A 59,885-nucleotide genomic window follows, 5' to 3' on the forward strand; every position below is an offset into this window, starting at 1 on the left:
GACTCATGGCTATACAGGCCCAAAAGGCTACAAATACTTAATACTGAGCAAATGGTCTGAATACTTATAACCATATTTCAGTTTGTCTTTTTGAATAAATTTGCAAAAATATCTACATTTCTGGGGGGGGGGGGGGTTGTCAAGATGGGGTGCTGAGTGTACATTAATGGAAATAAAATTAACTTTTTTGCTTTTAGCAAATGAAATGAAACAATGAGTGAAAAATTTAAAGGGGTCCGAATACTTTCCAAACCTACTGTAGGTCATGTTCTATTTTTAGCCATTTTTACAGATTCCTCAAATGTATGGGCAATCAGTAAAAATTGGTGCTGTGCAAGATGGCCATTTTGCTCCTTGATTGGATTACAATCTACAAATATCATATACTAGCCTCTGCCCGCAACTTCGTCTGCGTGTTGTTGGCGTCGATGATCCGCCTATATTCATCAAATTGCTGCTGTAGATGTTTTACCTGCTCCGGCCTTTCAGGAGCTGTCCTGCTGCTGAACTTGTTCCTCACACCGTGCCAGTGATTGTTCCAGCAGCTCTCTTAGAAGCCATATAATGAGTGTGTTGTTGGCGTTGATAACCCGCCTTCTCCGGCGTTTCGGAAGCTGTCAAGCTGGCCTGCCACTAAACTCGTTTCTTGCACTGTGACCGTGATTGTACTGGCATCTCAGCAGCTTGGTGGGACGCTATATAATGAGTGTGTTGTTGGACTAGATGATCCATCTGCTCCAGCGTTTCAGCAGCTGTTATCACGCTGTGCCCGTGATTGTTCCGGCATCTCTGCAGCTCACTGAGACACCATATAATAAGCGTGTTGTTGGTGCTGATGATCCCCATCACCTCAGCTTGAGGAGAACTCTGTTGACTTCTGGTTACCTTCATAGCTGTCATTATTTTAGAATTTTGCAATAAATTAGATTTTATTTTTCCTGGCATTTTTAAAAGTATCAAACTGCTAATTTGGATTAAAGGTGTTTTCCCATGCAGTGTGTCAGCATGCTGCCTGGAGCAGATCAAACAATATGCAAATGCATGTACAGAATGGACTGAGGTTTAGCTGTGTGTTTACAAAGAGAGATAACAGCCCTGGCGTTATCAAATTCTGAGATAACCTGCTGCAGGAGCATTTTTAATATAGTATGTGAACATAAATTCTTAACAGTTGTCAAGCCATGTCATTTACCGAGATAAAAGTAGCCTATGTTTTAATCAAGGTTACAAACTATCTATGTGCCAAATTTCATTCAAATCCGTTCAGCTTTTTTTGCATGAGGAACAAACATACAAACTTTCACATTTATAATAGTAGGATTAATAATAATGAAGAAGTTGCATTCAGGGTTGAGGCCCCTCTGAGCCAAGCAATCCAGAATAATTCTCTCTGTTTCAGTAGTTTGATCCGATTGCCCCTTTGTCGAGGTGGTAGAACACGTTCTAATACCTGGAACTTGAGTGTTGAGATAAAGAACCATTTTCTTCGCCTTAACACGGATTGAGTGCCATAAATATCTACACAATTGTGATAGGTTGTGAAGGACCCTTGACAGACACCGCTCAAGACAGTGTGGGGTTTTCTAAAGGTATTACTTACATAGTATATTGCAGATTTACCAGACAGGAGTCAGGTAAACCTTTATGGAAACCCGTTACAGTCAGTTTCATTGTGGGACATATGAAACAATACATATGCTGTGCAGCAGATGGCAGTACAGTACCTAAAAACTTCAACAAATATTTTTCTATAACTATTGAAAGCATCCAGCGGACATTTTATACACATGATTCATTAACCAAGACTAGGTGATATGATACTGAAGTATTGCACTTTAGTATCAGTAAGAATACTCTGTTTCATTCTAGTGTATTGCATAGCAACACATAAATATGAGTTAAATACTGTAGACTTTTAACCATTGGTTTACACAGAACTAGTTTATTTCCATATATTTGCATTATATGAAAATCCTACACCAAGGGTTTGTGTAAGTAAACCTTGTTCATAACTTGTCATTTCATATAACATGCCACCATTACTTGCCATTACAATGAAAATTATGTATACATAGAGTTCATTGCATTGCAACTGGTCTTTTGTATAGCCCATTCTAAGTCCTGAATTTTCAGTGTGGCATTTAAAGGGGCTCTATCATTGGGAAAAGTCATTTTTAGATAATCACATCCTTGCATAGGCTTTAGAAAGTCTATTCCACACCTACCTCTAGTATGTAAATTGCCTCAGTGGTTTTTGAATGAGCTGTTTTTATTCATATGCTAATTAGCCTATCGGTGCACCCCGGAAGTCTGATCATGCACTCCTCATGTATGCACAGGCTGCTGCTGCTGACTTCCTGCTTCCTGTTTGCACACACACATAGGAGAGGATAGCAGAAAGGAGTGCTGGCTGACAACTTCCTGTGCTGGCTGGAAGCTAATTAGCATATGAATAAAAACGGACTTATTCAAAAACCACTGAGGCAATTTACATACTAAAGGTAAGTGTGGAATAGCCTTTCTAAAGGCTATGCATGTATGTGCTCAGTTAAAAATGACTTCATAAATTCAGTTCAGTGATTTGTATAGAAAGACATGAACCCATGTGAATTCCACTATCCAGAGTCTTGAATAGGGTCATTTACTTGTACTCATAAATCAGTCTCTGTTTTCTTGATTTAAAATTCCCTCTTAAAATCAAAATTTTCATGTCATTGGTGATATTATAATCTCCCTGGCAGAAATGTTTTGGCACGGGAAGGTTTATTCTCTGTTGTATACAAATTACTGAAATAAGACAGTCATAATGATAAAAATCCTGGGAACTGGGAATTGATTATTTGTTTTTCTATGTATATAGTAATAAGCCTCTTCCCCCCTCCCTCCTGAAATCTTATCCCTGTGTCCAGTTATACATAAATATGCAGCCTGTAGAAAGTGTTTTTAGATATATCTGAAGAAGAAGCCAGAGGGAGCTTCGAAACGTCATATTCTGTCATCATTATGAGTTAGCCATTAAAAAAGGTATCACCTACTGAGGACTTGCAAGTTTTTTGTTTTTTTATACTTTAATGAGACACTGTGCTGGCACTTGAACTTCTGCACCATTTCAGTGTGTAACAGTCTCTACACAGCTTTGCAGTGCGGTACGTTCTTTCAGTCTAACATTTTCAGTCACCGTTTCACACAATAATTTTCTATCCATCTCAGGTGTGGCACTCCTACTATAACTATGTCCCTGATAATTGCTCTGAATATTGGCCCGAGTAACAGGTCCTTAATAATTGACATCAGAATTTATGGTGTTTTCATGAATGACCTATATTTGAGGCATCTCCCTGCAGTAAGCATTCAGTATCTACAGAACAGCTTTACAAGTTGCAATCATCATTAATGAAGCTCCAACTCATGTGGCTATGACTACAGATTATTTTTACTGCCGGGAGAACATCCTTCTTAGTGTTTCATCACTTAATCCAAATGTTAAAGGAGAGAAGGGCAAAACTAAATTTGGAGGAAATCTTACCTTGTATTGTACAATAGAACATAAAAGAGGTATAATGTTCTTGAACCTCAGGGTTCAAGACTTCATAGTCTATATATCTGGCAGTAGCAGATCCCTGTGCATTGTACAATTATATGGGTGGGAAGGGCGGAGGATGGTTATAAAAACTTGTTTTTTTTTTGTTTTCAGTGTCCTTCAACGTCAGAGACAGAAATGGAGGACAGACACTACAGGAGCGGGGAACGGTGAGAAAAATATAGACCGCTCCGTATTGGAATAATTTAGTAGGTAGTGGCCAAACTTGTGTGCCACCAGAGGAGGGAAGTAAAAACAACAATTATATTTGCATCTCCTGGGCAAATAGGGGGCAGTATACTATGTGGTGGTAAAGTAGAGGGCAATAAACTTTATGGGGTCCAAAAAAGGGACAATATACTGTGAAGGGAGTGGTAAAGGGGCAATTTACTGTGCAAGGTATTATACAGTGTTTTGGCAAATAAGGTTTTTTTTTATCCTTAAATGGAGGGGCATGGCCTACAATTTTAATTAAGGAGGCCCCCATCACAGAACCCAAGTTCTCTGGGTTGGGTTTTATTTAAGTGCATATCACTTAGGCCAAAACCTGCATGCACGTATCTTCAAAATCATTATACCTGGAAGGAACAAAAATCTGGAAATGTTTAAAAAAAAATCAATCTTTACACACCATAAAAAGCAAGTGCACCCTAAACCCCTATATATTTTTCAAAAGTAGACATCCTGTGGACTAAATTTTTCTCAATGAGTTATCAATAGCCATGCCCACCTTCATGTAACTTTGTGACAAACACAATTTTTTGAAAAATGCAATAAAAGATATATTTGCACCTAAAAATCATACATTCACACAGAAAACATATCTAAAGTAATAGATCAAGATGTATACAATTTATATATAACAAACCTCAAGATCAAAAACAGCTTGTACTCTCAAAAACACAAATAGGAGGCAAGCAATATTTTGCTGTCATCCACTAATATGTTAAATATCTATAGTGTTCATAGAAAACCACTAAAGTGATACCAAAATCTATATTTTGAGAGTGTACAGCATACACTATATATAAGCACATATATAACTTACAACTCCATATATTTTACATCCATGACAACAGTTTGACTATCAAGCCAGTCGATAAAGGTGGAGCTGTTGTTGTAATGGATACCAATTCAAGAAAATTAATCAGCAACTATCAGACTGTATGGTATACAGAAAATCATCAGGGATCCTAAATGTTGGGTAATCAAAAATATTACTGGTATTCTCAATATGGCTAAAATGCTGGCACTTATTGATGATGATTTATATGCCTTTTTGTTGGTAGCACAACTTAGAACTCCAGTTCTATATGTGCCACCAAAGATACCCAAATCTTTGGTTGATCCACCTGGGCACCCAATTGTCTCAAGCTTAGAATCTGCTTTCAGATTTTTGGATAAGATTTTTAAACCATTGTCTATTATGACTCCCTCATATATCAGGGATACAAATGATTTCCTTACTAAACCTTCTGAAGTAGAATTACCTGTATACAGTACAATGATTTTGGCTTCTTTTGACGTGGTAAGTCTTTACACATCTATTGAACACATAAGAAGTATACAGATAGTAAACTCCTTTTTAAGACAATCCTCATACAATAATGAATGTCATAGATTTATCATGTCTCCATTGGAAGTGGTAGTTACAGAAAAACGATTTTCTTTTTGGTGATGAGAACTATAGCCAACACCAAGCAACTGCCATGGGCTTAAACGTGGCGGCAGTTCAAATGTCTATATACATGCGTTGGAAGAACAGTACATCTATGTATCCCACCACTATGAGCAAGAACTCAAGTATAGACGATATTTTTCTTATTTGGATGGGGGATGAGATCTCTCTCAAAGGTTTTCTTAACTATCTGAATACTATGGATCATACTGTTAAGTTTACAGTGGTGTATTTGAAAGAGAGTGTCCAACTTCTGGTTGTGTTGATCAGGTTTACGGGAAAAGACATTTTCTACCACCTTGTACACAAAACCAAGAGATGTGAATAATCTGCTCCTATTTAATAGTAATCATCCCAGGAGCATGGTGACTAGCTTACCAATAGGACAATTAGCCTTTTTAAAAGCTAGTCACGCATATGTGAGGCTCATACAGCATAATTTTGCTGATAGAGCCCCTTTAAAGCTCACCCCCTCTGCCCCTCCTCTTCCTACATGTGGTTCCGAGAAGCTGCAAGAGGCTGGAGATAGGGGAGACACTTTAGGGCCGTAAAGCTCAAGATCCATTAAAAACGTTGTTGGGAATTCCGAACAGCTTTTTACCAGCGAATCGCTCCGATGTGTAAGAGTTATCATGATAATCTTGGTCTCATAAAGAAGAGATCCTTAAAATGAATCCAAAATCATCTTCATAGCCTTCATGGATCCTGAGAAATTGGAATTAGTAGCAAAGACGTATTACGCTAGTCCTTGGCTACTGAACTGCTTACCTGGCAGGATGTATGACATGAAGAGAGCTCCTCCAATAAAACAGCAGTTACCTGCGGATCTTATAGACTATAATAAGATTCTTCGGGTTTTCGCCATTTTTTATACTGAAACCATACAGGACTTTTCTCTCTCCTGATTTTTGGTGGAATCTTATGGAGACTCCGACGCAGATGTGAAACTAGCCATATAATACCCTGCATATATTTCAACATTTCATGAAAATTCAGGTACATTTTAATTTATAACCATTTTAGTCAACTGCCTCATGAAGCTAACAAAGGTAAAATGGAGCTACTTTGATTGCCTTTGAGAAGGTGTGCCGGGCTGGTACCTCCACAGTTGGCTTGATATTGACTATCTATAGGCTTCTCTCCTCTCCTGAGGGGCGGCTTCCCGTCTCCCACTGGTATATGGCCAAGTGGTCTGGGGCTCTGTGTAGGCATATCTCGCCTAGCCAGTGGCAAGTTATTTGGTCTCATGCAGCTAAATACTCCACCTGAATTTCATTTAGTGAGACCCAGTTCAAGCTGCTCATGCCTTGGTACCATACCCCTGCCTTGCTTCATTCCCTTAACCCCAGTATCTCCCCCCTTTGTTGCCGTTGCTAGACGGAAATAGACATATTATTCCATGTTTTTTGGGACTGCTCAGGTATATGGCCCTTTTGGATAGAGGTCCAATCCCTCTCGGATGCTCTTTTTATTCAGGGTGATCCCCTTACTTATTTGCGTAATCTCCCACCTACACACTTGGGCAAGCAGACCTCTAAACTGTTCTTATATATATGCACAGCAGTCAAAATGCTTATAGCCCTTCACTGGAATAGGACCTCTCCTCCCTTTGGCGCGGATCTTGTCACTAGGGTGAAGAACATTCGCAGTATGGACGTCCATGGAAGCTTTTCATGCTGTGTGGTCATCTTGGGACTCATACTGCATTCTACGTGGTCTATGAATCCTTCCCTTTTCCCTCTCTTTTCCTCTCCTCCGTTTCCTCACCTTTTGGTTTGTATTACTTAATAAAGATAAGCGAATAGTATTCGATTGAATACCTCACTCCCATAGTAATGTGTGTAAATGGCCGAACACCAGGGGGTTAAGCGCAGTGAATATTTGATGCGCTTAACCACCTGGTGTTCGGCCACTTAAACGCAATCCTATGGGAGAAAGGTATTCAATCAAATACTATTCGCTCAACACTATTACTTAACCATTGATCTGATCGATGTCTTGATCTATGTTTTTCTGGGAAAATTCTGAAAAAAGTTTAATAAAAATTACAGTTTAAAAAAAAATGAAGCTACTTTAAAGTGTCTAAAATATAAAACATATAGTAGTTTGTTTAATACTTTGTTTACTATTTCATTCTGTATGTATTTATTTATGATTCTCATGCCTTCAATATAAATCTACAATGGTGTCCAAATTTTGAATTCACAATCTACTTTCCTGATTCATGCGGAGATCTCGCAGCAAGCACACGGACCTCATTATAGTCTATGGGGTCTGTGTGCTTTCACTGCACACCGTTTGCAAATGCATTCAGTAGTCCATTTGGGGGGACCCCATGCAGACTACCCGAACGGATTACCAAATGCAGATGTGAACCAAGGGTAAGCTTCAATACCAAGCACAACTGCTATAGAATGTACCTCACTGTACTTGCTAGGCAGTGAAGATGCGAAAGTGCTAATTTGAATACTGCAGGCTCTTTAACCCCTTCCTGCCAGAAGAATTTTTCAATTTTTGATTTTGACACTCTGCCTTCCAAGCCCAAATACTTTTTTACTTTTCTGTTCACAGAGCCATATTAGAGCTTAATATTTGTGGGACAAATTGTTCTTCATAATGGAAGCAATTATTACTTGTAATTCTCTGTACAAGGTACTGGCAATTTGGAAAAAAAAAATCGGAATGGAATAGAATTGGAGAAAAAGTGCATTTGTGCAACTTTCTTATAGGCTTCACTTTTACGGTGTTCACTGTGCAGCCAAAATAACATGTCACTTGTATACTATGTTTTGGTACAATTCCGGAGATACCAAATTTTTATAGTTTTATTTAAATTTTAACTCCTTAACAAAAATCTAAAACTTATATTCTGACACCCGTAACTTTTTAAAGGGGCTCTATCACTGGGAAAAGTCATTTTTATCTAATCACATGCTTGCATAGGCTTTAGAAAGTCTATTCCACACTTACTTATAGTATGTAGATCGCCTCAGTGGTCTCTGAATAAGTCAGTTTTTATTCATATGCTAATGAGCTTCCAGCCAGCTCAGGAAGTTCCCAGCAGCCTCCTCTCTCCCATTATCTTCTATGTGTGTGAGGCAAACAGGAAGCTGAGTCATCATCATCATCATCAGTCTCCCATAGAAAACAATAGGAGAGGTGTGCACGATCTATCGTGCACCAGTCTAATTAGCATATGAATAAAAACGGACTTATTCAGAAACCACTGAGGCAATCTACATACTATAGGTAAGTGTGAAATAGACTTTCTAAAGGCTATGCAAGGATGTGATTAGTTAAAAATAACTTTTCCTACTGATAAAGTCCCTTTAAATATTTTTATGTATGGGGCGTCTTTTTTTTTTAGCGGGGCCAGGTATACTTTTTAGTTATACCATTTTGGGGAATGTCTATTGTTTTGATTACTTTTATTTAAATTTTTATCAGAGCCGAAACAGCGAAAAATCGGTGGTTCAACACTTTTGATTTTTTTTTTCCGCTACAGCATCGACCATAAAGGAAGAATATGTTTATATGTTTGTAGACCAGGCATTTTCGGACACAGGGATACCTAATTTTTTTGTTTTACATGTACCCTAGGGAAAGGGATGTGATTTTGAACTTTTTTTTTTAGATATATATTTTAAAACTTCAATTAAAATTTTTACTATTTTAATAGCCACCTAGAGGGCTTGAACCTGCAATTATAGACTGCAATATAACTGTATTGCAGTCTATAGGAGATGCACTCCATTACTATTGAGGCTGGTCATAGACCAGCAGCGACAGTACTATTCCTATAACATATATATATATATTCCTATATTCCTGTAGCATGGAAGCCTTCATAAGGCTCCAGACTGCCATAGGAACAGGTTGACTTCTGTGATCTTGTTGAATGGGAGCTGGTCTGCAATGAAAAATGTACGGAGCCTGTCCGCAGGAGCCATTTTTTAATTTGAACTCTGATCTCAGGCATTCATTTTAGGGTGTCTGCTGTATATTACAGCAGAGTCCATAGTACCTATGGCGGCCGCTATGTGCGGCAAGGGGTTAAACAGCCAGTCAGTTTGGGTTCTGGATGTGAGTACACCACCAATCTTAAAAGTAGGTCATCAGTATCAGAGTCCTGGAAAGCCCCTATTAATATCATATTGAATATACCTGTATTGCTGAATTCCCACAATCTGCTATTGATGAACTGTCCTAAATATAGGTCATCAATATCAGAAGGACAGTAAATCCCTTTAAATCATGATCCAATTCTCCTTTAGATCTAAAAAGTTATATAGAAGACTTGAACAGATTATATAAAGGGGTATTGCCACCTCACATACTCATCAGTCTTTACTGCTGTAAAATCTTCTTTCTTCCTGGTTTCTTGCATCATTTGGTGGGCGGGATTTCACATGCAACCTGCCGTTTAGCTCTGCCCCCAAATTAGCGTGTAGCTCCGCCCACCCATATTGGACTATGAAGTACAGGCAGCAGCAACTCCATTCTGTGTTACATACAGACACTGCCTGTCTCTGCTATAATGAACACAATTGAATTAGCTAGCCTGATAACTGGGAGAACAGAAGACGAGTTCAGAAATGAAAGCAGCTCCTCTCCCCTCTGAGTGCAGGAAGCTAGGTCACGTGGTGTAGACACAGGAATAGCTAGATACACAGGCTCGCTCCCGTGCACTTAGCCCCTCCTCCCTCCCCCCTGAGAGCAGGCAGATACATCACTTGACTTTTGAGCAAATAAGTCAGGGCTGTGGCCACAAAGAATTGAATAAAGCAAGATAGTGGACAAACAAAGCAGTTTTGCTGAAGCAGTGTATTTAGGAAAAGTCTTACATCCACATTAAAAAGCAGTATAGATAGGATCCTTGTGATGGGACAACCCCTTTAATCAGAGACAAATGCTTTGAGAGAGCAGCCTGAAGACCAAAACCCAGCACCCTTGGTAAAACAACTCATTTTGCTGGAGGAAGCTGTGACCAGTCAGACAATTTCTCTGCTGCAGCGCCAGGAGAGGAAATATAGTATTACATGGTAGCATTCAGATTAATGGCCGTCCACACTAAGAGCCACTAGTAAAGGTTCATACGGAGAGTCTTGACCTAAAGGTCCCCCAGAATGTTCATGTGTCCTTACAGGGCATGTAGACAGGGACCGTTGTTATAATCCCTTTAAGTTATGTATATTTGCATAAAATAAGCATAAACTAAACATTACTGGGTCTAGATGTAATAACATTTGATTTGAAGAAATTTTATTTTTATTTACAAAAAACAGAATAGAACTAAACACACACGTACAACAATGTCTCATCACTATGATTCAGCATGAGAATAGTTATAATTAACAAACTAGGCTGACATAAGCTGTTGGACTCACAGTATATATAGGATAATATTTGTCTATGATACAGATGGTTTAATCATAAGAATGTGCCATTATAATGTATAGGTATTACTTCTAATAATCATGATTTGTGTCAGACTATGATCATGAGAGTGGTGTCATATAATTCCCTAAATAGTAGTCCTAGCTTGAGTAACGCTTGTAGCTTGCTGTGTAGATGCATGTTTGATATGCATCAGATATGGTGTATTCACATATAGCATATTTGCAGAAATTGATTGGGCAGAAGGTCAACAAAGTTCAGGGACCCAAAGACCGGGGGCTCCACGTTTCTAAAACACTACATTTTGGCTGCAGAAGTAATGCTAGGGCAAAAAAAAAATCGCTGTGTTTTACAGTAAGCGTGCGTTCACACGATGTAAAATGAAGCGTGATCTGGCACGTATACGGCATGTCAGAGTTTGAGCGCAAAATCACGGGCGCAAAATAACGCGGCGTATACGCTTGTAACTCCCATTGAAATCAATGGGATCTTTTTGAGTACTCAAACTCTGACACACCGTATACGTGCCAGATCACGCTTCATTTTACATCATGTAAGGTGGATGGGATTCTGGCTAATTTTATCCTCACATTGCAGAAAAAAATCTGCAGTGGAAAAACTACATTTTCAAAAATGCTTGTTTTTTTTTTTAAATCGCAGCATGTCAATAATGCCCACGGAAACACTGGTTTTTTTCATATAGGTGAAATAGGGGTAGAAGGTCCATAGAGGAGATCTCAGTGGGCTTTCTGTGAAAAACGCTGCAGAAAAAAAATGTTATGCGTTTCCGCTATGTTTTTTTGCTAGATGGGTTCATAGCGAAAGATTCCTCTTCTGTGAGATATGTATATTTTATTTTAAGCCTTTGTGAGGGAATAAAGGATTTGGAACCCTTTACCTCTTTGTTGACATCCACCATAATCATATAGCAGATGCCAGCACTTTAAATATGGCACCAGCTCTTGAGAAGAGCAGACGCTTTATCTGTCAGGTCTCTACAACAGAGGCATCTGAAGAGTGGCAGAGTCTGCACACTACCATGTTGAGAACAATCACTGTACACTGGGATGAGATACGGGGTGACTTTCTGTTTCCATGACAGTCAGGAGTCCATTGAAGGATCCCAGGCCAGTCCACACTATACTTCTAAAACAGACTCAAAGAAGGGCATGGTATTGCAGTATATTGTACTTGTGATCAGATCCCGAGGGTGTTTAAAAATAAAAGTAAAAATATTTTAAGAAATAAAAAAATCTAAATCACTCTCCTGTATTCCAAATAAAGTCAAATATAGTCAAGCACAAACACATTAGGTATCCCTTATGTCCAAAAATACCCAAACTATAGACATATAAAAATATTTATTCCAAAAGACGAACACTGTAGCAGGAAAAAAAACAACAAAATGGCTGAACCACCATTATAAGGTACTATTTGTTCCACTACAAAAATAAGGTTTCGTAAATAAGATAAGATAATCCAAATGAAAAAGTAATGACTTTTTTGATAGGTAGGGAGTGAAATTAAAAAGATTTGTTTACTTTTGTAATGGAAGAAAAAGTCCTGTATGCATGACTTTATCTTCCATCAAAAAAGTAAAAAAAAAGACATAATTAAAGGGATCCTATCATTAAAAAGCAATTTTTTGTGACTAACACATAGAAATAACCTTAAGAAAGGGTATTCGTCTCCTACCTTTAAATGTCTTCTCCGCGCCGCTGTTCGGTTGAAATCCCAGTTTTCGTCGGTATGCAAATGAGTTCTCTCGCAGCACTGGGGGCGGGCCCCAGCACTCAAACAGCAGTGGGGGCGTCCCCAATGCTGCAAGAGAACTCTCCAGCGCCGCCTCCATCGTCTTCAGGAATGAGGTCTTCACGCGTCTTCTACCGGCGCAGGAGGTCAAACTTCGAGCCGATTGCGCATGCCCGCGACCACAAAAAAAAATGGCCGCTTACACAGTTACATTTACATTCGGTTGAATACAGACAAACACCGAACGGATGAGAGCAACGGACATTAAATAACAGTAGAGTGAGCCTATTCTTATAATACTTTACTGATGTATGTTAATGTATGTAAATAATTTAGGACGTTCCCTTCTTTGATAGATCGTGGTAGTTTGGAGCTTTCCTCATGACTGTGACTGCAAAAATGTAACTGGTAACCTAACACCACTAAACAAGTTTTAATATAATGTGTAGTACAATGTATTTAAAGCGTTAAGTGTCAAGTTAAAGTTTGTGAAATTTGTACATGGACACCACTATAGCAGTCAGCTCTACTGATAGTGATGATATGCCATACAAATACTGACAGTAACACATTGGGGGAATTTACTAACCCACTGGCTGTAGTGGAATCCTCGATATATGACAGCTTTTCACATTTCAGTCCACCTAGTCACTTACAGAAAGGCGTGATATTCAAAAGAAGACTGGAAATCTTAAAAGTAACAGTAAATTCATTCACTTGGTCAGATCATCACACAAGACTGTTTTTTCGTGACACGGTATATTTTATGTTGGTAGTAAATTTTGGTCACTATACTTTGTGCTGGTTTGTTAAACACAGATAGTTATATCACACAAAATTCTTAAGAACCAACATTTCCCATATGTCTACATGGCGGCATTGTTTCTTCCAAGTCCTTTTAATTTTGTTGTTAGAAGGCTATAATTTTAGTAGCAAATTCTCAGATTTTCAAGAACATGTCAAGATTCTGTTTTCTAGAGACCTATTCAGTTCTGAAGTGACTTTGAGACGCCTATATATTAGAAAACACCCATAAATAACTCCATTTTAGAAACTGTACTCCTCAAATGAACCGAAAACTGATGAACTTTGTTAACCCTTTAGGTGTTCCACAGAAATTAATTCAAAATGGAAGTGAAATTTCCAAATGTCATTTTTTTATGCATATTTTCAATTTCAAACCAGTTTTTCCTGTAACAAAGACAGGGTTAGTAGTAAAACCTACCATAATTATTACTCTGATTCTGCAGTTTGTAGAACTATCCCATATGCAGCCCTACGGTGCAACCTGACTTAAGAAATGAAAGCCACCTTTATGGATTTTGCTGCAGTGATTTCATTAGGATAGTTTTTAAACACAATGTTGAATTTGCAGAGCCCTAGAGGTCCCACAACAGTGAAAACTCCCCAAAAGTCAGCCCATTTTGGAAACTAGACCCCTTAAGGAATTCATCTGAGGGTGATATGACAATTTTTAATCCCAGGAGTTTCACTGAAATAATCTGAATTTGGCTGTCAATTGGAAAAAAATCCATTTTACTGCTATTTCAGGGCTCTGCAAAAGTGTCAAGGCATCCTGTTAAATATCTTGGATTTGCCGGTGAGACTTGTGTCACGTGTTGTAGGCCTTATCACGATAGGAAGAGTCAGCTTGTTATGAATCAGTGTAGAGGTTTATTAATATCTTGAAGGAAAACACAGGAACAGGAAAAATGTCCAAAATAACACATATCAGTCAATGCCAATATAGCTTACATCTTCAGATAAGTTAGGTTTCTTGATTTGGATATCTTGTAGTTGCAGCTTGGTTCATGCTTGATCATCTGGTCTGGTCATCTGGGATATTCACGACATCTTGTCCAGGATGACAGAGAGGGATACCAGACAGACCTGCCATAGATTCCCCATGGATCCCCCTCATGGATGACCCCGACGTGTGTGTCTGTCACTCATTTATGTTCATGTGAGTGGGTGTTACCCATTATTCTGTGCTTGTTTCTTCTATATTACGATAACTCTAAAATAGTGCACCCTTATCACACCCATGTTCCCAGAATATAGCAGTATGTGATGTCAGTAGAGTGTTAACCCCATGTCTGCTAGAGAATATTGTAAATATAATATTTAACACATCCAAAAACCAAACAGTCCAAGTCTGTGTGCCAAAAACTAAATAGTGCTCCTTCCTTTCTGTGCCTGGTTGTGTGCCCAAATATCAGTTTGTACCCACATATGACATTAAGTACATTATCAACAGTGTCTTACATGTGGGCATAAATTGCAATTTGGCAACATAGCGGGACATAGATGTGAAGGAGCACTGTGTGGCTTTTGGAGTGCAGATTTAGATATTTGGTATCTAGACACCATGTGATGTTTGCAGAACCTTTAAGGTACTAGAAAAGTGGAATCCCCTAGAGAATAACCCCATTTTGAAAACTGCACCCCTCAAAGTATTTATTAAAGGGATCCTACCTTTTAAACTCATTTTTTTCTCCCTAACATGTTGGAATAGTCTTAAGAAAGTCTATTCGTCTCCTACCTTTCCTTTTCTTCTCTGCGCCGCCGATCGCCTGCAATCCTGGTTTCTCAGTATGCAAATGAGCTCTCTCGCAGCACTAGCGGGGGCCCCAGCGCTCAAACAGCGCTGGGGGCGTCCCCAATGCTGCCAGAGAGCTCTCCAGCGCTGCCTCCATCTTCTTCTGCGACGAGGTCTTCTTCCGGAGGCGTCTTCTTACTTTTAGGCCTCAGGCAAGCCGACTGCGCATGCCCACGGCCACAAGAAAAATGGCCACTTGCACTACTGTGGAATCTGCCATTTTTCTTGTGGCCGAAGCCTAGAATTAAGACGCCGCCAGAAGACGACGTGGTGAAGACCTTGTCGCAGAAGAAGATGGAGGTGGCGCTGGAGAGCTCTCTAGCAGCATTGAGGATGCCCCCAGCAGTGTTTGAGTGCTGGGGCCCGCCCCCAGTGCTGCAAGAGAGCTCATTTGCCTACCAAGAAAAACTGGAACTGCAGGCGAACAGCGGCGCGGAGAAAAGGAAATGTAGGAGACGAATAGCCTTTCTTAAAGGGGTATTCCCACGTCGCACACTCACCAGTCTTCACTGTTGTAAAATCTTCTTTCTTCCTGGTTTCTTGCATCATTTGGTGGGCGGGGTTTCACATGTAACCTGCCATTTAGCTCTGCCCCAAATTAGTGTGTAGCTCCGCTCACCCGTATTGGACTATGAAGTACAGGCAAGAGCAACTCCATTCTGTGTTACATACAGAGACTGCCTGTCTCTGCCATAATGAACACAATTGAATTAGCTAGCCTGATAACTGAGAGAACAAAAGACGTTCAGAAATGAAAGCAGCTCCTCTCCCCTATCTGATAGCAGGAAGCTAGGTCACGTGGTGTAGACACAGGAATAGCTAGAAACACAGGCTCCCTCCCGTGCACTTAGCCCCTCCTCCCTCCCCCCTGAGAGCAGGCAGATACATCACTTGACTTTTCAGCAGATAAGTGAGGGCTGTGTCAACAATGAATTGAATAAAGTAAGATAGTGGACAAACAAAGCAGTTTTGCTGAAGCAGTGTATTTAGGAAAAGTCTTACATCCACATTAACAAGCAGTATACATAGGATCCTTGTGATGGGACAACCCCTTTAAGGCTATTCCGACATGCTAGGGAGAACAAATTGTGTTTAAAAGATAGGATCCCTTTAAAGGATCTAGTGAGCATTAGTATCCCAGACGTGACTGCACAGCAGATGGTGAAAAGTGAATACCGGTATGTAGACTGTGCGAAGTAGATGAAGAAATGCGTTTTGAGGGTTGATTTAAAAGTGTCCAAGGATGAGACCTATCTAATTAGTCAGGGTAAAGCATTCCAAAAAAAAGCGCTGCACGGCAGAAGGCTCTGGCTCCATGTCTTTTAAAGGGATTGTTCAGACAAAAATAGACAACCTTTTTAATCTTTAAATCAGCTGGGGGCAGTTAGAAATAAAAAAAAAAGGATACTCGCCTGTCTCTGTGTCCTCCTGTGCGTCCCGGTGTCTTCCGGCGCATTGCAGTTCTTCCCGCAGCACTTTGAACAGAAAGTTCACAGAGTTTTCCTCCGCGGACTTTCTGTTACAATTATATCTATGGGGAAGCCGCCAGCATTTCTGTAAATATAATTGACATGTTGCAATTTCCAAAACCACGGCAGTTTTGGAAATCGCAGCGTGTCCGCACTGCGGTTTTTACTGCAATGTAGGCATGGGATTCGCATGAATCCCATCCACTTTGCAAGTACTGTATAACGCTGAGATTTTTCCCGCGTCGTTTCCGACCTGTAGGGCCCCGGCCTAAGTTGGTCAAAGCATAGCTGAGAAATGAAAACATCAGTCTTATTAACAAAACATGCTTATAATCAGTCTATTCTCTGCCTGTCAGATAGTAACACCCTGTCTTCTAATGTCTCTCTTATATGACCTCTGACCCCTCTGTGGTTGCTGTCTTCTCCAAGTGAGATACTTCTGTAACTGAGCTATATAGACACTATACAGCTGAGTAGAGGACACCAGGTTCATACTAGCTTTATAGCTTTGGCCTATCCGTTATTCTGTTGTAGCCCAGAACAACAGACAGGAGGTCCACTGTAATAACAGTTACACACAGAGCCTGGCGCACACCATTGACAGTCATTTTAAAACTGAAACTGGAGGTGGAAAAAGTTTCCAACAGAAATCCGGCACAGATGTGAACAAAGACTAAGGAATGAAAACTTTAATCATGTTAATGTAGCTTGTAGTCCTCTATACTGTTTTCTGCCCTGGGGCTTGTAGTACCTCACCCTTGTTACACAGCTGTCAGTCAGTGTGTATACCCATAGATGTAATGTGGTATAATTATTTACTACAAATGTCCAGTGTAAAAGCATTACAGGATGAAACTCAACATGACGCTTTATAAGTCAATGAGATCTGTTGGGTAATGATGTCTGGTATGGGATGAAGCCAACACTGTGTAGTGGTTTGCATTTATAACAGAAGCCATGATGTAGATGTGAATGAAGCCTAAATTGTGTTTTTTTTGCATTAAAGGTTTGAGACTACAAAGTTTGTTACAAAGTGTATTGAGACTACAATGAATGTTGTATATGTAGATTAATAGTAGTGATGTATAAATCCAACCAGACTCTGTCCCCCAAGGGCCCCCCCAAAACCTAGAGACGACCCTGGTTGTAAATGACAATAAATGACTTGCTCATTACAGGCCTAAACAGGGCGGTTACTAAAAGGTGAATACTTAAAACTTCTTTTTGTCTCGGAGGCCAAACTTGTGCAGCTCCTCCAGGGGTTAATAGAAACCTATGGGCGAGTCCATGATCCCCAGGTAGCTGTAGAGGAGCTTGTGGCGAGTGACACACGGACACCTCAGACGGCAGTTTCCAGGGCAGGCAGCGGGCCCGCCTACTCTCCCCCAGTTCTCCCAGTATGGAGCAGGGAGTGCTGTAACCTGAGCCTTGGTTTGTTTACCAGCTCCAGACAGGGCAGGGTGAAACGCCAGTCAGAGCCAGGAACGGGCCCCGCCTATGGCCGCGGCTCCACCTCTGACACAACAGGTCCGTGCAGAGCTCTGTGAGTCACTGGCTGGCAGCAAGGTGCGGCTCTCCCTCTTGTAAGCGGCCGTGCCCGTCCTGAGCGCTCACTTGTGACTAGGACGACTATCCGGAGGGAGCCATTACCTGCTAGTGCTGTACCGAGACCAACAGCAACAACATGTTCAAGTGCGGGATCGCATACCCCAGGTGCAAATGGATCCTGCCGCTCCTTCTGCTCTGCGCGATCATCTTCGATATCATCGCTCTGGCCGGCAGGGGCTGGGTGGAGACCGAGTCTGGCCGGGAGTATGCTTCTCTGTGGGAGCGCTGCCTGGTTAACAGCAATACATGCACGTCCCTCATGGACTATGGTGAGTTGTGGCTGCACACATCCGGCAGGGGGCGACAGCTGAGGGCACACCTGTCCCTGCTGCTGGCTATGGGATACTGGCCCTACAGAACTTGTCCCTGACCTGTGACAGTACAGGTCACATTCTATGGGATCAGCAGCACTGACCTCTGGAGATCCATCTGTGACATCACGTCAGGTCATGTGTGCAGATGTAGCAGAGCTCAGTTTGTGACTTTAGCCAGGAGTCATTGTGATCTGTATAGTGAGGTGTCGCAGTGCCAAGATCAGCCCATGTAATAAGTCAGCTATGCTACATTAGTGCTCTCTTATGGTAGGCCTGGTACAGATGTGACCGATCAGGTTTACATTCTGCGGGGTGGGACTTTTACTTACAGAGCAAAGATCAATTGTCTGTTGTATCACCAGGTTACAGAGAGTAAATAAGAAACTGGAGCCTGGGACACCTACCCACGTAATATGGGCTCGAGACAACTGGAGGTTATTGGGATCTGAGTTTTATATACACAAGACTGTATCACTTTATATCCCCCGGATTGGGAGCTTGCAGCAGACACTAGTGGGTGCCCAAATACATCAGGCTCTGTTCACACCTGAGCCAAGACTTGGCTGTTAAACAGCTCTGTGTTGGACTGTTTTTTTTTCTCACGGACCTCTTCGTCTGAATGGGTGTTCTGTAGGGCATGTAATTTTTGTCACGGCTTATGGGTGCCACATGGCTGATGAATTTCTTTGAATAGGCTTGAAGGTAATCTGACTTCAGCAGGATTGGCTGACTGTTTTATAAGTATGGGATCCCTGGACTCTCCCCATTGTATTAACCATTGGGGAGAGATGGCCATGCTAGTTTTTAGCAGAAGTTGATCAAACGCTAGTCGTGTGTTGCGATTGCTTATTCTAGTCTCCACTAAAAACACAGGGAGCAAGAAGCGGCAGTATATGGCTGTATGGGCAGTATATGGGTCACCTAGTGCAGATTTATGTACAGTAAAAGGTGCTCTTATTTTATAATGTAGAATTTATACTTCTTAGGCCTAGTTCACGTGATCATATTTTTAGTCCGTCTGCTGTTCTTTTCTACAACAAACTGAACATGGACAGAACCGCAGTTCTGAGCGCTATAAGTCACATGACCACTTTTCAACATGGATTCACAGTGCAGAAGGTTGTAGAATGTCTTATTTCAGTCCATACTGCAGAGGACTCTGACTTCTTGGAAAATGTTGTGATCGGTTCCGACTGTTAAAAGTTGGTGTTCTCTGTCAATGTATAGACCTTCAAAGTAAGAAACCATTTTTAATGGTCATTTTCATATGAATCCGGCCTTAGGTTGGGGCCCAACATTGCAAAAACGCATTGTTTTACAGTACCTGCAAAGTGGTTGGGATTCTGGCTAATCCCAGCCACACATTACAGAAAAAAATCTGCAGAGGAAATGCTGCAATTTCAAAAATGCTTGCGTTGTGTAAATCGCAGCATGTAAATTATACCTACAGAAATGCTGGTGTTTTCTATATAGGTATAATAGATGCAGAAAGGAAAGGAAAGGAAAGCGCTGTGGATTTTCTGTGAAAAATGCTGCAAAAAGAAATGCAATGCATTTTCACCACAGTAATTTTTGGCTGTGGCTCACTTCGTGGGGCCTTAGTCCTAAATGCTGGGGCCCCATGTGACGTAAATGCCGTGGTTCGACCGTGGCGTTTTAAAGTCCCTGTGAATCCCATTCATACATTGCAGAAAAATATGCGCAGCAAAAATGCTGCAATTTCCAAAACTGTTGGTTTGCCAATGTCAATTATTTGTCAGCATGTCAATTACATATACAGAAATGCCGGCAGTTTCCCTATAGGTATACTTTAAGCAGAAAATCCACAGAAGACTTTTTTTTTTTTTTTTAAATTCGCTGCTGTCCGCTATGTAGGACCTTACTTAGCCTTAAGAGTTTTTTTGGTATTAAGATATCAGACTCCCATCAATCTGATAATCTTGGAAACTCCATTTTAGTGTAAGGGTAAGTTCAGATGGGGGTTTTTCAGCCGGGTAGCCGCGACTGAAAGCCGGTGCACTGCATCGGCATCCAACCGCGCGCTCCATTCCGGATTAGGCCCAATGAATGGGCCTAGTCTAGAGGAGGGTATGTCTTCAGGCCGAATCGTGAGGTGAAATGGCCTCATGAGCACCTCATTTATTTTTCTGAGAGCCAGAACAAGTCGGTTCCCGGAAAAAACTCGAATACGGCCTCAAAATCCTGACCAAAAAACTTTGTGGGAACTTACCCTAAGGCCCACATTGCGTAAATAAAGCTTTCTTGTTGCAGATTTTGCAGAGTTGTTTTTGAGCCAAAGCGAAGAACGGTTACAAACGGTTGCAATAGAACTCTATTGGGAGGCTTTTTTTGAAGGCTGATTTTAAGGCGGATTTAGCGTCAAAATCAGCGCCAAAAACCTCTGTGTGCACTAACCCTTAATGATGTTGAAGTAGGGTCCCAACCCTTTTAGTAAGTTACAGAGTGGACTTCACACTTCTTGAGATGCAAACAAATAATGTTTTTATTGATCATCAGATCCCGTGGTACAAACAGTGAAGTCGAGGACAAACTGTAGAGTGAATAAGTTTTTTTCAGTTGATTTCAGACCTTCATCAGACTCTCAGGAGTGGGCCCAAATTAAATGAACTAAATGAAGGAGAAGGTCCGCTGTCAGTGGTCAGTAGGATGCGCTTACTACACTACTGAATACCGCTTTTTACACTGGTTCTGGCATTGTTGGAATTATTTTCTCTAGCCCAGCAGGGAGCGTAATTAACATATTGGGGCTAAAACTAACAGAAGTGATTGCTTGAGAACATGGTGGACTAGAGAAAAACAGTCCAACCATGCAGTAGATACTGAAGTGTTTTGTCTCCATGTTAACACTACACCTGGCATTAAAAGAAAACATGTTGTCATCAGAATCTCTCAGTAGTGCAGCCTCAGGCATTTGTCTAGTAATTTCTAGTGATCGTATCTCAGCATAGGTGTGTCACATATTTGTTTCTATATAACGTATACGAAAGGGGCCTTTGATTTTCTTAATATTGAGACTTGTAGAAAGCCGTTTTCTTTGGCTTTATGGAATTGATTTTCAGTTTCATAAATTTTTGGCACATTACAACATAACCTAAAGCCAGTGGCCAAAACCTATGAAATACCCCACTGTCTTCAGCTCTATTTAGCCTTTGACAGTTCATGTCACTTATCAGCATAGTTCCCAAGACGATCTGATATTGAAGTTAAATATGTGTGTTTTTGGGTTGCAGAAGCAGATAGGTAGACCTAAAACTAATCCGATAATATGATAAAAAGTATCATATTTGTGTACCATGTGTCTTCTAAGTTATGCTATGTACCTACTAGTTTAAGCAGAAAGTCGAACTTACACTGGGCTTAACCAAATGCATAAATGTGCACTATAGGGATCCTTTATTTCTGTTATACCCCAAAATAGAAAGGGGACTGAGCTGAGTTTTACTGCCGACAGCTGCGAAAATACTGCACCCTTATGGTGGTTAGTGACTACTAGAAGAGAACTGGGTAGTTTTAGCTTATGAAGTTTCATTTTGATGAAATCCGTGCTGTCAGCCAAATTCAGTGTCTTTGTAAGCCTTGAGATAATACCGGATATCATTATGGTATGTTCACACAGAGTTTTTGCAGTAGAATTTTAAGGGATTTTCAATTATGCCTCAAAAAACATCTCCAAACTTTTCAATTCAATGAGAGTCAGTACTTTTCAGATTTTTTTTTTAAGCTGGAGGAAAAAAAGAAGCCACAGTTTTGGCTTTAGTCTAATACAAAGCGACAAATGTAGCCATGTTTAGGGTTTATTTATACTTGCTGTACAGATTTTAGCAGCCATATCAAGCCGCAGAGAAGCTTCTGTGTCCTTGGTGTTTGCTCCGGTCACTTTACAGTCCTATATACTATTAGGTAACCTTCCTTGGTGTTTAGTTACGAAGTCCCTGCTGTGGACAGTGCAGTTAGGTTGGGAGAGCGCTGTGTGCTTCCTCCACTCCCTCAGCCCTTGCCCGAGGTCACAGGCTTGTTACATTTTTAACATTCCTAGTAGATGAAGCTTTCTTCGTGTCCTTGGTAAAATCTTCTCACCAAAAGTAATGTATCTAGGTCTGTTGTTGGGGGTATAAATCTCAGCACAATGTGAATAGCAGGGCTGTTAGATACCACAGTGTGTTTCTTCTGCAGTGCTGTACTTTGCCTTGTGTCCCTTAAATTGGATTTTTCCTTATCTAGGAGATTTATGACATTTCCATGGGATCTTGCTTGAGTTGAACAGGGGAAAACTCAGCCTTCTCTCTGTTACATCTGCTGTGTGACCATCCATCTATTAGTTATTAATAACCCAGGCTGTGGATATACAATTAAAGGGCCCCTTCACACGAAGTTTACGCTCCGTGTATTCTGTCTACGTGCTGTGTATTGTGTACATTTTACACGTGTAAAATGTAGTTAGCCATTGAGTTCAATGGCTTTTTCATATAACGCACGTTTTTTTTTGCAAAAAGACGCACGTTATACGAACATGCCATTGAACTCAATGGCTAACTACATTTTATATGTGTATTTTTACACGTGTAAAATGTACAGAATACACGGAGCGAAAACTCCGTGTGAAGGGGTCCAAAAGGGTTATTCTACCATGTGAACATCGTAGAGAGGGGTACCCTTCTTGGAACCACAATGTATGGGCTAGAGCCAGCTCATAGATTGTAAGCCCTCGCGGGCAGGGCCCTCTACCCCACTGTGCCAGTCAGTCATTGTTAGTATATCTACCTGTATATTCTGTGTATTGTATGTAACCCCCAAATGTAAAGCACCATGGAATTAATGGTGCTATATAAATAAATAAATAAATAAATAAATAAATAATAATAATAATAACTCTGGCTGTCTGGAGACTTAAGATATTCAGTGTAAAAAGAATACTGCACAGTTAAGGCATCAGATAACTCATAGATGGATGGTTAAAGTTTTTGGTCATGTGACCACCATCAGGCCTCACATTATCCATGGTGTATTCCGTATGGTTTTCCATTCACCCTAGTGTCATTCACCTATCCAAACATCTTACACTTAAAAGGGTTGTAGTGGATAATCTGCAGCTAGCTGACTCCCTCCCTGCCAATACAGTTGTTTTATAGGGTATACAGCTAGAAGCAGTTCTGCTACTATACGTGCCCCAGGACCAGCGCTACAGTGTACAGAGCTCAGTACATTGCATACAGCTTCCTGTCTGTACACTGTAACAGTAATGCCGGGAACCGCAGCTTTTCCCCATTGACTTGAATAGGAGTAGAGATGCTTTTAGCAGTATACCTCTTAGGGCTAGTTCACACGGTAGTGCACGGCATCCTGTCGTGGCTTTCCGCTCCGGATTAGGCCCAAATGAATGGGCCTAGTCCGGAAGGAGGTGTCACGAGGCGGATGCCATCAGAATCAGCTACGGAATCCGCCTGAAGAAAGGGCAGCTCTCTTCTTTTTTGCGCGAATGGGAACAAACCGCTAGCGCAAAAAAAGAACGCTAGTGGTCTACATAGACCTCTATTGTGAGGGGTCAGATTTTGAGGTGGATTAGGCATCAAAATCCGCCCCCTGTTGCCCTGTGTGAACGAGCACTTATATGACCGTAAAATCTGATCAGTGACCTGGACCCAAACTATTCTCATACAAATGATTTATCCTGTGGATAGATTATCACTATCCAACTTTGCTGGGTTGCGAACGACCCCCTTTAAGAGAGTTAGGATTTTCTTCCACATACTTCATTAGATCATGGGGTAAGGGGAGTCCACCCTACTAGGGATACCACTCTTAGCTGTGGGCTCCCTCTGGAGTAACACTCACTGATGATCAAGGATGTGGAGTCTGTAAGTCTCTGATTCCTTTATACAATTCAACGAAAGGGACTGAGGAAGCACAGATGACATTGGTGTGCCACACATGCAACGGCTGTACCATTCAAACTTGGCCGGCGGCCCGAACACAGACATGCACAATGGGCCTAAGACCTGGCTGATACCAGTGAGCAGTTGCTACTCACTCACCTTTGCAGTATGTGTTATGGGGAAGGCAGTGGATTCGGTGTAGCATAGTGGATGATCATGTTAACCTTTATGTAGCTGTTCATTTATTTTGCTTTCTTAAATAGCGCCATAATATTCCACACTGCTTTTACAAATAATATTATCAAGACTGTCCCAAGTAGGGCTCATAATCTCAAGTTCCTTATCAGTATGTCTTTGGAGTATTGGAGAAAAACCATGCAAACATGGGAAGAACACACAAACTCTTTGCAGATGTTTGCCTGGATTTGAAGCTGGGACTCCAGCTAACCACTGAAGTGATGTAGTAGTACGGTATTCACTATTACATGGCTCTGCAGTTTTCAGACCAGCTCAGATGATTTCCTGCGTTATTTCTCTTTATGTCAGCCTGTACTTATTCAGGGCACTCTGTTTTCCATCTATACATATGGGACATTGCATACCTGATACAAGAAAATGAGATGGTCCTTGTCAGAAGAAAAGTATATTACAGGAATGTGCAATGTTCATGGTTATATAAAGTAAATTTCCACTTGAAATGAAAACCGTTCTGTATGTAATACATTTGTCGCACATATCTTGTGTCCTCATAGTTTACATACCATATATGGCGGATGCCTTGTGTAATGATATATGGTTGATCCCTATAAAGCTGCTTCAGCACAATAACCTGATGATTCACAAAGCAGCAGAGCATCATGTTTATCCACCCACATATAAAATGTCCCAGCCCCGCCATGCCATTTGGGTGGAGTTTGCCGGAGGGCTAGGTGTAGTGTGAAAGTCTCATCCATGGCTTGTACAAACCTGTATACTAGTTTATACATCTGTTCCTCAAATGCTTTTTCTCACAAAAAAAAAAAAAAAAATGATAAAAGTGCTGCCTAAATATTATTGGATAAAGCCTGGCAGTAGCTTATTGCCCACTTGCCATTGAGGACACATGCACACTCAGCTGAGCTGATCTTCCATGTATATGGGGGGGAAGTGAGCATTGGGTCTGACCTGAGAGAACAAGTCATTATCCATACGTGCCATTCCTTGACTGGCACAGATATTTGTCCATCTTTTGCACATGTCTGAATGTTTAACCTAAGTTAGACTCTGGTGTCATGGCTTCTAGATTCTTACTTTAAAGATTTGTGACTGATTCATATCAGAACAGATCCCATTTTTCATTGTTCCTCAGTCACTGATCCAACAATGTCCGAAACAATTGCACAAAAAACAATAAGATCCATTCTGGCATCTGTTTTCCTCATTCCTAATGTACAATGTAGATAAATTGCAGGACCTGCGTGAACCCAACATACATGCTGTGTAAACCGGCATGTGCAGTACAGCAGAATGGAGGAGGACCCCCCCCCCCCCCCCATTTTCTTAGCTTGGGCTGTATAAATAGGCTGGTGTAAACCAGCACCGATCATTGTGTTCATTGAATGGAACCTAACACAGTAATGGTATAACACAGTTCCTTTGTTCCCTGAGATTCATTCCTTATAAAAGTAGTCTACCAGCCCCAAATATAGTCGGTACTTACTGCTCAAGCAGGATAGGTGATGTCATAGCAGTGGGACGATCAAAACTCACAAAAACAAAACTCTCACAAAACTTTTTGCTGCTTGATCACGTGTGCTATTTTTCTTGGTGCAATTGTTCATTTTAACATGCCAATAACTAGTATGTCTTCTCTTCCAGCCTGGGGCAGAGCTACTGCTGCATTAATGATCATTGGCATCATCATCCTCATCATTTGCTTCATTCTCTCCTTTGTTGGACTTTGTGTACCACGCATTTCTTTACTCAGAGTAATCGCCATCCTTCTCTTTTTGGCTGGTAAGACCAAACACTCTTAGTCTATATAACTGTATATACACTGTGCCATATTCCATTATGTTTAGAGTAATCTATAGAATTTAGTGGGTAAACTGTATTATTCTACAGAGCTTGTATTTGGACACAGATTAACAACTCTGCCATTTTCAGTTGCCCTGCAGGTTTGCGCTCTGGTCATCTACCCTGTGAGATACACTTCTGATGTTGCTCTGAATATGGAGAACTACCTGTACAGTTGGACCTATGGCTTTGGTTGGGGTAGCACAATCATCATGTTCGGCTGCGGAATCTTCTTCTGCTGTCTTCCCAATTTTGAAGATGAACTACTGGGGAACGTAAAGACCAAATACTTCTACACATCCTCCTAAAGACTGCAACTTTTTCTTTCTTGACGTTTGGAAAGAGACTGTCATATTCTCAGTGATCGAAGCCTATTGGATTTATAAATTCCATTTGATAATTCTATTTGTACATTGACCAAGCAAAAATGCCTTTGGTGCAATTAGATATATATTTTTTCTACAACTGATACTTGTATTTGAGTATAATGTTAGAATATCCTGTTGTGCCAGTTTACATTAGTACTAGTGTAAGGCTGGGCATGCACATTACACACTACTTTCCGTCCCAAACAATTTGACTCCCCTTCCCTCTCACATGCATATTTGGTTTGGCTGGCCTATGGTGGCAGCTTATCCAATTTAAAAACAAAAAGATTGAGCAAGTAGAAATCTGCCCAATCCTTCTGTCTTCAACATCTGCTGTGGGGGAAGAGTCAGGAAGCCCTCAGACACATTAGATCATTAGTGGGTGCGGTTGACATTAAATTAATGTGTATGACCTGCTTTTTTTTTTTTTTTTAATTAAATACATCTTCTGCTTCTGTTGCCAATTGGTTATGGGAGATGTGACATTTGATTGGTGCTTTGCAAGGACACAGTGCCTATACATATAAGAATCACCACCTTGTAGCAATTGTTGCAGACTACAAGTTTACCACGATCCCTAGATAGGTTCAAGCTTTAGGTTACTGTCAAAGTAATGGGAGTAAATATGTCCACTGCTGGCCTTGTCACCATGTCTCCATTATATCTTATATAATTAGCATACAGAAATCCACAACAGGGGCCACACGGTGGCTCAGTGGTTAGCACTGCAGCCTTGCAGCGCTGGAGTCCTGGTGTTCAAATCCCACCAAGGGCAAAAAACCATCTGCAAGGAGTTTGTATGTTCTCCCCGTGTCTGCATGGATTTCCATCCCATATTCCAAAGACATACTGATAGGGAAAAATGTACATTGTGATCTCTATGTGAGCTCACAATCTACATTAAAAAAAAAAAAAAGAAATCCACAGCAGAGGAATGTTAGGTAGTTTGGGCAGGCAGCTTGACCTTAGTTGCCTTTGCCAGAGTGGAGTTCTCATGGTTTGTGCGGTAGCCACTCAGGGGTGCAAATTAGATTGCATAACATTATCAAAATTCCTGAACACTTGTGGGGGTGGGTCATGGCCCTAAGCATATAGACACACATACGATATATAGACGTACATTGGATTGGAGGACCATTTGCCTACACATCCACCCCGTGACTTTTAATTGGAACATGTCCTATCAGCCTATTCACTTGAAATACATGGTGTAATGTTATTTTAAATGTTTTTCATTATTAAAGATTGGGGGGGAGGAATGTTCGATTGACAGTTTTTTGTTTTTTTTTCTGTGTTTGGTTTGTACTTTGCTTTTAAGGGTGGTAAGTATTAAAATACTTAAAAACTGAAAGATAGCTTTAGTGTATGTAGTTTGTACAAAACTTTGCCTTTATACTGACACATGCTTCTCAAAAGGACCATGTTATTTTCTTCTTAGTTCCTGTTAGACTTTGCACATGCTCTTTGGGTATAGCCTTCTTGAACGCTGGTATTAGATTAGCCAGCACAGCTCTGGATTAAACATTTGGCCATTTGGTTTCAGTGGTCATTTTGTATAGCCTCTGTAGTCTGTCATTTAGTATTTCCCCTATAGTGTATGGTTGATCAGCAGTTTTCTGCAGCATTGAGAGCTGATCACAGATTGGTAATCCTTCAAGTTTAAGGGATTTGTGACCTTAACATCTGACTTTACTGAATCTTAAATAGTGCACACATATGTATAATAAAGGTTTTTGGCTTTAATCGTGCTGTACTTTTTCAATAGTATTTGAAGTTTAAGAAAATAATAGACCCCTGTACTAGAAGACAGCTCCATTAGCTTTAGGAAGGGTTCACACGGTGTAACGTGCCGCGTGATGTGGCACATCTACGCCGCGGGAGCTTTTACGGGCCGTACACGCTCCCATTGATTTCAATGGGAGCGGGGATCGTATGCGCCGCGCTATTTTGCGGCCGTGATTTTGCGGCGGCCGCAAAATAGCACCGCGTGTACGGTACCGGCTCCCATTAAAAACAATGGGAGAGTATACGGCCCGCAAAATATCCCGTGGCGTGTACGTACCAAATGATGAGCCACAATACTCCGTGTGAACCCGGCCTTAGACTGCCACAGCGTCCACAATAATAATGCTCAGCAATATTTTACAGCACATAGTCTGTTATAAATTATAAGTGTATAAAATATGAATATCCCCAAACTGTTTGGATGTAGGATTGTTTCCTTACTGTTTTTTCTGGCTTGCCTTTGTATTAAAGTAAAAATACAAAACTGAAAAGTGTCTTGTGTGGCCAATTCAGTCATAATAGTATGGAGTCTTTACCCTTTAAAGGAGATACACAGGGAAAAATAAACCTTTATCAGTACATTCCCTGCACAGGGTAAGTTCACGTATTAATGTTTATGAAAGTCTCTTGTTGTCCTCATTTTTCGTTTGCAGAGTGCAATTGAGGTGCCAGAAGTTTCTGTGTTCAGCCTCGCCTGCTGCCACTTTAGCTTTCTGCGATGACCCTGACTCCCCTCTACTCCTGCAGAATGTGCATAGTGTAGAGCGAAGCTTGTCATGTTACCAACAGTGAGAGCATTACCAGGGAACACAGAAGAGTAAGGGTTGGTTCACATATGCGTATGTATTCTGTCCGGATAGAGTCTGCATGAAAACCCCCAAACGGAATACAAACTCAATTGCAAGCGCCGTGCTGTAAAAGCACACAGACCCCATAGACCATAATGAGGTTTGTGTGCTTGCCCTCCCCGCTGCACCGGTGGGGGGGGGGGACCCTCATGTGGACTCTAACCAAATGGTATACATGCACAGATGTGAACCAGGGGTAAGACTTCTGACCTCCCCAGTGGCACACTGCAAGTCTAATTATTTGGAGCTGCAAATGTTCTTGGTTGGAAATCTATAGCCCTTAGGAGATCTCTTGTCTTCTTAGTGACACTATAAACAGATCTATCTGCAGTCTGATCCCTCAGTCCACTACTTTTTACTATACAACTAACTAAGGGTGCATGCACACTGAGTAACGCCGGGCGTGTATGAGAGCCGTACACGCCGGCATTACAGCAGACTGCCGAACACTTTCCATTCACTTCAATGGGAGCGCTCGTAACAGCGGCGTTTACGAGCGCTCCCATTGAAGTGAATGGGAAGTGTTCGGCAGCCCTGCTGTAACGCCGGCGTGTACGGCTCTCGTACACGCCCGGCGTTACGTAGTGTGCATGCACCCTAAGAATGGAAAGAATGGTTTGCTGACTGCACAGGATTTGTTCATAGCATATTACAATGTAGACCAAAAGATCTGCATAGTTAACTGTGGACACAAAATGTAAAGTCATTTATAATACAGACTGTTTGCAGGTTGGTTTCATTTCTTTTTGGTTGATGCATTTAAACAATATATGTCAGATATGTAGTCGATAGTTTTTGTCTAGATTAACAGACTACCTGTGCTCAGTCAGGACACATAAGCTGCCTTTCCAGTGAGTGGCCGTGTCCTCACAACATTATTGGGCAGGGTGTGTATAAGTAGGTGTGTGTATGTGTGTGTATATATATATATATATATATATATATATATATATATATATATATATATATAAATTATATATCATATCCTTGTTGTGTTTGATAAACTGCATCAGCTTCATTGTGGTATATATTTATCTTGAGGCCAATAGGTAGTAAATCAGTCACTCCATTTAGGGTGCATGCACACTACGTAACGCCGGGCGTGTATGAGAGCCGTACACGCCGGCATTACGGCAGACTGCCGAACACTTCCCATTCACTTCAATGGGAGCGCTCGTAACAGCGGCGTTTACGAGCGCTCCCATTGAAGTGAATGGGAAGTGTTCGGCAGTCTGCTGTAACGCCGGCGTGTACGGCTCTCATACACGCCCGGCGTTACGTAGTGTGCATGCACCCTTAAGACCATTCCATTCTGTTCCAGTCTGTTTTTCTTCCCTGTCCCAAAGTACACATACACATAGTTTATAAGTACTTCTGGCTTCTGTGAGCTGTGTCCTTCCTTTGTGGCTTAAATCTAGCACCTTGCAGAAGGCAGACACCAGGAGAACTGCATTCTAGGAAACATGCAGTCAAAAAGTGCTGGACATTAGTACAGTGGGCATGGGAACGGCTACATGGCAGAAGTGCTATAGTATGAAGCTGGGGAAAAATGCACTGTAAATGTAAAGTAAAAAGTATGTAAGCAGTGTAAGTGATGTCACTGTTCCTATATCATATTGTGGAATAGAAGGTTTGTAATCTGCACATAATATACAGCTGTCATCAATAGGAACCGGCTATACTTGTATGGGTGTAATGCTGGTATATAATGAAATGAAGGAACAGATCCATCACTATTATTCAAAATTATACTGTACAATATGGCACCTGTAAATAATATCAGTGTAATATATACACTTTGATCCAACTAAGGCCTTGCAGAAATTCAGAAAAAATTACATTTCACGGTCCAAGAAAAGTGAATGACCTTTCATTTATGCAGAAATAGATTGCTGTGGAAAACGCAGCATGTTAATTTCACCTGCAAAAGTGTAGCAGTTTCCACCATAAACTTATATGGGGACACAAATGTAAAACACAGTGGAAAAATGGTTAAATGCATTTTTGCCATTTGTGGCTCTAGGCTAAGGACCCGCGTAGCGAGCCAAAAAAGACCGCAGCAGAAGCACATGGCATGTTTTTTTTTTCCCCCTGCAGAGCTTTTCACAGAAAGTCTGCAGACTTTTCCTCTGCAGACTTTTTGTCCCTATTATACGTCAGTGTTTCTGTAGGTATAATTTACCTGGTGAGATTTACAAAAGTGCATCGGTTTTTGAAATCAGGACATTAACGCTGCAGATTTTTTTTTTTCTACAATGTGTGGATGGTATTAGCCAGAATCCCATCCAAATTCCATGTAGTGGAAACGTGGTGTGTTCACAACGTGAGGAAGTTTGGCGTGCAGATTTTGATATTCTTAGCCCACTGTGAAAACTTATGTGCTATTGTAGTTAGTGAGACCATATTTCACATTATGTTGCTTTGTAGCTTTTGTAGTTACAAAAAAAGAAGTATTCCCATTAAATAACTGGAAGTCTGTGATTTAAAAAGCCTCAGCATAAAGCAACATCAAATTTTACTTTGGTCACAGACACTAAATATTTCAGCCCTTCCTTTTCCTCCCAGATTGTTCTATTCCCTTGACTAGCCTATTGTTAGTCAAATATATAAAAGCAACTAGAAGGCCTCAAAATTTAAAGGACCTGCCAGGAATTAGAAAAAAAGGGTGTTTTAGCTCATCCTCATTTAGCTGCCCAAGGTGGCATTGTTTCTGGAGATAAAAAATACAGTATTGTTTTATAATCCCGAACAACCCTTTTTAGGCTAAGGCCCCATGTGGTGTCTCAGCGTTTTATTTCGTTTTTTCCACACAGCGCTTTTAACAGAAAGTTCACAGAGTCATCCTATGCGGACTTTCTGTTTCAATTATACCTGTAGGTAAACCCCCAGAGGTTTTGTTAGGTATAAGTGACATGCTGGAATTTCCAAAATCGCCTCGTGTCTGCAGTGCATATTTTAATGCAAAGTGGGAATATGATTTGCTAGAATCCCATCCATTTTCTGTGACTGTAAAACCATGGCATTTGCGCCACGACAGGCCCCACAGCCTTAAAAAGAGATTCTTGTCATCTAGCTAAGGGCTCGTTCACATCTGCGCCCGGGACTCCGTTCTGCAGGTTTCCGTATCCTGCACAAAGCAGGGGCAGGAGATGGAAATCTGCCTGCATCTTTCAAACCCATTCATTTGAAAGATGTTTGAAAAGTGACCGTCCGTGGGCGCCGGTGAGACAGAAACCTGTCATGCCGAGTCCTGCCGTGAGAGCTTTATGCTGTGCGTGGCGAAACCGTTTTTGTTTATACCGGACACAGAGTACTACATGTCCGACTCTGTGTCCGGTTAAAAAAAACAAAACGGTTTCACCCAATGGAATTCTGTTTTGAAGCGCACATTCTGACACATGTTTACGTGTCAGAATGAGCGACGCATTACTCCATGGGAACGGGGCCTAACAGTACAGAAAGTAAATAGCATATCAGGGACAAAAACTAACAGCATTGATTGCTCATGAATAGAGATGAGCGAGTACTGTTCGGATCAGCCGATCCGAACAGCACACTCCATAGAAATGAATGGATGCACCTGGTACTTCTGCTTTGACATCGGCCGGCCGCTTAACCCCCTGCGTGCCGGCTACGTCCATTCATTTCTATGCGAGCGTGCTGTTCGGATCGGCTGATCCGAACAGTACTCGCTCATCTCTACTCATGAACAATGGGGTTCGAGAAAAAATTCCAACTGTGCCAGAATCAGTGGGGCAAAGACTATTAACAGATGCTAAGAACTGGAGTTGTTGGAAGTGGTGAAAGGTTCGTGGAAAATTTCTGTCATTTTGTAGTAAAGTACTACAGATACTGTGAGTATGAGATCTGTACTGCAGTTAGACTAAGGATTGTCTTTAAGAATAGAGATTCAAAAGGAGTTATACGTAAGACCCTTGCTTTAGCCTTTCAGCTTTGCAAGTTCCAAAACAAAACAGATTTGGTTGCCCCTACCTGGTGTACAGTGGCCTTATTTTAGGTTCCATATTATGGCTACAAATCCTTTTCTGACTGTGGGTATAGTGAGCCAAACTTACAGGAACATAAATTACTGTGATGTGGCTAGTTCAGGTCATTAAAACGGGAGTTGGGCCACAAATTACGTCCATTATACAGACCCTGCACAATGGCCACATTACAATAGACTTAGTGAATGAACCACGGGCCAAAATTGCTCATCTTAGATGATTTGGTGTGCCTTTAAACATGATGGTGGGAATTTTCTTTTGTTCTTTCAACAGTTTTCTGGCTTAGAAACATTGTGCTCTTTGTTTGTATGGGAGTTCCAAAAATTGCAAAGCAGTCACCCTTGGCTATATTCAGAACTGCTCTGTACATGGGTGGCCCTTCACTTTAGCTGCAAACCATGGTGCAGGACCCTCGTTCTTGAGATAGGTAGGACCCACATCTATCTGGCATTTATGGCATATTCTCTGGATATACCCATAAATGTCCAATTGGGAATTACAGTAAATCTATCACTACTAACCCAGTAATTACTTATATCTCCATGAAATAATTCTATTACATCTTTCTCCTCTATTTTTCCATTCCTCTTCCTAGAAAAAAAAAATACAGTGCCTTGCAAAAGTATTCAAACCCCTTGAACCTTTTCACATCTTGACACCCTAACAATCACAAACTTAAATGTATTTTATTGAGATGTTAAGTGACAGACCAACACAAAGTAGCAAATAATTCTGAAGTGGAAGGAAAATGATACATGGTTTTCAGAATTTTAATCAAATAAAAATCTGAAAAGTGTGACATGCAAAAGTATTCAGCCCCCTTATATCAATACTTTGTAGAGCCACCTTTCGCTGCAATTACAGCTGCAAGTCTTTTGGGGTATGTCTCTACCAGCTTTGCCCATGAGATTTTTGCCCATTCTTCTTTGCAAAATAATTCAAGCTTGGCGAAATTGGATGGAGAGCGTCTGTGAACAACAATTTTCAAGTCTTGCCACAGATACTCAATGGAATTTAGGTCTGGACTTTGACGGGGCCATTCTAACACATGAATATTCTTTGAGCTAAACCATTCCATTGTAGCTCTGACTGTATGTTTAGGGTCATTGTGCTGCTCCCAAGAGCCCTTCCCCCCATAGAGCCTGTGCTATTATAATACTTTAGGGACACCACAGACCCCAGAGTATAATAATGGGAGGCCCACGGGAGGTGATGGAAACACCAATACCTCCCCTTGTTTCTTCTCTCTACGGCATCCTCGCTTTGTTTGGCTGTCTTCAGCATCTTCCTTGCTTATCTTCAACCTGTTGCCTGAGGTCAAGTGCCCCCAACGTCACTCCTGTGGCCTGTGATGGGACTCAGCAGTCACGTGGGTTGCAATGACGTCATTACCTCAGTCAAAGGCCAGAAGAGGCCTGGTGAGGATGCTGAGCCCAGGAGAGATGAGTAAAAGTATTATCAGATCAGCCTCAATATCTATGTAGTGAATCTCCCAATGACTGCAATACAGTCTATGGGACATGCAATTAAAAGGTTAATAAAACATTTAAAAACAAGTTTTTAAAAATATAACAAAATAAGAAACTTAAAATAAGAAAGTTGAAATTCCCCCACACTTTCCCTAGATTTGAATCTATATTTCCCTGTGTCCAAAAACAACCAGTCTACAAACTTATAAAAATATTTTTCTCAGTGAACGCCACAGCGGGAAATAAATTCAAAAGAGCCAAACCGCCATTTTCCCGCCATTTTGCCTCCGATAACAATTTTAATAACAGTCCCCAAAATGGCATAACTAAAAAGTACATCTGAATCTGCAAAAAAAGAGGGGGTTAAAGCATCTACAAAACTATATAAATTTGGTAAAGTATAAAAAAAGTCATTACTTTTGGATAGAGAGGTATAGAAAATAAAAATAAAAACTGGCTACAGTGGAAAGGTGTTAACTAGAGATGAGCGAACAGTGTTCTATCGAACTCATGTTCGATCGGATATTAGGCTGTTCGGCATGTTCGAATCGAATCGAACACCGCGTGGTAAAGTGCGCCATTACTCGATTCCCCTCCCACCTTCCCTGGCGCCTTTTTTGCTCCAATAACAGCGCAGGGTAGGTGGGACAGGAACTACGACACCGGTGACATTGAAAAAAGTAGGCAAAACCCATTGGCTGCCGAAAACATGTGACCTCTAATTTAAAAGAACAGCGACGCCCAGCTTCGCGTCATTCTGAGCTTGCAATTCACCGGGGACGGAGGTTTCCGTCCAGTTAGCTAGGGCTTAGATTCTGGGTAGGCAGGGACAGGCTAGGATAGGAAGGAGAAGACAACCACAACAGCTCTTGTAAGAGCTAAATTCCAGGGAGAAGCTTGTCAGTGTAACGTGGCACTGACAGGCTCAATCGCCGCAACCCAGCTTTCCCAGGATCCTGAATGGAATACACTGACAGTGTATTCCCGTATACCCCATATATACACCCCAAATCCCCGTTCCAACCGTGTGCCCCCCCCACCTTCACCCCAGAAATACCCTGCAAGTCCCCTAGCAATAGAATTGGGGCTATATACACCCACTATTTTTGCTACTGCCATAGAGTGCCATTGTCTGACTGGGAATTCAAAGAATATATTGGGGTTATAAATACCCAAATTTCTTGCTACTGGTATATAGTGCCATTGTCTGACTGGGAATTCAAAGAATATATTAGGGTTATAAATACCCTCATTTCTTGCTACTGGTATATAGTGCCATTGTCTGACTGGGAATTCAAAGAATATATTGGGGTTATAAATACCCTCATTTCTTGCTACTGCCATATAGTGCCAGTTTCTGACTGGTAATTCAAAGAATATATTGGGGTTACGTGCACCCAAAATTTTTGCTACTGGTATATAGTGCCATTGTCTGACTGGGAATTCAAAGAATATATTGGGGTTACAAATACCCTCATTTCTTGCTACTGCCATATAGTGCCAGTTTCTGACTGGTAATTCAAAGAATATATTGGGGTTACGTGCACCCACAATTTTTGCTACTGGTATATAGTGCCATTGTCTGACTGGGAATTCAAAGAATATATTGGGGTTACAAATACCCTCATTTCTTGCTACTGCCATATAGTGCCAGTTTCTGACTGGTAATTCAAAGAATATATTGGGGTTACGTGCACCCACAATTTTTGCTACTGGTATATAGTGCCATTGTCTGACTGGGAATTCAAAGAATATATTGGGGTTACAAATACCCTCATTTCTTGCTACTGGTATATAGTGCCATTGTCTGACTGGGAATTCAAAGAATATACTGGGGTTATAAATACCCTCATTTCTTGCTACTGGTATATAGTGCCATTGTCTGACTGGGAATTCAAAGAATATATTGGGGTTACAAATACCCTCATTTCTTGCTACTGCCATATAGTGCCAGTTTCTGACTGGGAATTCAAAGAATATATTGGGGTTACAAATACCCTCATTTCTTGCTACTGCCATATAGTGCCAGTTTCTGACTGGTAATTCAAAGAATATATTGGGGTTACGTGCACCCACAATTTTTGCTACTGGTATATAGTGCCATTGTCTGACTGGGAATTCAAAGAATATATTCGGGTTACAAATACCCTCATTTCTTGCTACTGGTATATACTGCCATTGTCTGACTGGGAATTCAAAGAATATATTGGGGTTACAAATACCCTCATTTCTTGCTACTGGTATATAGTGCCAGTTTCTGACTGGGAATTCAAAGAATATATTGGGGTTACAAATACCCTCATTTCTTGCTACTGGTATATAGTGCCAGTTTCTGACTGGTAATTCAAAGAATATATTGGGGTTATAAATACCCTCATTTCTTGCTACTGCCATATAGTGCCAGTTTCTGACTGGTAATTCAAAGAATATATTGGGGTTACGTGCACCCAAAATTTTTGCTACTGGTATATAGTGCCATTGTCTGACTGGGAATTCAAAGAATATATTGGGGTTACAAATACCCTCATTTCTTGCTACTGCCATATAGTGCCAGTTTCTGACTGGTAATTCAAAGAATATATTGGGGTTATGTGCACCCACAATTTTTGCTACTGGTATATAGTGCCATTGTCTGACTGGGAATTCAAAGAATATATTGGGGTTACAAATACCCTCATTTCTTGCTACTGGTATATAGTGCCATTGTCTGACTGGGAATTCAAAGAATATATTGGGGTTATAAATACCCTCATTTCTTGCTACTGGTATATAGTGCCATTGTCTGACTGGGAATTCAAAGAATATACTGGGGTTACAAATACCCTCATGTCTTGCTACTGCCATATAGTGCCATTGTCTGACTGGGAATTCAAAGAATATATTGGGGTTACAAATACCCTCATTTCTTGCTACTGGTATATAGTGCCAGTTTCTGACTGGGAATTCAAAGAATATATTGGGGTTATAAATACCCTCATTTCTTGCTATTGGTATATAGTGCCATTGTCTGACTGGGAATTCAAAGAATATATTGGGGTTACAAATACCCTCATTTCTTGCTACTGGTATATAGTGCCAGTTTCTGACTGGGAATTCAAAGAATATATTGGGGTTACAAATACCCTCATTTCTTGCTACTGGTATATAGTGCCATTGTCTGACTGGGAATTCAAAGAATATATTGGGGTTACAAATACCCTCATTTCTTGCTACTGGTATATAGTGCCATTGTCTGACTGGGAATTCAAAGAATATATTGGGGTTACAAATACCCTCATTTCTTGCTACTGGTATATAGTGCCAGTTTCTGACTGGTAATTCAAAGAATATATTGGGGTTATAAATACCCTCATTTCTTGCTTCTGCCATATAGTGCCAGTTTCTGACTGGGAATTCAAAGAATATATTGGGGTTACGTGCACCCAAAATTTTTGCTACTGGTATATAGTGCCATTGTCTGACTGGGAATTCAAAGAATATATTGGGGTTACAAATACCCTCATTTCTTGCTACTGCCATATAGTGCCAGTTTCTGACTGGTAATTGAAAGAATATATTGGGGTTACGTGCACCCACAATTTTTGCTACTGGTATATAGTGCCATTGTCTGACTGGGAATTCAAAGAATATATTGGGGTTACAAATACCCTCTTTTCTTGCTACTGGTATATAGTGCCATTGTCTGACTGGGAATTCAAAGAATATATTGGGGTTATAAATACCCTCATTTCTTGCTACTGATATATAGTGCCATTGTCTGACTGGGAATTCAAAGAATATATTGGAGTTACAAATACCCTCATTTCTTGCTACTGGTATATAGTGCCATTGTCTGACTGGGAATTCAAAGAATATATTGGGGTTATAAATACCCTCATTTCTTGCTACTGGTATATAGTGCCATTGTCTGACTGGGAATTCAAAGAATATATTGGGGTTACAAATACCCTCATTTCTTGCTACTGGTATATAGTGCCAGTTTCTGACTGGGAATTCAAAGAATATATTGGGGTTATAAATACCCTCATTTCTTGCTACTGGTATATAGTGCCATTGTCTGACTGGGAATTCAAAGAATATATTGGGGTTACAAATACCCTCATTTCTTGCTACTGCCATATAGTGCCAGTTTCTGACTGGTAATTCAAAGAATATATTGGGGTTACGTGCACCCACAATTTTTGCTACTGGTATATAGTGCCATTGTCTGACTGGGAATTCAAAGAATATATTGGGGTTACAAATACCCTCATTTCTTGCTACTGGTATATAGTGCCAGTTTCTGACTGGGAATTCAAAGAATATATTGGGGTTATAAATACCCTCATTTCTTGCTATTGGTATATAGTGCCATTGTCTGACTGGGAATTCAAAGAATATATTGGGGTTACAAATACCCTCATTTCTTGCTACTGGTATATAGTGCCAGTTTCTGACTGGGAATTCAAAGAATATATTGGGGTTACAAATACCCTCATTTCTTGCTACTGGTATATAGTGCCATTGTCTGACTGGGAATTCAAAGAATATATTGGGGTTACAAATACCCTCATTTCTTGCTACTGGTATATAGTGCCATTGTCTGACTGGGAATTCAAAGAATATATTGGGGTTACAAATACCCTCATTTCTTGCTACTGGTATATAGTGCCAGTTTCTGACTGGTAATTCAAAGAATATATTGGGGTTATAAATACCCTCATTTCTTGCTTCTGCCATATAGTGCCAGTTTCTGACTGGGAATTCAAAGAATATATTGGGGTTACGTGCACCCAAAATTTTTGCTACTGGTATATAGTGCCATTGTCTGACTGGGAATTCAAAGAATATATTGGGGTTACAAATACCCTCATTTCTTGCTACTGCCATATAGTGCCAGTTTCTGACTGGTAATTCAAAGAATATATTGGGGTTACGTGCACCCACAATTTTTGCTACTGGTATATAGTGCCATTGTCTGACTGGGAATTCAAAGAATATATTGGGGTTACAAATACCCTCTTTTCTTGCTACTGGTATATAGTGCCATTGTCTGACTGGGAATTCAAAGAATATATTGGGGTTATAAATACCCTCATTTCTTGCTACTGGTATATAGTGCCATTGTCTGACTGGGAATTCAAAGAATATATTGGGGTTACAAATACCCTCATTTCTTGCTACTGCCATATAGTGCCAGTTTCTGACTGGTAATTCAAAGAATATATTGGGGTTACAAATACCCTCATTTCTTGCTACTGGTATATAGTGCCATTGTCTGACTGGGAATTCAAAGAATATATTGGGGTTATAAATACCCTCATTTCTTGCTACTGATATATAGTGCCATTGTCTGACTGGGAATTCAAAGAATATATTGGGGTTACAAATACCCTCATTTCTTGCTACTGGTATATAGTGCCATTGTCTGACTGGGAATTCAAAGAATATATTGGGGTTATAAATACCCTCATTTCTTGCTACTGGTATATAGTGCCATTGTCTGACTGGGAATTCAAAGAATATATTGGGGTTACAAATACCCTCATTTCTTGCTACTGGTATATAGTGCCAGTTTCTGACTGGGAATTCAAAGAATATATTGGGGTTATAAATACCCTCATTTCTTGCTACTGGTATATAGTGCCATTGTCTGACTGGGAATTCAAAGAATATATTGGGGTTACAAATACCCTCATTTCTTGCTACTGGTATATAGTGCCATTGTCTGACTGGGAATTCAAAGAATATATTGGGGTTACAAATACCCTCATTTCTTGCTACTGCCATATAGTGCCAGTTTCTGACTGGTAATTCAAAGAATATATTGGGGTTACGTGCACCCACAATTTTTGCTACTGGTATATAGTGCCATTGTCTGACTGGGAATTCAAAGAATATATTGGGGTTACAAATACCCTCATTTCTTGCTACTGGTATATAGTGCCAGTTTCTGACTGGGAATTCAAAGAATATATTGGGGTTATAAATACCCTCATTTCTTGCTACTGGTATATAGTGCCATTGTCTGACTGGGAATTCAAAGAATATATTGGGGTTACAAATACCCTCATTTCTTGCTACTGGTATATAGTGCCATTGTCTGACTGGGAATTCAAAGAATATATTGGGGTTACAAATACCCTCATTTCTTGCTACTGCCATATAGTGCCAGTTTCTGACTGGTAATTCAAAGAATATATTGGGGTTACGTGCACCCACAATTTTTGCTACTGGTATATAGTGCCATTGTCTGACTGGGAATTCAAAGAATATATTGGGGTTACAAATACCCTCATTTCTTGCTACTGGTATATAGTGCCATTGTCTGACTGGGAATTCAAAGAATATATTGGGGTTACAAATACCCTCATTTCTTGCTACTGGTATATAGTGCCATTGTCTGACTGGGAATTCAAAGAATATATTGGGGTTACAAATACCCTCATTTCTTGCTACTGGTATATAGTGCCAGTTTCTGACTGGTAATTCAAAGAATATATTGGGGTTACGTGCACCCAAAATTTTTGCTACTGGTATATAGTGCCATTGTCTGACTGGGAATTCAAAGAATATATTGGGGTTACAAATACCCTCATTTCTTGCTACTGCCATATAGTGCCAGTTTCTGACTGGTAATTCAAAGAATATATTGGGGTTACGTGCACCCACAAATTTTGCTACTGGTATATAGTGCCATTGTCTGACTGGGAATTCAAAGAATATATTGGGGTTATAAATACCCTCATTTCTTGCTACTGGTATATAGTGCCATTGTCTGACTGGGAATTCAAAGAATATATTGTGGTTACAAATACCCTCATTTCTTGCTACTGCCATATAGTGCCAGTTTCTGACTGGGAATTCAAAGAATATATTGGGGTTACAAATACCTTCATTTCTTGCTACTGCCATATAGTGCCAGTTTCTGACTGGTAATTCAAAGAATATTTTGGGGTTACAAATACCCTCATTTCTTGCTACTGGTATATAGTGCCATTGTCTGACTGGGAATTCAAAGAATATATTGGGGTTATAAATACCCTCATTTCTTGCTACTGGTATATAGTGCCATTGTCTGACTGGGAATTCAAAGAATATATTGGGGTTACAAATACCCTCATTTCTTGCTACTGCCATATAGTGCCAGTTTCTGACTGGTAATTCAAAGAATATATTGGGGTTACGTGCACCCACAATTTTTGCTACTGGTATATAGTGCCAATTTCTAACTGGGAATTCAAAATGCGCAAGGCTCCCCGAAAAGGGACGTGGACGAGGCCGTGGGCGAGGTCGGGGGAATGGTTCTGGGGAGCAAGGTAGCAGTGAAGCCACAGGGCGTCCCGTGCCTACTCCTGTGGGGCAGCAAGCATTGCGCCACTCCACAGTGCCAGGGTTGCTTGCCACATTAACTAAACTGCAGGGTACAAACCTTAGTAGGCCCGAGAATCAGGAACAGGTCTTGCAATGGCTGTCAGAGAACGCTTACAGCACATTGTCCAGCAGCCAGTCAGACTCTGCCTCCTCTCCTCCTATTACCCAACAGTCTTGTCCTCCTTCCTCCCAAAATTCCCAAGCTTCACAGAACAATAACCCCAACTGTCCCTGCTCCCCAGAGCTGTTCTCCGCTCCTTTCATTGTCCCTCAACCTGCCCCTCCACGTCACGATTCCACGAACCTAACAGAGGAGCATCTGTGTCCAGATGCTCAAACACTAGAGTCTCCTCCATCTCCGTTCGATTTGGTGGTGGATGACCAGCAACCCACCCTCATCGACGATGATGTGACGCAGTTGCCGTCAGGGCATCCAGTTGACCGGCACATTGTGCGGGAGGAGGAGATGAGACAGGAGTTGGAAGAGGAAGTGGTGGATGATGAGGACACTGACTCGACCTGGACAGGGGGGATGTCAAGCGGGGAAAGTAGTGTGGATGTTGAGGCAGGTGCAGCACCGAAAAGGGTAGCTAGAGGCAGAGGCAGAGGTCAGCAGCTTAGGCGAAGCCAGGCCACACCCGGAATCTCCCAAGATGTTCCAGTTCGTACCCAGCCCCGAAAAACTCCCACCTCGAGGGCACGTTTCTCGAAGGTGTGGAGTTTTTTCAAGGAATGCGCCGAGGACAGATATAGTGTTGTCTGCACAATTTGCCTCTCGAAATTGATTAGGGGCTCTGAGAAGAGCAACCTGTCCACCACTTCAATGCGCCGTCATTTGGAATCCAAGCACTGGAATCAGTGGCAGGCAGCAACGGCAGGACAAAGGCCGCCTACCGTTCACGCCACTGCCACTGCCTCTGCCACTGCCACTGCTGACTGTGCTGGCGATGCACTCCAGAGGACGAGCCAGGACACCACTTCATCTGCCTCCGCCACTTTTTTGACTTCTTCCTCATCCTCCCCTGTTCCTGTCTTATCTCCTTCTCCTGCACCATCAAAGGCACCATCAGGCGCTTCTTTACAACAACCCACCATCTCTCAGACATTGGAGCGGCGGCAGAAATACACTGCTAACCACCCACACGCGCAAGCCTTGAACGCCAACATCGCTAAACTGCTGGCCCAGGAGATGTTGGCGTTCCGGCTTGTTGAAACTCCCGCCTTCCTGGACCTGATGGCAACTGCGGCACCTCGCTATGCCGTCCCTAGCCGTCACTACTTCTCCCGGTGTACCGTCCCCGCCTTGCACCAGCACGTGTCACTCAACATCAGGCGGGCCCTTAGTTCCGCGCTTTGCACAAAGGTCCACTTGACCACCGACGCGTGGACAAGTGCATGCGGACAGGGACGCTACATTTCACTGACGGCACACTGGGTGAATGTAGTTGAGGCTGGGACTGCTTCCCAAACTGGCCCGGTGTACCTCGTCTCCCCGCCTAACATTCCTGGCAGGGACACGAGAAGAACACCCCCCTCCTCCTCCTCCTCCTCCACCGCCTCCTCCTCCGCCACCGCCTCCTCCTCCGCTGTTAGATTGACCCCAGCTACGAGTTGGAAACGTTGCAGCACTGGCGTTGGTAGACGTCAGCAGGCTGTGCTGAAGCTGATCAGCTTGGGGGACAGACAGCACACTGCCTCCGAGGTGAGGGATGCCCTCCTCGATGAGACGGCAATATGGTTTGAGCCGCTGCACCTGGGCCCAGGCATGGTCGTTTGTGATAACGGCCGGAACCTGGTAGCAGCTCTGGAGCTTGCCGGACTCCAACATGTTCCATGCCTGGCCCACGTCTTCAACCTAGTGGTGCAACGTTTCCTAAAGAGCTACCCCAATGTTCCAGAGCTACTGGTGAAAGTGCGGCGCATGTGCGCCCACTTTCGCAAGTCGACAGTAGCCGCTGCTAGCTTAAAATCTCTCCAGCAACGCCTGCATGTGCCACAACACCGGCTTTTGTGCGACGTCCCCACACGCTGGAACTCAACGTTTCAGATGTTGAATAGAGTGGTTGAGCAGCAGAGACCTTTGATGGAATACCAGCTACAAAACCCTAGGGTGCCACAAAGTCAGCTGCCTCAGTTTCACATCCATGAGTGGCCATGGATGAGAGACCTTTGTGACATCCTACGGGTCTTTGAGGAGTCCACAAGGAGGGTGAGCTCTGAGGATGCGATGGTGAGCCTTACAATCCCGCTCTTGTGTGTTCTGAGAGAATCCCTGATTGACATCAGGGATAACTCAGATCACACAGAGGAGTTAGGGATAGCATCCGATCCGTCACAGCTGGAGAGTAGGTCCACACATCTGTCCGCTTCACTGCGTTTAATGGAGGAGGAGGAGGAGGAGGAAGAAGAGTTGTCCGATGATGTGATGGTGATACAGGAGGCTTCCGGGCAACTTCGAATCGCCCCATTGTTGCAGCGCGGATGGGTAGACATGGAGGATGAGGAGGAAATGGAGATTGAACTTTCCGGTGGGGCCAGAGGAGTCATGCCAACTAACACTGTGGCAGACATGGCTGAGTTCATGTTGGGGTGCTTTACAACCGACAAGCGTATTGTCAAAATCATGGAGGACAACCAGTAATGGATCTTTTCTATCCTTGACCCCTGGTATAAAAACAACATCTCGCCTTTTATTCCGGTAGAGGGGAGGGCCAATCGCATCAATGCTTGCCACAGGCAATTGGTGCAGAATATGATGGAGATGTTTCCAGCATGTGACGTTGGCGGCAGGGAGGGCAGTTCCTCCAGTAGGCAACCAAGTTCTCACCGGTCCACACAAACGAGGGGCACACTGTCTAAGGTCTGGGACACCTTGATGGCACCCCCTCGCCAAAGTGCCGCCACGGAGGGTCCTAGTGTCACCAGGCATGAGAAGTATAGGCGCATGTTGCGGGAATACCTTTCCGACCACAGCCCTGTCCTCTCTGACCCCTCTGCGCCCTACACGTATTGGGTGTCGAAGTTGGACCTGTGGCTTGAACTTGCCCTATATGCCTTGGAGGTGCTGTCCTGTCCTGCCGCCAGCGTCCTATCTGAGAGGGTGTTCAGTGCAGCCGGTGGCATCATCACTGACAAGCGCACCCGTCTGTCAGCTGAGAGTGCCGACCGGCTCACTTTGATAAAAATGAACCACCACTGGATAGAGCCTTCATTTTTGTGCCCACCTGTGTAAAGCACCCCAACATGAAACTCCATGTCTGTACTCAACCTCTCCAATTCCTCCGCATCCTCATACTCATCCACCATAAGCGTTGCACAATTCTGCTAATACTAGGCTCCCTCCACCCTGATTTCCCCCAACTCTGCTGGTTAGAGGCTCCCTCCACCCTGATTTCCACCAACTCTGCTGGTTAGAGGCTCCCTCCACCCTGCTTTCCCACAACTCTGCTGGTTAGAGGCTCCTTCCACCCTGCTTTCCCACAACTCTGCTGGTTAGAGGCTCCCTCCACCCTGCTTTCCCACAACTCTGCTGGTTAGAGGCTCCCTCCACCCTGCTTTCCCACAACTCTGCTGGTTAGAGGCTCCCTCCACCCTGATTTCCACCAACTCTGCTGGTTAGAGGCTCCCTCCACCCTGCTTTCCCACAACTCTGCTGGTTAGAGGCTCCCTCCACCCTGATTTCCACCAACTCTGCTGGTTAGAGGCTCCCTCCACCCTGCTTTCCCACAACTCTGCTGGTTAGAGGCTCCCTCCACCCTGATTTCCACCAACTCTGCTGGTTAGAGGCTCCCTCCACCCTGTTTTCCCACAACTCTGCTGGTTAGAGGCTCCCTCCACCATGAATTGGTCCAAACTGGGCTGTTTAGAGGCTCCCTCCACCATGAATTGGTCCAAACTGGGGTTTTTAGAGGCTCCCTCCACCATGAATTGGTCCAAACTGGGCTGTTTAGAGGCTCCCTCCACCATGAATTGGTCCAAACTGGGGTTTTTAGAGGCTCCCTCCACCATGAATTGGTCCAAACTGGGGTTTTTAGAGGCTCCCTCCACCATGAATTTGCCCAAACTGGGCTGTTTAGAGGCTCCCTCCATCATGAATTGGTCCAAACTGGGCTGGTTAGAGGCTCCCTCCACCATGAATTTGCCCAAACTGGGCTGGTTAGAGGCTCCCTCCACCATGAATTTGCCCAAACTGGGCTGGTTAGAGGCTCCCTCCACCATGAATTGGTCCAAACTGGGCTGTTTAGAGGCTCCCTCCACCATGAATTGGTCCAAACTGGGGTTTTTAGAGGCTCCCTCCACCATGAATTGGTCCAAACTGGGGTTTTTAGAGGCTCCCTCCACCATGAATTGGTCCAAACTGGGCTGTTTAGAGGCTCCCTCCACCATGAATTGGTCCAAACTGGGCTGGTTAGAGGCTCCCTCCACCATGAATTTGCCCAAACTGGGCTGTTTAGAGGCTCCCTCCATCATGAATTGGTCCAAACTGGGGTTTTAGAGGCTCCCTCCACCATGAATTGGTCCAAAATGGGTTTTTTAGAGACTCCCTCCACCATGAATTTGCCCAAACTGGGCTGGTTAGAGGCTCCCTCCACCATTAATTGGTCCAAACTGGGCTGGTTAGAGGCTCCCTCCACCATGAATTTGCCCAAACTGGGCTGGTTAGAGGCTCCCTCCACCATGAATTTGCCCAAACTGGGCTGGTTAGAGGCTCCCTCCACCATGAATTTGCCCAAACTGGGCTGTTTAGAGGCTCCCTCCATCATGAATTGGTCCAAACTGGGGTTTTAGAGGTTCCCTCCACCATGAATTGGTCCAAAATGGGTTTTTTAGAGACTCCCTCCACCATGAATTTGCCCAAACTGGGCTGGTTAGAGGCTCCCTCCACCATTAATTGGTCCAAACTGGGCTGGTTAGAGGCTCCCTCCACCATGAATTTGCCCAAACTGGGCTGGTTAGAGGCTCCCTCCACCATGAATTTGCCCAAACTGGGCTAGTTAGAGGCTCCCTCCACCATGAATTTGCCCAAACTGGGCTGTTTAGAGGCTCCCTCCATCATGAATTGGTCCAAACTGGGGTTTTAGAGGTTCCCTCCACCATGAATTGGTCCAAAATGGGTTTTTTAGAGACTCCCTCCACCATGAATTTGCCCAAACTGGGCTGGTTAGAGGCTCCCTCCACCATGAATTGGTCCAAACTGGGCTGGTTAGAGGCTCCCTCCACCATGAATTGGTCCAAACTGGGCTGGTTAGAGGCTCCCTCCACCATGAATTGGTCCAAACTGGGGTTTTTAGAGGCTCCCTCCACCATGAATTTGCCCAAACTCTGCTGGTTAGAGGCTCAATCCACCCTGATTTTCAAAACAAATGTTGGTGCCAACCTCAACTTACTACAAGGGCCAAATTCACTGCTGGTGACAAGCTCTCCTCACTGCAAGTGCCAAATACACATGTTTCAAGGTGTTTTCCTACTGTCAGAGAGGTGGTATTGAGTGTGTAAAGTGTGTAGTTGTTAGGCTGTGATGTTGGGGTAATAGAGGGTCTTTGGTGTGTTAGATGCCCCCAGACATGCTTCCCCTGCTGTCCCAGTGTCATTACAGAGGTGTTGGCATCATTTCCTGGGGTGTCATAGTGGACTTGGTGACCCTCCAGACACGGATTTGGGTTTCCCCCTTAACAAGTATCTGTTCCCCATAGACTATAATGGGGTTCGAAACCCGTTCGAACACACGAACATTGAGCGGCTGTTCGAATCGAATTTCGAACCTCGAACATTTTAGTGTTCGCTCATCTCTAGTGTTAACTAATAGTTTGTTTTCCATAAACACATTTCAGGATTTCCTGAATTGAGAATCACCGCAGTAGATACTCTCAGCAGTTTCAGGATTGTGAGGGTGAGGTTGATGATCAGTGCAATAAACTAGGACAGAAGCTGACTATACTGCGTTGTATGTCAAGAGTGGAGACGCCCTTCAAAGGCACTCTATTCTTATATTAGTCATATCTCCCTACCTGAAGCCTCTAAATTGTGATGACAAGTAATTATTCATTGTGTATGTGTGAAAAAGCTTGGAATATCTGTTATGGGTTATTATACTGATGAAGAAATGACTGGATGACTTCACCCCTTGTGGTCTGGACACCTACAGTAGCTGCTCAATGTATGAGAAACAATGTCACTGCCTTTTTTTTAGGAAGAGTACATCCTTCCTTAGCCTCATGTTGTCACTCAGCACAACAATCCCAGTAAACTGTGCAATACACATAATTGTGCAATTACCTTCTAATAGGGGTATGCATCAAAGCATGAGTGTTATACAGCAGTAGTGTCGCAGTATTATATCCTATATAAACAGGAATGACATCTACAGTGATAAAGTACTATGGAATGATTTGCATCTTTTCTGTGTTCAGGACACACTTCTAGTTTTGGCTGAAATATATCAATACAAACTTTTTGTGTAGATTTGCACCGTGGATTATAATACCAACCATGTGGGAGAAATTTGAGCAATTCTCATCAAGATGCTGCATAACTTTTCTAGACAGAAATTCCCACATATTAGGTGTAATCGGATTTTATTGAAAATTTTTTGCAATAAGGAATGAGATAAATACACAGAATAGTAGAACCAAAGGGAAGAGGGGGAACAAGACTTATATGCAAGTAATGTGACCACGCAGGGCCAAAAAAAGGCAGGCAAAGGAAAACATGGAGGAAACCCCAACATAATGGGCATGAACCAAAATAGAATGTCAATAACAAGAAAGACAAGGGGAGGGAGGGGGGAAGAACGAAAACACAAGACACAAGGGGAAAACAGGACGGGCAAAGTGTGCAACAAAACAGAGTTGAAAGAGGGGGGAATCAGAAAGGGGGGAAATTCCCACATATTAGTTTCTAACATGAGTAATTACAAATTTATTTGCTGATTTTTCTCATTGAATTCAATGGGGAGGTAGGGAAACATTCGCAGGTGCAGATAACATTTTACAAACTAAAAAGAACAGTGTACTTACTTTAGCAAAACCCTATTGTTCTGATTCCTTACGCTCTTGATCCCCTGTCAGTCTTTGTATACCGGTCTGATAAGTTGAATCGATGTGTAGAAATGTGTATCTTAAGGACAGACAGGCAATATTATAATCACGTCTTTTAGCTGGCCATATAACATGAGTCTTCTGTATCCTTGCATGGTATAAGCAGTGTTGGAATTGTCTAAAAACTTTTCCCATGTTTCCCCAATAACTGCACATTCAACTCAAGTCAAACATGCAATATGTTGTAGGAATTTACATATAATATATACAATCTGTGCAGTTGGGCCCAGCCCTTGCATCTCAAAAATAATAACAAAATCCCATTCTCTTTTAGAGTCAATGTAAGGTAATGTAATAAATTCATTACATCAAATTACTGAGAGACATATGGAGTGTGCAGATCAAGGAACCCTCAGCTATGTCTATCCCTTATGTCACGTGGATATTAAAGGGATCCTATCATTAAAATCATATTTTTTCTTGATCACACGTAGGAATAGCCTTAAGAAAGGCTATTCTTCTCCTACCTTTAGATGTTTTCTCCACACCTGCATTTGGTAGAAATCCCGTTTTTTGTCTGTATGCAAATGAGTTCTCTTGCAGCACTGGGGGTGGTCCCCAGCGTTCAAACAGCACTGGGGGCGTCCCCAATGCTTCGAGAAAAATCTTCAGCAATGCCTTCATCTTCTTCTGGAACTCCCTCTTCCTGTGTCTTCTTCCATCCTGCGTTTCAATCTTCTAGGCCTCGGCCAGAGCAACTGCGCATGCCCGCGGCCACAAGAAAAATGGCCTCTTATACAGTAAGCTTTAGTTAGATATCTAAAGGTAGGAGAAGAATAGCCTTTCTTAAGACTATTGCTACGTGTGATCGAGAAAAAATCATCACCCGAGCTGTGTTGAGACTAAGGGAAAACAGAATAACATTATAATCAATGTTTCCCTTGCATCGAACCACCGGCACAATTATTAGAATTAAGAATCAGAACTAATAGGGATGTCCAGGTAAAAATGGACAACCCATTTAAGTTTTAAATAGGCTAGGGGAAGTGTAAAAAAATAAATAAAAATATTCACCTTTCAATGACACTCCGGTCTTCTCAGTCACAGGCTAACATGTGGCGGAACTCCCAGGCCAATCAGTGGCCTCAGCAAAGCACATGCGATGTCACTACCTGTGACATCACGGTCTCTTCTTGAGGCTGCTGATTGACCTCAGCCGTCACTTACAATACAGCCAAAGGTAGTGGTCTCCAAACCCCTAGAATTCAACCTGTAATGGTTCACAATGGTCTTATGTGAATGCTAGGAAGCAAACAAACATATCTGTTCCAAAGGTACCGAATTTCTTTTGCTCCAGGATGTTGAGAAGGATCTGGTGGAATGTGTCTTAACAAAATCAGTATGTTTTAAATTCTGAGCGAAGAAAGCCAATCTGATGGTCTCCTTGATCCACTGAAACATGGACAGCTTGGAAGCTTTAAGCACCTTGTTTTACCCTGATAAAGAGAGAAACAGGTTTTCTACCTGCCTGAAGGGCAAAGATCTATTAAGATCTGTTTGTATATGGTTCTCCTTTAAGAACTGCTTGTCTATTTTTCCGAGTCTGTATTAGTCCACTTCTGTCTTTCCCTCCCTGCTGGCTATTCAGTATTCCTTGTCGTTAGTTGTTTGTACTTTGTTCCTTTTTAGCATTTGTATCTGATCTCTGGCCTCGTTTTCTGACTATGTCACTGCCTTCTGGATCTGCTCCGGCATCCCTCTCTGTTACAACCCTTGCTGGCCTTCTAGACTTCTCTCTGCTGAACCAACTTTGTACCACGATGATCTCTCGCTGCCAACTGGATTGTCGACTATTCTCTTGCCTGATCCTTTTGTACTCCACTGATCTCTTGTTACCGACCGGACCGACGACCATGATATACTCTGCAATCCTGCTACTAGCCTAGGAGTAAGGTAACACCGTGCACACAGTGCAACATCATGTTGAGAAGGACGGCAGCCAATAAACTCTGGCCTGGAGTATGGCCAGCAAAAAATGAAAATAAAAATGAAAAAAGAGCTGAGAAAGAAAAACCTTAAGGTCTGGATACAGGCACAAACTGCTCAGCCACCACTCCAGAGGACGCCATGGATGTGCAGCAGCCAAAGAAGACCCGAGAATTCATATACAGGAATGAGGATGGTAATAAAACAATGTATCAATAAAGCATACTCACAACATAGAAACAGCTGTCTGCAGATGGGTTTGTTTTCCCTTTGAAGGAGATATTCTGGCTTTGCTATACCCCCAGATTATGTCACTAGATTTCAGGAAAAACAGGCATTGACCTATCAGGAACTAGATTCCAAAAGGTGGTGACGAAAAAATATTCCCCTTTTCCAAGGAGGACATATTTACATATGCCTTTCCTAGAATTCTTAGCAGGGCTATAATGGTCTAATAAGTCCCTTTATACCGTGAGGTGGCTTCATAGAGCCAATGTCTCCATAAGGAGACATAGAAGGCCTATTATCCATAAATGTCTGATAGAATTGGGTCTTACCTCTAGTGTTTGCACCTATCTTGAGCACAGATCCCATCTTGCAACTGCTGTAAGTGGAGGGTTAGCTGAGTATGCACGGTTCATTCCACTGGAAATCTTAAAATAGCCAAGAAAACTATTTTTTCATGGGCTTGTGATATTGATAGATTGCTGCAAATTCCTTTCATAGACATAATAAAGAGGTTATTTGGGACTACAAAAATGGTAACCTGGACTCGAAAAGATAAAAAGGCAGAAGCAATCCCCTTTATTGTTTGCGAGGCACAGCAATGCAATATTTTGATTGCATTGGTGACCATTTTGGTTGCGATTCTGAGCCCTGCACTAGGCTCAATGGGGCTCAACTAAGAACTGAAAATGAAAGTTTTATCAACAAAACAGACTTACAGTCAGTCTCTTCTCTTCCTAAACTTGCTGTAGTCAGTCTTATGATTAACATAAGAAAAAATCTTTTCACCCACTAAATACAGTGCTGTCATGTGCCCTTAGTAAAACTATGACGCGGACAAACATGTGGGTAGAAATGCAAGTGACATCTGGCCTTCTCTCTACCTCACTGTTCTTAGATAGAGTAGGTAGGTACATAAACAAGTAAACTTCAGAAAAAATAAAACATCACAATACACACACACAATTACATAGCTAAATTGCAAAAATATTTTAGTTAAACACCTAGCATTGCCATGGCGTAGGCAAAAGTAAATTAGAAGCAGAACATGTCTGGCCAGTTCAGACAGGTTACTTGTCAATCATCTATTTTACATGGAAAGCCAGTTTTAGTAATATAAGAAGACGGTATGTGCAATAGCTGGTACTGTAAATAACTGGGAAGAGCTGCCCACTGGTGGAGCCCCTTCCTCTGTCTGGGTCGATAGCAGGTGCCACAAGACCCAGGACATTAGGGGGCCCAGCGACAGCCGCTACCACTGCAGTTTTTTTTGTTTTTTTTTAACAGGCTGTTACCAACTTTTCAAGGCAGGGATGGAAAAAATAAAGAAAAAATAACTTACATAGCTTAAAACTGTTTCAGGTATCATTAACTGTCTCAATAAAGTCTCAAAGTTTGACAAAGAAAAATAACTTAAAGCTCCTGGGCCAAAATGCTAAATTTGTATCAGCATGGGGGCTATATGGTGGCTCAGTGATTTGCACTGCAGCCTTGCAGCGCTGGAGTCCTGGTGTTCAAATCTCTCAAGGACAAAAAAACATCTGCAAGGAGTTTGTATGTTCTCCCCATGTTTGCATGGATTTCCATCCCATATTTCAATTTCAAAAAAGACATACTGATAGGGAAAAATGTGTGTTGTGAGCTCTGTGTGGGGCTCACAATCTACATTTAAAAAAAGAAAAAAAAAAATTTGTATCAGCACCTCCAACCTTCCATGTACCATCTATCATAGTGGTTTCTTCATTTGTGTGGACTTATAAATATGATCTTGGTCATGATCAATTGATTGTTCCGACATGTCTTTATGATGATAGTACGGTTTTCTTTCATTCTTACACACCTAATCTGTGTAACACCTATTGCTGCACACTTGCATAGCTTTATTGCAATTTTTTTATGTGGCATTTATAGACTACAGCCACCTCATAGAAATGCTGAACTGTGTGCCTACAGTAATATCACAGGCTGATATTTGGATTTAAAGTAAGGCGTGTCTCAAAGGCAGACGAACAGTAGTTTTTAGGAGAATCACTCACTTGTATATGAATACAGGGTGTGGTGACGCGTTTCAAACGTTGACCTACCCAACACATGTCATTTGTAGCAGGGTGAGGCATGTAGTGACTAACAGAGAGCTAAGAGCTTTAAAATGAAATTCTGAGTCTTCATAAAGGAAAATAGAATCCCAAGAATAGAGATTTGTCTTGCATTATATTCTCCTTGTTTATTCCACTACTTGAATTCCACATTTTGGGGCAGTTAAAGGGGTATTCCATCAACGTAATCAGATCTATATTTGTAGATAATTAAAAGTGAAACATTTTTGTAAATATAAGTAATTAAAAATTCTGCAGAGTTTTAAAGATTTCCTCTAACCCTCTTAGTAGTGACAGTCTGTTGTCTTGATCGGTTGCCAATGGTTGTGACCACAAACGCAGAAATTTTCTATGGTCTGGGACTTGCCAGGAACTCAGCTATGATTTTCTTATTGTAGCTGGGTTATCAGGCAGGGACACTACATGTATCAGAAGATATCCCGGCCACAATAAGGAAATCATAGCTGATTTTATGACCTTAGAAAGTTCCTGCATTCATGGTCGTGTCCACTGGCAACTGATCAAGATAACAACTTGTGACCACGAGATATTTAGAGAAAATCTTTAAAACTCTGCAAAATGTTTAATTACTTATATTTGCAAAAATGTTTAACTTTTAATTAACTACAAATTTAAAATTAATTATGTACATGGGAATACCCCTTTAAGGTTATTTACTAGCCTGTTGATGAGTTATCTACAGTGTATAATATCATAATTTGTGGCCATATACAGCACAATAGATCACAATACAATGATCATGCCAGAAACTGGGCTTTGTACTGTTATTATGGTTGTGAGGCCTTTGGACAACTAAATTTGTTGAACATGAATATTTTGCATTGATCCAAAAGTATTTTTCTCAAACAATTGTAGTATTTACCAATAACTACTAAGAGAAATGTTAGATATAAATTATACTTATTGTGCTTGTATTCAGCATTCTGCACACACTTGTTCGTTGCTAAATGGGATGCAGAGGTAGCAAGGTGGGAGCCCCATTACACATTTTGCATTGGGATCCAGGAGCTTCATGGTATGTGGGGTTCTGTTACACATTTTCCATTGGCGACCCCAGTGTTATGGCAACATAAGTCTAATAAGCCGATATAAAACCTGTAATAAAGTATGTTGAGAAAAATCTGGTCCATTGAAGCAGAATTTTTATCGGTCTTAAATGGTCAGTTTACCATTGCCATAAGCAGCTACATCTACCTATACATTTACAGCACTGTGACACAGGGATCTGTAACTCATGTGGGACCCTCATGCCATAATGTCTGAGGTTGAATAACCCTTTAAGAGAAATGAAAAAATAATTGTTGATATTGTTTTAACTCCATAACAAGAAGGCTGACATCGCTCCACCCAGTTTTAGGGAATTCAGGAAAAACTGGTTCCTAGCACAGCAACACTTCTGTACAATAGAAAAGATAATATGATATGTATAACTAGCAGTATAGAAATCATTGTATTTAAATAGATATTTGTAAGCAGCTATTTACAAAGTTGCTACTTTTTTCTTGTCAAATTACATGGATTCCATGGAACTGTGGTATATAACTTTTAACAAGACCTGCATGTGACTAATCATAGATGGGCCATAGATATTGCTTAATGCCAAGTATGGCTGTTATTATTTGATGTTGTATATCTAGAGCTTCAGGTGCATGTGGGTTCTTTGTCATTGCAGTCTTATCAAATTGCCTATCTAACTCTGAATTTGACATTTACAGCCCATTTATCCAGGGTCCCATAAAGTCCCTAAACCAAGGGAATCTTAACCATCTGCCTAGGCTTGCCACATGTAGATTTTGGCAGACTGTATCATATGATAGGGTTATATAAGTAATTTGATGTTGTATAATATGCTTTCGAAATGTTTTCCTTTGCTCCTGCCAGTCAAGCCATTGGCTATCAGTAGGTTGATTTTTAGTTGCATGCAGCCAACTAGCTCCTTTCTGGGGACAAGGACCAGGTTCATAGCCAGAAGTTGTTTGGGATAATATTTGTTCTCATATGAATAATTCAGAGACTTGCTTGTCTGTGCAATATTTATATGCAAGAAATCATTTAGAACATGGGAAGACACTGCCACCTGCAGTATGATAAGTGAAAAGTGCCTCAAAGCATTATGGCAGTGGAGAAAGCAGCAGATTGTTTTTTACTGATGTACTCTCTCTTTTATCATATACCAGCCTCTGCCCATGACTTCATCTGCGTGTACCTGAGTAGTCTTGGTGAGCTGTACACCCCCTCCATTACCTGACCAGTCATTGGCTTACTATATATATATATATATATATATATATATATATATATATATATATATGTACAGTGTCGGACTGGGATGACTAGGGCCCACCGGTAGAATTGTTTCTAGGGGCCCACCGCCAGGACCCCTGCATATCAGCTATATTGAGACAGCACGGCTACAGGTAATAACAATGCCATGCTGCTCACCCACCATATGATGTTCACTGATGCACTACTTAAACCCACCACTACACACTGTATGGCATGTGAATAGCGTGGCTCCTAGAATTGTTGCCATTACTTGTAGCCACACTGTCCTAGAAAAGCTGATCTGCAAAGGATCTCGCTGTTGTACCCCCACAGATATAATATTGATGGCCTATCCTAAAGACAGGCCATCAATATTAAAAAGATGGATATATTCTTGAAAGAGGTTGTCCAGGAATTGGAGCAACCCATGTGGTAAGCAGTAGATATAAAATAAAAAAACAAACAAACAAAAAAAGGCACATTCACCTATCCCCGGCGATCCGTTTTCTGCCGCCAGTGTCCATTCAGTTTCATATTGGCGCCTTCTTGCTGGGAGTCCTGCACCTCATGTGACCACTGAGACCAATTAGGTGCAGGATTTCCAGGCGAGAGACAATGGGGTGCTGGGGACAGGTGAGTATGGTTTTTAGGTTGTTAAAATCCGATTGCAAAACTGCTCCTGCTTGCCTCTCCTGTTTCCCTTGCACCCTGGGCCTTGTGCACTGCACATCACCTCCCAGTGATGTAATGTGTGTATTACGGGGCACCCCTGCGACTTAGGTATTGTTATGCTGGAACCTTAGAACAGACACCAGCATAAGGGGGAGGAGGTCTACAGTATCTGGAGCTGCTGGGAGTTGTAGTTCTCAGAGAGGTCAGTGAAATTAAAAGATTAGGGGGCAAAATAGGGGAAAATTGTTTTTGCTTGTGTGGATAAGTAGTACTTACCTTCCACAATGCTGGTCTTTGACTCCTCTGCAGAAACCCACCACCGCACTCAGCGTCAAAACATCAGTGACACTTGCAGCATCAAGCTGCAATTGATTTGGTTCCAGTGGCTGCCCATCAGCAGGACTCAGGATACAGGGGGAGAGTCTAGAACAGAGGTAGGCAGGGGTGAACCTGCATTCCCCCCCCCCCCCCGGAGGAGGGGGCGGGATGGAGGGGGCGGGGCGGAGCGAAGGGGGCATGGCTTAGCGGCGTTAGCAGGCAGAGAGCAGGCAGGGAGAGGACCTGCTCTCTGCCTGAGCGTGAGGGGAGGCCACTGGAGCGTGCCGATTTAAATTAAAAAATCAAAGATGAGGTCCTCGGAGTGCCGGCAATAATTGTAAAGCTGACGACCGCCTACACTATTGTTATATATCACAAACTATAACGTAGGGGTGCTACCATACTGCTCCCAGCCACATACTTTTACTGCTATTTGCCTTGATACACCTGTACTTTTCCATTAGAAGCAATGTAAGTACAAATGTAACCCACAACTATTGGTAAATGTATGTGACTGGGAGCAGAGTGAGATCATACCTGTTGGGTGATGTCACATTGTGTACCTGGATGTTACATCCCTGGCCACTGGTACTTTCACTTTTCTGTAAGTGAAACGTGGATTAATTTCAGCCACATTTAATTCCTGGCGATGCGGCAACAGAAAAACCACAGCCAGGAATTAATAGATGTCACAGTTACACCAAATAGACTGCACTGGCGCCTGGGGACTAGATTTGGCTAAAGCCGCATCTGGGCTGAAAAGAAACACCCTGTGTGAGACCCCACATTACTGAAACGGCAGCCCGGGAGGGGTAAGAAACATAAAAAACACTGTTACTTACCTCTCCATGATCCGGGCAGGCTTCGGCCTAATTGTCTGACGTCTCATGACCCCGGCCTGTGTCCCGGGTCATGTGACATCTGATGTCATTGAAGATGGACTACTTTGGAGGCCGACAGTTTAGGAGCCGGGAGATAGGTGAGTAAGAGAGTTTTTTTTATGTTTTTCTCCCCCTGGGTCTCCGTTTATTATGCTCTGGGGTCTGAAAAGACCCCAGGGTATAATAATTGTTTATGGGTGTCCACAGTGGGACATAATACTGTGTGCAGGGGCCACTATGAGGGATAATACTGTGTGCAGGGGCCACTATGGGGGATAATACTGTGTGGAGGGGCCACTGAGGGACATAATAGTGTGTTCAGGGGCCACCATGGAGCATAATACTGTGTGCAGGGGCCACTATGGGGGATAATACTGTGTGCAGGGGCCACCATGGAGCATAATACTGTGTGCAGGGGCCACTATGGGGGATAATACTGTGTGAAGGGGCCACTATGGGGCATAATAGAGCACGTAGGAATGCGTAGGAGGGGGGTCAGTCGAGGTCTTTGGCGTCGGTGTTGGTGGTGGGCCCATGTCAAAAGTTTGCCATGGTGCCCCGCTATTCCTAGTTACACCACTGGGTACATGCCAGCATAATGACTTCATCACGCCCCACATGACCACTGAGGCCCAATCACAGGACCAGCAGTGATGTCGGCGGGCACATGACCTCAGTCGCTGGGCGAAAGAGGACCAAGGAAGATGCTGAAGACATCTGGATGCAGCGAGGATGCCCAGGAGAGGTGAGACAAGGTGAGTATGTGTTTGTAATTCTTAATCACTTCTCCTGGGCCTGTGATTATTAAACTCTGGGGTTTGAGGCGACCAGCTCTAGGGGATGGGGCTCTTGGGAGCATATAATACTGTGTGGGGGCCACTGTGGAGCATATAATGCTGTGTGGGGGGCCACTATGGAGCATATCATACTGTGTGGAGACACTGTGGGACATATGAGATTGTGTGGGGTCTCTGTGAAGCATATGATACTATGTGGGGTCCACCGTGAAGAATATGACACTATGTGCGGTCCATTGTGGAGCATATAATACTGTTTGGGGGCCACTGTGGAGCATATATTACTGTTTGGGGGCCACTATGGAGCATATAATACTGCATGAATAGAACCTAAAGCATTGCACTGTTTTGTATTAACTCGGCTGTTGCGTACAGTATTCACATAATGTTGTAATCACTATACAATGCACCTTCTAATATAGGAAGCTTACAAGATCATAAAACATTATGATAACTGTAAATTCCATTGATAAGAGCCGTTGTCGGTCTTTGGAACATGGTCGATACACGGACCATATTTCACAGTCCGATTGTGTTCATGTGAAACAGCCTGTAGACTATACAATTGGAAGATGCACAACTCTGCATAGGAGCTGTGTACACAAATTGTCAGTATATTTTTAATTTAAACTATTTGTAGAATAGCTTCACTTTTTTTGTAGATGCATTGGAATATTACAAATGCATGCAAAATGTTACATACCCTTAAAGAGGACCTTTAACGTCCTTGGGCACATGCGGTGTAATACACTGCTGAAAAGCTGACAGTGCGCTGAATTCAGTGCACTATCGGGTTTCCCGATCTATGCCCCCACTGAAGCGTTATCGGTGCCGTTACCATAGCTCTTCAGTGTCAGAAGGGCGTTTCTGACAGTCAGTCAGGAACGCCCCTCCTCACAGTAGCGTCTATTGTGTTGCACTGTGAGAGGGGTCGTTACTTACCGCCCAGCAATGACGCTAAGCGGTGAGGAACGCCCCCCCCCCCCATTACTAGTCTATGGATGAGTATTATCAAGAGTAGGGGAAGCGTTCCTCACCGCTCAGCGTCATCGCTACTATGAGGAGGGGTGTTCCTGACAGACTGTCAGAAACGCCCTTCTGACACTACAGAGCTACAGTAACAGCACCGATAGCTCTTCAGCGGGGTCACAGAATGGGAAAGCCAATAGTGCGCTGGATGCAGCCCATTGTCAGCTTTCTGGCGGTGTATTACACCACATGTGCCTGAGGACGTGAAAGGTCCTCTTTAAAACCCATATACTGTAGATGTTCTTTAATTCACCACTAGAGGTCACTAAGCGTATATGAAACATCTCAGAATTAGGTTACATCTTTTTAAATGTATTTACATAAAAATAGTTTTTCACAGAATTGAATGGTTTGAAAAAAATTATAAAACTTAGCCTTTATT

At 42.1% G+C, this 59,885-nt stretch overlaps 1 protein-coding gene across 1 annotated transcript; it reads left to right on the forward strand.

The window, feature by feature from the left end:
* The first annotated feature begins 17,961 nt into the window (after positions 1 to 17,961).
* Positions 17,962 to 28,990, forward strand: PERP (p53 apoptosis effector related to PMP22). Its single transcript, XM_075267960.1, has 3 exons — positions 17,962 to 18,352; positions 26,149 to 26,286; positions 26,437 to 28,990. The coding sequence occupies exons 1-3, from the start codon at positions 18,160 to 18,162 to the stop codon at positions 26,652 to 26,654; spliced, it is 549 nt and encodes a 182-aa protein (XP_075124061.1). The 5' UTR covers positions 17,962 to 18,159; the 3' UTR covers positions 26,655 to 28,990.
* The last annotated feature ends 30,895 nt before the right edge of the window (positions 28,991 to 59,885 follow it).

Source organism: Leptodactylus fuscus, chromosome 3, assembly GCF_031893055.1.
Source record: "Leptodactylus fuscus isolate aLepFus1 chromosome 3, aLepFus1.hap2, whole genome shotgun sequence".
NCBI lineage: Eukaryota > Metazoa > Chordata > Amphibia > Anura > Leptodactylidae > Leptodactylus > Leptodactylus fuscus.

Excerpts from the sequence above, each read along its gene's own strand:
- PERP (XM_075267960.1), top strand. The coding sequence starts at position 18,160 with ATGTTCAAGTGCGGGATCGCATACCCCAGGTGCAAATGGATCCTGCCG. Across the intron at positions 18,353-26,148 it reads CACGTCCCTCATGGACTATG|CCTGGGGCAGAGCTACTGCT; the intron begins GTGAGTTGTGGC and ends CTTCTCTTCCAG. Across the intron at positions 26,287-26,436 it reads CATCCTTCTCTTTTTGGCTG|TTGCCCTGCAGGTTTGCGCT; the intron begins GTAAGACCAAAC and ends TGCCATTTTCAG.